At 48.6% G+C, this 63551-nt stretch overlaps 2 protein-coding genes, 1 long non-coding RNA gene and 2 pseudogenes across 5 annotated transcripts in view; 4 read left to right on the top strand and 1 right to left on the bottom strand.

Moving 5' to 3' along the window:
• Positions 1–7330: 7330 nt before the first annotated feature.
• On the bottom strand, positions 7331–10356 carry LOC108940441 (uncharacterized). Its single transcript, XR_001966565.2, has 3 exons — positions 10165–10356; positions 7693–7806; positions 7331–7569 (listed from the first exon to the last, which is right to left on the bottom strand). It is a non-coding gene; the product is annotated as an uncharacterized LOC108940441 (long non-coding RNA).
• A 5217-nt stretch (positions 10357–15573) lies between these two features.
• Positions 15574–22542, top strand: LOC114910274 (lutropin-choriogonadotropic hormone receptor-like). 2 transcript variants are annotated; one of them, XM_029250721.1, is made up of 10 exons: positions 15574–15939; positions 17907–17978; positions 18949–19023; positions 19117–19191; positions 19758–19832; positions 19989–20069; positions 20212–20280; positions 20396–20470; positions 20762–20947; positions 21048–22542. In XM_029250721.1, the coding sequence occupies exons 1-10, from the start codon at positions 15776–15778 to the stop codon at positions 22162–22164; spliced, it is 1989 nt and encodes a 662-aa protein (XP_029106554.1). In that variant the 5' UTR covers positions 15574–15775; the 3' UTR covers positions 22165–22542. The 2 variants fall into 2 exon arrangements, with proteins under 2 accessions (XP_029106554.1, XP_029106555.1); XM_029250722.1 differs by lacking the exons at positions 17907–17978; positions 18949–19023 and having other exon boundaries at positions 15576–15939.
• Positions 22543–29887: 7345 nt separating this feature from the next.
• Positions 29888–35799, top strand: LOC114910179 (follicle-stimulating hormone receptor-like; annotated as a pseudogene).
• A 10429-nt stretch (positions 35800–46228) lies between these two features.
• On the top strand, positions 46229–53978 carry LOC114910275 (lutropin-choriogonadotropic hormone receptor-like; annotated as a pseudogene).
• A 7049-nt stretch (positions 53979–61027) lies between these two features.
• LOC114910273 (lutropin-choriogonadotropic hormone receptor-like) overlaps positions 61028–63551 on the top strand; it is a 6307-nt gene continuing 3783 nt past the window's right edge. For both annotated transcript variants that reach the window (XM_029250720.1, XM_029250719.1), the window contains exons 1-2: positions 61028–61390; positions 63343–63414. In XM_029250720.1, coding sequence (XP_029106553.1) covers positions 61221–61390; positions 63343–63414 — 242 coding nt within the window. In that variant the 5' untranslated portion in view covers positions 61028–61220. The remainder of the gene's footprint in view (positions 61391–63342; positions 63415–63551) is intronic.

Below are 63551 nucleotides of genomic sequence, written 5' to 3'. Positions count from 1 at the left end.
CCACTCATAACGAGCAGCTGTGTTTCTACTTGATTTCTGCTCCTGAGACCCCAGTGATTCTAGGTTTCCCTTGGCTCGCCCTGCATAACCCTGTTTTCAAGTGGAGCATGAGGGATTTGGTGTCCTGCGGATCGCAATGTGGGAAAAACTGTTTATGTGTCCCTTGCAGAGCTATTGCAGTTGAATGCGCAGATGCCCCCCAACAGGTGCTCGTTCTTCAGTATCAAGACCTGGCGGAAGTGTTCAGCAAAGAACAAGCTGCAATACTCCCTCCACATCGGCCCTGGGACTGTGCTATAGACCTTCTTCCGGGAACAACACCACCCCGGGGCCAAATCTACCTGCTCTCCATCCCAGAACAACAGGCCATGCAAAAATACATCACGGAGGCCCTCGCAGTGGGGATCATCTATCCATCCATCTCGCTCGCTGCGGCTGGGTTTTTCTTCGTTGAGAAGAAGGACGGGGGCCTCCTCCCGTGTATTGACTACCGTATCCCCTGCCACTGATTACATCGGCCCTGGAGCAGGTCCACCGTGCCCAGTGGTTCACCAAGTTGGACTTGTGCAGTGCCTACAACTTGGTAAGGATACAGGAGGAGGATGAATGGAAAACTGCTTTTAGCACCACCCTCGGACACTATGAATATTTGGTCATGCCCTTCGGTCTAGCTAATGCCCCCAGTGTCTTCCAGGCTTTTGTGAATCACGTTCTCGGAGATCTAATTAACCAAGGAATCCTGGTATATCCTGATGATATTCTGATCTATTCTCCTTCCATGAAAGAACATGTGGCCCTGGTCTGGCAGGTCCTCCAGCAACTGCTACAGAACTGGCTGTACATCAAGGGTGAGAAGTGCTGTTTTCACCAGACACAAATCTCCTTTCTAGGGTTCATTCTGAGTAGAGAGGGGATGGCCCTGGACCCTGAGAAGGTAAAGGCGGTACTCCAGTGGCCGAGGCCCACCACCGTAAAGCTTTACAGCGGCTCCTGGGCTTTGCCAATTTCTATCACCGCTTCATTTGGGGCTTTAGTACCCTGGCCGCACCTCTGAAAGCCCTAACTTTCTCCAAAAAAGGCCCAACTTATCCGGACTGATGACGCACAACGTGCCTTCGACACCCTGAAGAACAGGTTCACGACAGCTCCCATCCTCCGCCATCCAGATCCGGATGCTCCGTTTGTGATGGAGGTGGATGCCTCCGGAACTGGGGTGGGAGAAGTGCTCTCCCAACGCCAGGGAGAACCCCCTAAACTTTACCCATGCACTTTCTTCTCTAGGAAAATGTCCCTGGACGAGAGGAATTATGACATCGGAAACTGAGAGCTCCTAGCAGTGAAAATAGCCCTCAAAGAGTGGGGGCACTGGCTGGAAGGGGCTCATCATCCATTCGTGGTTCTCACTGATCACAAAAACCTTGAGTATCTGCAGAAGGCAAAGTGCCTCAATCCCCGGCAAGCCGGGTGGACTTTCTTTTTTACCCGTTTCAACTTTACTGTTTCCTATCGGCCCGGCAGCAAGAACACCAAAGCGGATGCCCTCTCACATATGCATGACCAGGAACCCAAGGAGCAAAGTCCCGAATACATCCTGCCTGGTCCTGTTTCTTGGCTCCAATACAATGGGGTTTCAGCCAAGATCTCGCCAAAGCCCAGGTTGCAGAACCTGAACCTCCAGGCAAACCTGCCAGGAAACAGTATGTATCCCCTGGGATGAGGGCCATAATCCTACAATGGGCGCGTGACCATCCTGCCGCCGGCCACCCTGGATACGGTAAGACTATAGCCCTCCTCTAGAAGCACTTCTGGTGGCCCCCACTGCCTGAAGACGCCCAAGACTACATTCGGGTGTGTAAGGTCTGTGCTCAGGCCAAGTCCTCTAATCAGATACCTGCGGGGCTCCTGAAGCCCCTTCCAGTTCCAAACCGCTCCTGGTTCCACATAGCGCTGGATTTCATAGTAGATTTCCCTGCCTCGGAAGGTAAGACCACCATTATGACAGTTGTTGACTGTTTCTCAAAGGCTTGTCGTTTGATACCTCTCCCCAAGCTCCCGACGTCCATGGTGACCGCAGAACTGCTCTTCCTCCACATGTTTCATCTCTTTGGGTTGCCAGAAGACATTGTGTCAGACAGGGGTCCCCAGTTCACCTCTCAACTATGGAAGGCCTTCTGACAGAAGTTGGGAGTGTCTATAAGTCTGACATCTGGGTACCACCCACAGGCGAATGGGCAAGTAGAATGGCTCCAACAAGATATATGTCAGTTTTTACGGAGTTACTGTATGGAGAATCTGCAGCAGTGGGTGCAGTACCTACCTTGGGCAGAATACGCACACGACTCCCTTCCTTACAGTTCCACTGGTTGCTCGCCCTTTCAGTGCGTATTGGGTTATCAGCCCCCATTATTCCCATGGCAGACTGCAGCCAGTGACGTGCCGTCGGTGGACAAATGGTACAAGGCCAGTGCGGAGGTGTGGCAGGATGTTCAGTGACACATTCTCAACAACCAGAATCAGGTGAAATGCCAGGCAGATTGCTGGAGGCGCCCGCTTTCCTTCCTGCCTGGTCAAAGGGTCTGGTTGTCCACCAGAGGTCTCCAGGGGCCTTATCATTCCTAGAAGCTCAGTCCACAATACATCTGGCCATTCAAGATCCTCCGCTGTGTCACCCCAGTATTCTACAGGCTCCAGCTACCGGCCCACCTGAGGGTCCTCCTGACTTTCCACGCCTCGTTCCTCAAACCCTGTGCTGTGTCCATCCATCAACCTCAGTTGGATTCACTTCCTTCAATTCCCCTCCAGGACAGCGGCACTCCTGCTTACACCGTGCGGGCCCTCTTGGATTCCAGCCAACGAAGGGGCATACTGCAATACCTTATCGACTGGGAAGGCTATGGGCCAGAGGAGCGCTGCTGGCTGGCTGCTCAAGATATCTTGGACCCGGACCTGCTTGCAGCTTTCCATAGAGATCATCCTGATCGTCCCGTGCCCAGACCCAGGGGCCGTCCCCCAGGCCGTTGCCGAGCGGCAAGAGCCGCTCGTGGGGGGGAGGTACTTTCACGCCCTCCACCTCGATAACATGCAACACCGGCAGCTGATCAGGGTCCGGGCACATAAAAGGGCAGCCCGGACCGTAGGAAGCTGCGGAACCTTGCTTCAGCCTCGTTACTCACTCGCGCTCCTAGCATTCGCTTCTTGTCCTGCTCCTCATCCTGCTCCTCCTGGTTTGTCACGACTTCTCGCCTGTCTTCTGGATTACGGTTCTCGGATTCTCCCTTCGGACTATGTTCGCACATCGGTTAACCTTGCCTGTCTCCTCGACCATGTCTTCTGGATTGCCCCTTGAAAAAGCTTCCTGTGCTCTGCACTTGGGTCTGACGCACCCGCTCCAGGGAAACACCATGACAGTATGTGATATGACATTTCAGGTCAGGTTGCTAATAGGAGACAGTCCTTTCATTGCTTTATTGATGTGTGGAAGGTGTAGGTCAGTTGTATTTTTTGAAGTCAGGAAGAGGATTGTTTTTTTTTTGAGTTTTGAATGTATGTTATTGGAGAGAGACTTTATGTAATTTTATTGTGGCAATGTATTTCATCTAAAGAGCTCTTAGTAAGTTTTTTTGACCAACTGAAGGGAATGTAGTTGTTTTTAAATTTGTTTAGTTGTTCATTTGTTTAAATTTGTTTTTAATTGTGTGTAATATTAAATAGCTTTTTTCCAATAAAGCTGAAGTTCAAAACATAAAACTGACACTGGAAGTCACCTTGGCAGAGGCGACAGCTAGAAAGGGTTAATAGTAATTCATCCACTGGGGACAAACGCTACAGTTAATAGGGTACTTTCACTGACGGCCTTACTGGCATCGCGCTTTTTGCATTCTGCACCAATTATCAGGGTAATTATGGAAATATTTCGACATACTCATAATTCCACTTAGAGATTAGTGTCCTGCAGCAGTCGCTTCTTTAATATGCATTAACATACAAGTGAAACCCTCCGGTATGTATTTAAAGAAGTGTTGTAGAGCTCGTGTGCATGGAGTGTGTACTCTGATCCCTCTAGAAGAAGCATGGTGTCCTGTGAGAGGCTTCCATGCAGTGTGAGCTGGGGGGAGTTGGATGTGCTCTGATGATGTTTTGGTGCCCAAAGGAGTTACTCCCCCCCGCCCCACCCCCACCCACCTTCCCCTTCCCCAGTTGGCACACTTCCCATGTCATTTGGAACAAGCAGAATAATCAAGGATCGTTCACTGTGTGCAGAAGAGGCTCTCCAGCCGGAGCACCCCCTGTTGGCAGCATCTCACCCTGGTTGCCCCCGGACAGGTCTCCCCGATGGGCCGAAAATGTGGATGAGGAGCAGCTGGGGGATGGCAGACGCTCTCACGCTCTAATGACAGAGGCAATGAAGGAGTCTACTGTACAGGAACACAAAGGGGGAAGTGGATCTTGTGCCCCCAGCAGAACAGCGATGGTACTGCAGCCGAAACTGTGAAAATTTGGATGAAAAAGCAGAGTGCGATAGAAGTGATGTATTAAAACTCCGTCAGTTCTCTGGATTTCAACATCACAAAAAGGACATCTACAAAAAACAGGCAAATATAATCTCATACACATGTAGCTTTGCTTTTCATGTGAGCTTTTTCTTTGTAACACATATACCAACACGCGTAAAACGTTATTATAGATTTCAAAAGTATTAAATACAGTCAGAATTGGAAACCTGACCTGAGTATACATTTATGAAACTAACATAAAAATAGCAGAGAGTGCTGTCACATTAAATGCTGATACTGTAATAGTCACACATATTGTTGTGGACAAGATGAAGTATATGCAGACAGTTCACACTGACGCATTTGCACATTCATTTTCTGTAAGTGATCATTTTTCGGCCACTGTGATCAATTTCAAAATACATTAACGATAATCTGTAGCTGAGCGTCTGCCCTCAACATTAGTTTCGTAGCGATTTTCATTACAATGTACAGTTTCTGATTCACTGTGCTTTTACCACTAGGCCCAGTATCATTTTGCTCAGGGAACACACACACACACACATTTTCAGAACCGCTTGTCCCATACGGGGTCACGGGGAACCGGAGCCTACCCGGCAACACAGGGCGTAAGGCCGGAGGGGGAGGGGACACACCCAGGACGGGACGCCAGTCCATCGCAAGACACCCCAAGCGGGACTCGAACCCCAGACCCACCGGAGAGCAGGACTGTGGTCCAACCCACTGCACCACCGCACCCCCTGCTCAGGGAACAGTGATGAACAATTTTCTTTGCGCTTAAAAAATTACACCATTGTTTGCAATGAACACACACACACACACATTTTCAGAACCGCTTGTCCCATACGGGGTCACGGGGAACCGGAGCCTACCCGGTAACACAGGGCGTAAGGCCGGAGGGGGAGGGGACACACCCAGGATGGGACGCCAGTCCGTCGCAAGGCACCCCAAGCGGGACCCGAACCCCAGACCCACTGGAGAGCAGGGCCCGGTCCAACCCACTGCGCCACCGCGCCCCCCTATGCAATGAATACATGAAGCAAAAATGTTGCCATTCTTGTAGTTACCAGTGCTCGGGACTCTAATGCTAAGTCAACTTTTGTAGACATCTATGAAGATCTCTGTAGGCCTTTATAAACCCTGTGATCTGAATGGCTAAAACACACACCCCTTACTAACAGATGTAAGTATTTATATTTTTTCAATTTCATTAATAAATAGCAAAGTACAAAATAACACTCCAAGTACACAAAAAACATTGAAGACCACAGAAGATTGAAGTGTATGTTTATGAGTTATGGCACCAGCAGGAGTCCATAAACTGGCTCCAGCTGATCTGGTACCAAGATCATCCTGTTACCCACTGAATGAGGTTATGGGCAGTTTGTCAGTTTGGGACATTAATTATGCTTAATCAAAAGGCTGTAAATGGCACTTCATTCACACTTCTTACACTGGTTAGTCTGTTCAGAGGTGTTCTGTTGTTAAAGCAGGTGTGTGTGAGACTGAGTGGAAGAGCACGTGAGATTGTGTTTGTGGGCTGTGCTAAAAGATGTTAAACACACTGTCTGTCCCATACAGGGTCACGGGGAGCCGGAGCCTAACCCGGCAACACAGGGCGTAAGGCCGGGGGACACACCCAGGATGGGACACCAGTCCATCGCAAGGCACCCCAAGCGGGACTCAAACCCCAGACCAACCGGAAAGCAGGACCCAGTCCAACCCACTGCGCCACCCACCCCTTCTCAGGATCTCACACTCACACACATACACTACCAGTCCTTATCCTTTCCTCACCCAGGTCTTTTTGGCTTCCAAGTGCATTGGAGACCTGGACTCGGGTCCAAATTGTTCAGTAATGTTTAGATCCTGAAACATACTGGAGTAGAACCATTGTTTAGTTTAATTTCCTCTTAGTTTTTCACTGCTTCCCCAAGTCTTTGCTTCAGTTTGCTAAATGTACTATGCAAGAGCGTAAAACAAATTGATCCCATAAACTAAATAAATAATTGTTGATCCAGAAAACTGAACTAAAGCTTTAGTGCTGGTCCAGACTTCTGTTAGCCTTGTTGGTGTGTATGTGTCTGATGTCAATCGCGATGCCGCGTGTGTATATACATCAGTTTTAAGCAGCATGACTAAGTGAGAGAGACGGGCGACTCCTTGCTGTGTTCTTCCTGATTTCCATGTGGAGGCACTGAATGAAGCTCGACCTCTGTATGAGCGCCGGCAGCGGCGGCAGCTCGATGACAAGGCCTCCGAGAAGTCTTATTTTGTTGGCCTGCTGATGAAATGCTCTTCAGCCTTGGGGAAAATGCTCAGAGTTATACATAAAACATTGAGCCCAGAGGTGTAGCACTGCCTCCGTTGCAGCGGTTGCTATGGAAACCCAAATTCCGCCACCGTCTCTGGCTGGGCCCTGACTTACCAACTGAACGGGAACAGAGCATCAAACAGCGATAGTTTTCCATGAATGATGGCAATGCAGGAGAATGGGAAGGGTGCTTTGCTGGAGGAAGAGCACACACACACACACACACACACACACACACACACACACACACACACAGAGTACATGTAAAATCTTCACGCTCCGAGACAGGCAGATGCTCCAAAACTCATACACACCCCAAGATAGCGGCACGCACTGGAAAGTCTGCGCAGACACGCGCGCCCTCAAACATACTCACAGCCTCGAGCGCAATGAGAACACCTGGAGCCTGTGGTCTGTGGTCCGTTGCATTAGTCATAAGTGCGGTTCTGCCCGAGGCGCTGATTACAGGGCCAAAGAGCCCATTTGCAGCAGCTGCAAAATCGGCACAGCCCCACTGGAGAACGCGGCACTCAGGCATGTTAACATGGATCCTTCATGTTTTATTAATTTATTTGCAACACTTCTGTCCAGCTTGTATGGACGCCGAGGTTCAGCTCAGTGTGGTAAAAGAATCTTGTGGCCGCCGCTGCTGGGTCAGCTGGTCCGAAGAGCCGAGAGTCGATCGATTCTGGACGTTTCTGTGGCTGGAAAAACCATCCCGTTCCACGTTCTTTCGAGTTTCTGGAACATTCGAGAAAAGTTTTTGAGACAGGCTGAACGGGCGATTAAAACACCACCACCCTCCTGTGTCACCACCATGTTGGAGAGATCCATGGGGGGGGCTGTACGGCGGAGGATACGCACACACTCGCGAACACTGTGGTCCCAGTACTTTTTTCAGTCATCGGAGGGGTGGTTGGGACTGTCTGGGCGGTTGGGTTGACTGTTCCATCCTCCCCATGAGGACCAAATGAGCTCCTGGAACAGGTCACAAGGGTAAAGGGTTAGTCACTTACACACCTGAGGGTGGCAAACCTGGTGAGGAAATGTGGCTGCCTGGTACCACAGGTCATGTGGTGGAACACACCCCCTGGTCATTAGTAACCAGGAGTAGCAGTTCCTATGGTGACCTGTGTGTATCTGCCCCCAGTCGGCCCAATTAGCCCAGCGACCAGCATCGAGTCACACCAGCCAGAGTGTTTAGGTTAATTTTGCAGCGGTCCGCCTCCGCAACTTTCACACACTATTCTTGGAGCGGCCGTGATTGGCCCAATTAGAACTCGGGAAGGTGGGAGGCGGGGAGGAGAACGTCCGCAACAAGGTAATGATGGAGAGCCGGCCTGTTGCCATGGATACTGATGCGAGGGCAAGGGGGCGGCCATGAGATGGAGCGAGTTAACAACTGAACCAATTTGTCCCATAGTTAAAGAAACATGTATTTAGAAAGGGAGCATGGAAGGAAGGAAGGGCTGCCGTGTTCAGGGCGCCGAAGACGGATGAACTCCCAGAGAGGTGAGCGACGTGAAGGGAGAGCGGTGCCACCATCGTTCAGTTGATCTCTGGATAGCCAAACCCGAGTTAGAGCCAAGTCCCATCTTGCACACACACCTCAGGCCAGCGCACAGAACACTCCTGGAACACACTCTAGAAAAGTGTGGGAAAGCATCAAAACCGTGACGCTGGTGTTCTGCTGCCACGGTCACATTGTGGTCAGAGAATGGCTTCAAGTATGAGTGACCTCTGTGCTTCCTCACCAAAGGAATTAATGTGTGTATTCCTTCACATAACACAAACACCCTCCCAGATCGAATGTGTTAGAAATAATAATAATAATATAATTTCCATTGACTGAGCTCTTCCGCTGAGGTTTTCTCAAACCAGAGCCGAGGCGCAATGAGCCTGACCTGGTCTACTCTGGTCTGGTAGGACTTGGGTGTTGGACCATAATTGGTTGTGTCCATATTTCATGAAAGCTCTCTCAGAAGTAAAGCTTGGATTGCTCTGATTTTGCGCTTTCGATTATTGAACCATGTGATAGGATTGGTCTGTCGGTGTGTGTCACTTGCCGCTGTGTGTGTGTGGAGAGGTAAGTGTTCCATTACACATGGAGCCCTTTCAGTGGCTTACTCCTGCCACCTGGTGGCGTGTTTCACCCACATAACACAGGGCACGGTTTCGACAGCACGCACCTTTCTGTGACATGTACCTCTACATAAACGCTCAATATTTGAGCGCCACCAGGTGGCATAACAGTTAGAGCCGTCACCTTGCAGTCAAAGGCCACGGGTTTGAATACCACTTGTGCTGTAGCACCTTTGAGCAAGGTACTTACCCTGAATAGATGGAGTAAAAATTACCCTGCTCACACACACTAACTGAAACCACTTATCCCATGCAGGGTTGCGATGAGCCAGAGCCTGGCCCAGCAACACAGGGCACAAGGCTGGATGGGGAGGGGACACACCCAGCACGGGACACCAGTCTGTCACAGGGCACCCCAAGCAGGACTTGAACCAAAGACCCACCACAGAGGAGGGAAAGGCCAAACCTGCTGTGCCATCGCTGCGTAAGTGAAAGACATTGTGAGTCAGTTTGGAGAAACACGTGCAAAATTAATAATAATAATGTCGGAAAAGCATTTATTCAATGATGCGGACGAATCAGTGCAGCTGCCACTGGAGGGGTACCTATTGAACTCATTGTCCAGTCCCACCTGGATACCTTCACACGTGAGATCAGATCACAACAGGTGACTGGCCAGAGGAGTCCAGCTCCTCCCAGAAGTGACCAAATCAGGCCGTATATCTGTGCCCAACTCATTTCACCCACAGTTTATTCATTTATCTGATGCTTTTCTCCAAAGTGACATACAATTATTTACTCATTTATATAGCTGGGTAATTTTAGTGGAGCAATTTGTGGTAAGTACCTTGCTCAAAAGTACTACAGTTGGAGGTGGGATTCAAACCTGCACCCTTTGGGCCCACTGCCAGCAGCTCTCACCAATACACTACCAACTGTTTTGTTTTTTTCATGGATCAGAATGGATTACCAGCCCATCGAAGGTGTCCGGTTCCACACACTGTCCAACTTGACAGGTAAAAATTTCACCATTCATCACTTCCGACAATTAAAAATCTTTATTCAAAAAATAAATTCTAGAAACTGGCATGCCAACTGTCGTGCTCCTGGCAATGAGCCAGGCGGCCGCATCTGCGTCCACTCAAGGATACCGGGCATAAAAGGACTCCGCGTGATTTTTGCAGTTGCCTTGGGCTTTGCAGCCTTTCCTGTTCCTGACCCTTGCCTGTTCTCCTTGACCACAACTCAGATTACCCAGTTGATGACGTTCGCGCCTCTCAGATCTTTGCCTGTCCTCAGCCTTGATTTCGCCTTGTCCGTGGAACCTGGTTGCTTGAATAAAGCTCACCCACACTTGGGTCCGCCACTTAACTGTCTCCAGTGTTCGTCCCTGGCACCAATAATAAAACCTAAAATAAAACAAGAAAATCAATAAGACCAGCTAATACAAAGACTGCATGACAGAACCTTTAAAAAACTAAAAGACATACCCCAAATCTTAAAACCATAAATTAAAAGGAACTTACCGGGTAACTCCACCGTTCAAGAGGGGGGTCCCCTGGCCTGTTCCCATGGTGCTACCATACACCTTACCTACCGATCTTGGGTGTTTTCCTTCTCACAGCGTCTCCCCTTCTGACATGATTTTAGTAAAAGAGGTGAATGGTACAAATACATGTACATTTGACCAGATATACAAACACAATTAAAAAAATTAAAGAACACCCACACACAGTAAACTAATCCACACTGCACTAAATCATAAAAGAAATAAATAAATAAATTCATTAATTAATACATTTACATTTATTCATTTAGCAGATGCTTTTGTCCAAAGCGACGTACATCTCATAAGAAATACAGTTTGTACATTACATTAAGAGAAAGAGACATGGCTGCAGACATGTGACTCTTAAGTAAACCTAGTTTGTTACCTTCCACTTGATGCACCGATATTCATCACTCAAGTAAAACGCATAATAGATGAATCCTGATAACCTCCCACCAATTTTTTTTTTTTATAACAATCACATACAATGCCGGAGCAGCGACTGTGTAAAGGCTAATCTCGGGATGCTCATGAAGTTATGGTGCATGAACATTTACACCGTACATGAGCTGGAGAGATCTTGGGCGAAATGGGTCCGGAAAAGGTGAATTTTCAGACCCTACTTGAATGTAGACAGCTTCCACAGCTCTGAGTGAGAGGGGAAGGCCGTTCCACCACAACGGAGCCAGGAACGAGAACCTCCGAGCTTTACCTTTTGTGCGCGGGACCACCAAGCGAGCAGAAGTAGATGAGCGGAGGGGTCTAGCTGGGGTGTAGCAGTTGATCAAGACCTGTAAATAACTGGGAGCAGTTCTATTGATGCATTTGTAGACAGTAACCAGGGTCTTGAATTTGATCCAGGCAGCTATAGGAAGCCATTGCAGAGAAACAAGTAGAGGAGATACATGGGAACGCTTCAGCAAATCAAACACAGCTTGTGCAGCAGCATTCTGTAGAAGCTGCAGAGGTTTGATGGCATTAGCAGGAAGGCCACACAGGAGAAAGTTGCAGTGGTCTAAGTGGGAAGTCACCATGGCCTGGACAAGTAGGTGCGCAGAGTCTTGTGAGGTAAGGATGGATCCTGTGAATATTATGCAGGATGTATCTGCAGGACCGGGTTATGGCTTCGATGTGCTGAGAGAAAGACAGACTTGTGTCAATCGTTACTCCCAGACTCTTAGCCAAGGAGGTGGGCGAAATGAGTGATGTTGCTGCCATCTTATTCCTCGCTCAGTCGTCATCTTCATTGGAGCTGCCACCGCCACTGTGGTTGATACCCCTGCCGACGTCTGAGATACCTTTGTCCCCCGGTGCAACCCTTGGCACCCTCACTGCCAAACTCACGTGGACTGAGCACACAGCATCGACCGTCAAAAAGGCCCATCAACGCCTCCACTTCCTCAGGCGTCTGAAGAAAGCCAGGATGTCCACTACAGTCCTCACCACTTTCTACAGGTGTGCTGTGGAGTCCGTCCTCACGGGGTGTATCACATCCCGGTGGGGCAGCTGCTCCGTACAGGACAAGAAAGCCCTACGGAGGGTGGTCAAAACAGCTCAGGAAATCATCGGCACACAGCTACCAGCAGTCGAGGACACCTACACCACACGCTGCCTCGGAAAGACGATGCGCATCATGAGAGACCAGAGTCATCCCGCACGGGCACTTTTCTCTTCCCTGCCGTCTGCAAAACGGCTTACGTCTATTCGAACCCGCACAGCTAGGTACAGGAACAGCTTTTACCCCACTGCTGTAAGAATATACAACACTAACCATTGTGCTACCTCTAGTAACCAGAGTTGGACTGCTCCACCGAAGCACATTGGTAAATTATACTGTCACTTTAAGCATTTTCATTCTCTCGTTCTGAGTTCTCTGACTGTTATCATTATTGTTACTACTGTTACCATTATTTATTATTATTGCTGTCATTGCTGCTATTGTTATTTATTGTCATTGACACTGTTTTGTTTGTGCAGTATTTCTATTGTCCTTGCCCATAGTCTGTGGAGAAGCATTCATGAAGATTTTCATGATACATGTACATGGGACTTGTATCTATAACAATAAATTTGAAACTTGAGCTTGAAACTTGTAAGTGCTGTAAAAAGCCCTTCAATGGCCTGAGGAAGTGCTCTTTTGTGCCCTCTAGTGGCAGACAGCAGTGCGACACTTTGATTTTAGCCGAAAGGCCGAGAAGCGATCCCAAGCCGTCCCAACTGAGCTCAGCTGTCCCAACTGTACAGTGTGATGTTAAACCGAATCAGTTCAGCCTGAGTGTCTGTGTGTGTGTGTGTGATATGCCAATGCTTACCACTAGGTGCAGCTGGGTGATGGAATCTGGGGTCAAATCTTGGTTTTTTTCAGCTTTTTGGAAGTCCTGCAGGTGAAGAGGAGAGAATCTGGATTTCTTGGTGACATGAAGCCCATCCAGAGAAGCACCCGACCTGGGAGTGTGGCCTGGTACCCTCTGACAGCGTAACCCACCTACGAGTTGCACTTACATATAAGTCAAGAGGACCCTGGGAACACCTGCAAAGTCCACCAGAAAGAACAGAGAGTGTGGGTTCGAACCTGTGGCAGTAGTGATGTGAAATGACAGTGATTCGCACTTTAGAAAATGGGTGGAGCTCAACTTGTGCCATCATGCAGTTTGGTCCTAAACCCCAGAGTATAATTTGGAGAGGAGGGGGCTGGTGCCAAATGGCCAGCCCTGTCTATCTCACCATGAGTCATCCACCTGCACCAGGTGTGCCAACAAGACACATCCTGGGGGGGTGAGCAGTCGTGGGTTCAGGGTGGGGGTCTTCAACAGCCACCCATTCAGCTGGGGGAGAGTGAAGGGAGGTGCCCAGTTTTTGCCGAGTCAGTCAGCCTGTTATTGTTCACTTACCCAATTACCCTAGGGTGCAGCTACACTTAGCCTGATGGGGCTCAAACCCAGCACCTTCTCCACAGTCATGTGACTGCGTCTAGCTGCTGGTGCTGGAACATGGATCTGGAGATGTGTGACCACAAATCACATTTCTGGTAGGATGTTGAATTACTCCCCCTTATTTCCCTGCTGACTGGCATGCATGTGCAGGGGGTGTCAACCTCATCCCAGTGTCCCCCTGGTGCCCCAACCTTAGATGGTGGTGGGCTGACAGCAATGGAATCTGCCTGCTATGTTTCGAGCCTCAGCTTCGGAGTTTCCTGAGTGTGATAGCAGGGCTGCTGACCTACAGCCAGTTGTGGTGCGCACACAGACATACACAGGCAGATCACAGTCACAATCACTCACACCGAAATAATGAAAAACAACACAAAAAGTATCCAGATATTAATACGTAAAAATGCTAAAAAACTGAGTGTGCTTCACAGGGTCCATTTCCAGCCATGGGGAGTGTACCGCGGGAGCCTCCGAGAAATACGACCAGCTGGTGTGTGTTGTCCTCCCTCAATGTTTATCTCTCTTTCGCGCCTCATCCCTCCCGGCTGCTCGCACACAGGTCCACAGACGGAGCCACCGGGCCACCAGGTGGAGTAGTGGTCAAAAACCTCTGCCTTGCAGTCAAAGGTCCCGGGTTTGATACGGTAAAAATGACCCCGTTGTATAGATGGGTAAATTGTTGTACGCAGTCTAGTGAACAAATCTCAAGCTGTCAGTCCCACTGGAGAAAAGTATCAGATAATAACAATAACAATATTATTATTATAGTAACATAAACATAATAATAAAAAAGATTATCACTGATGATAGACACGGGGTGGATCTCTTATCAACATTGAACAGTTATACCTGAAATTACACATCGTTTTCTCCAAAGTGACTTACAGTGTTCAGTTATCCTGTTTTCCCAACTGTTTAATTTAACCCTAACCCATCTCATTTTTACTGTATGGGCTCAGGATAAGTACCGTGATCAAGGGTACTACAGCAGGAGGTGGGATTCCAACCTGCAACCTCTGGGTTACAGGACTGGGAACTTGTCGCCGGTGTCACACGGCGCTCCTCGTCTTCCAGGGAACGTCTGCGAAAAGTTCCTTCCTGTTGCCGGTTCCGTCTCTGACTGCGGTCCCGAGCGGGGTCACGATGAGCCGGAGCCTAACCCGGCAACACAGGGCTTAAGGCCGGAGGGGGAGGGGACACACCCAGAACGGGACGCCAGTCCATCACAAGGTACCCCAAGCAGGACTCAAACCCTAGACCCGCCAGGGAGCGCGACCCGACCAAACCCGCTGTGCGATTGCTCCCCCCATCTGGCTGCAGTTAGGAAGACGTATTTATTGCTTACTTTTAGTTAGTTTTACCCATCACCCGGGTGGGAAGAGGTCAGCAGCAATGCTCCCCAAACACTTGTACCCTCTCCTCAGTATCAATGTACTTGATGCCTTCAACGCATTCATTTCCCGCACTGTAAATAGCTGCCCTTTGGTGGACTGGCTGCTGGCATGGGCTCCGCACCACAGCGACCCTGCGCTAGACATGCCGTCATCCGTAGCGCATGACGGGAAACCAGCATGTCGGGTCTCAGGCGATCAGTCGTGTCCCTGGTGGTTTCGTTCAGCAACAGGAGTATAACGTTGTCATTGTGCTTGGGGTGAAAAATGGAGACGGGCTCCAGATCAGCAACCCCGGGTTTGAGAGCGAGCAGCCGAAGAGAGAGAAGGAAAACACACCTCGCTGATTGCGCACAGCCCACATACCACAAGGATGAAAATAATGAGGAATAATGAATGTTTTCTTTTATATTCTTCCAAAAACATGCATATGTCCCTTTGGCATTTATTAAAACTTTTATCACTGACACATGTCCTTGACCTTGTGTGTGGTTATATATGTGGTCCTTGCTGTTCTCCCAGCTGCTCCATCTGGCTGCACAGCTGACAGACGGCTGATGGGAGAAACACGGAACGCACTTGAACTTTAACCCCTTGGCGGAAAAAGCAGGTCCTTTGCCGGATGGTCCAGGGGGTGTCGAGGGGGGGGGAGTCTGCACGGTTACAAAATGTTCAACATGGGATGGGAATGAGGGGCCTGAGGAGGACGGGGGGGGTGAGAGAGACCAGGAACAACACAAAATAACATTTATTCCTTATCGCAAAAGCTCTGTCCCAAGGTCCCGCTGGGGCCCCTCCTCACTTTTAGGCGGAGCGCCATGCGTCTCAACTCCAGCGACCCTTAGAAAAGTGGCTCAGACCGCAGCGTGACGCTCGCGCTCCTTTGAACCGAGAGTTCCGTGTGGGCGCTGGAGCTGTTGGCAAGTGAAGCAAATCCGCGTGCACGAGAGAGGAGCGTTACTCTGGTTTAACACACCCAACGCCCAACCCCCGTGATGCTCTGGCTGTACGTGTCGCTCCTGGGGCTTTTCCCACTGCTCTTGGACCCGAGGCCGGTGGGGGCCGATGATGGCTGCTTCAGCGAAAAGAACTCCTTCATCTGCCTGGGGGACGAAGTGCGTCAGATGCCCGCCGTCATCCCCAGCGACACCACCAGCGTGTGAGTAGGACGTAGCAGCAATACCGCAGTAATACCATGGTGACAGAAGGTGGGAGAGAGAACCACCTGTCTCGTGTCTTCTTTCAGCGGTCACTTCACCCGCAGTGTCCGACACGTGTTTCCATCCCTGCCGACCGTCACAGCATTACTCGCACGCACCTGCCTTCCACTGAACGGGTGCAGTTTAGGTTCCAAACACCTGACGCACAACAGTAGCATTATAGGACTTGAACCAGGAGGCCGGCTTTTGAGCCACCTTCTGAAAATAAAAGCCAAAGAGGTGACTGACGACCATCCCGGATGCTGATTCTCAGTTATCCGCCGTGCCCATTTACAGATTTATTCACTGTTTCATTTGTGTGTTTACCCTCTTTGCACAGCAAAGCTCGAACGTGCAACCTTCCGGTACCGTTCCAGCACATTAACCACAACGCCACCTGGTGGCCAGACCATGCCACCCCCACCAACACATCAGGCTTCCACCTGCTCCCCTCTTGTGTGGATGAAAGCACACATATACGCACGCACTTTTACATTTATTCATTTGTATTAGCAGGGGGCATGGTGGTGCAGTGGGTTGGACCGGGTCCTGCTCTCCGGTAGGTCTGGGGTTCGAGTCCCGCTTGGAGTGCCTTGCGACGGACTGGCGTCCCTTCCTGGGTGCGTCCCGTCCTGAGTGCGTCCTGTCCTGGGTGCGTCCCGTCCTGAGTGCGTCCCGTCCTGGTGCGTCCTGTCCTGGTGCGTCCCGTCCTGAGTGCGTCCTGTCCTGGGTGCGTCCTGTCCTGGGTGCGTCCCCTCCCCCTCCAGCCCTTCGCCCTGTGTTGCCGAGTTAGGCCCCCGCTCCCCGCGACCCCGTATGTGACGAACGCTTCAGACAGTGTGTCTATCTTAGCTGACATTTGTCTCAAAAGCGACATGCGTCTCATAGAAAATCCAATGTGTTCATTACATTAGGAGAAAGAGAGACATAGTTACAGATGTTGTGATTCCTAAGTACAGTTAGTTTCTTCCACCGAAAATGCACCAGTGTTCATCACACACATACACACACACACCAGTCTGCCTTGTTACAGTGCCCCCCCGTTTCAGACAGTTTTCATTCATTATTGAAACACATTCGCACCTCCTGCCTCCTCACGTTCCCCAACAGCTGTTTTTGTTTGTTTGTTTTTGTTTTGTTTTAGTTTTCTGCTCCACAGTCATTTTGCCCGTTTTCCTCGTTCCCTCGCGACTCTTCGCGACACGTGACACCGACACCCACCTTGTGCGAAATCCTTTATTGAAAGACATGCACTTGTTTCCCTTTGTTTTCCAACTGAACCGTGTGTGGGTCATGTACCTGTCAATACCTGGGTGACATCATCGCCGCCGATCAGGTCGCACGGGGTCGCGGAGGGAGTGGGGAGACAGGTGGACCTGAGGGACTGTCCACTCCACTCCACTCCAGTCCTCCACTCCACTCCACTCCTTCACTGTGTTCCTCAGTTTCAATGTACATATATGACCTTCAATGAGTTTCACTTAAATGTGATTATTGATTTAATAAACAGATGATTGATTGTGACTGAATTACAGTAAGTCTGGTGGGCGTGTCTACGAGAGAAGCCCACGGAGAGAGGGGAATCGGAGCGGGTGATGAGATGGTGCTCGTGTGTAGGGAGGGTGTGAAAACACTCAGTAGGATGACAGGAAAAACGAAAAAATGAGCGCTTGTGTCGGGACTACGTTGTCTTTGTCTCAGTGCGTCTGTGGTAGAGCCATGGATAGCATCCTTATTTACCATCTCTGATCAGACCCATTGCTCTCTCTTTCCCTGCCTTTTTTCTCTTTCTTTTTTTCTCTCTCTCTCTCCTTTTTCTCTTTCTCTGTCATTCTCTCTGTCCCTTTTTTCTTTTTTCATTTTCTTTCTCACACTTTTTCTTTCTCTCTCACTCCCTTCCTCGCTCTCTCTCTTTCTCTCTTGGCAGGGTGTTCAGGATAACGAAGCTCAGGATCATACCGCCGCAGGCCTTCTGCGGACTGAGCGAAGTGTCCAGAATGTACGCAGCCGCCCAACACCCCACCATCCACACCCACCATCCACCTCCACCTCAGTGAAGCTCCGCCCCCTGCTGTGCACTACCCCTGGGGAACATCGAGGCTTTTCTGAGTTATGATCGCAGCGATAGGCATACTTTTACAATTTATTAACGTATCCCATCATGCCGAGGGTCAGCGACTCTCACAGGCCTGACTGCAACGTATTGCGTGTCGCCTACCTGGTTGTGCTCCCCTCCCCCCTGGGGTGAACGAACAAAGAGTCAATAAGTCCTATTTAGTCTTGATGTGCCGTGTTTAGTCTTGGAACCAGAACATGGTGTGTTGGGATGGTACGACAACGGTACAAACACGGGAGATGGAGCTCATGGACAGGAGCACTTGAGGTTTTACTCGCAGGAGGTTTTACTCGCAGGAAGCAGCGCTCTCTCCAACGCAGCCATTCCATGGTGGGGGACAGGGGAGTCACTGGAGGTTCAGAGACATGGCTCTGAGCCTGTTCTCTGGGGGTCTGTTATCAGCCCACACACCTTATTCACTGCAGTGACTAACACTGCTAGATACACTACTTACAATTGGTCACTCATCCATACAGTGGAACACACTCCCTCCATCACTCGCACACTATGGGTGAACCTGAACAGCATGTCTTTGAACTGTGGGAGGGAACCAGAGCACCCAGAAACTGTTTCACTCCCCTGTGCAGCTGGGATCTCACCTACCACACTGTGGCAACAGTGTAATTCCATTATTAACTTCCACATTTATATAGTTATATAAGTTGAGTAACGTGGGTATGATATTTAGTGTTTTTATTCAAGCCACACACCCGCCGTCCTTTAGCACTATGATGAGAGGATGATTTATTGAAAATGGCAATGTAACACATGAAAAAAAATTATGCAACAAGTATTTTATTTTTTTTTCAAATAATAAATCTTATTTATTATATTCCCTGCTGTCCTGTTCCAGCACGGTGATACACAACGGGTTCCTGGAAGAGATCGGAGCATTCGCCTTCGCCAACCTCTCTAAAGTGGTTGAAATGTATGTTTTCCTCCCTCATGTCCAACTCCATGTGAACGATGTGGAAAACTGTTACATCCCAGAATACTCTTCAGCTCTGCTTTCCCATTACAGAACAATCACTGGAGCCAAACATCTGGCTGTGATCCATAAGGATGCCTTCTGGAATCTACCGAAGCTGAGATACCTGTAGGTCTGGTTTTATTATTTTTAATTTTGCTTTTTTAAAGCTCGGTCAGTGGGACGCTTCAAAATGGAATGTTCTTGGCTGTGTGCTCCAACTTCCTTTAAAAAAGAATTCTAGGAAGGTTATCAGGATTTGTCTATCCTGAGCTTTATGCATCTACTCGTGCAATGAACATTGGTGCATAAAGTGGAAAGAAATAAACTTAAGAATCACGTCTGCAACTATATCTCTCTTTCTCCTAATGTTATGCACAAATTGTGTATTCTCTTAGATGTACGTCTCTTTGGAGACAACTGTCTGATAAATGAATAAATGTAAATGCAACTGGGATTCATACAAGGTGAGGACTGAAGTTGCAGTCAACTCTGTTGAAGGTCTCAATGGATACTTCCAGACTCAGATTGAACCTAAAGCATCAACAGCACCTTCTGTCCATTGCAGGAAATAATGCAGCAATTGCACTAGAAAGCCACACTTAGCACAGAGAACTGATGGTGTGTGTGTGTGTGTGTGTGTGTGTGTGTGTGTGTGTGTGTGTGTGTGTGTGTGTGTGTGTGTGTGTTTCCAGGTCCATCACGAACACCGGCCTCAAACGGCTGCCTGATTTCACCAAGATCAACTCAGCAGCATATGCCTTCGTGCTGTATGTGTACATGTGGCTCAGTTTTTTGGGTCTGAATGAACTTTATAACCATCTGGATGTGGAAATATGATATAAATGACCCCTGAGGATGCAGGTGATTGATCATTAAAAAGAAATGTCACATTTTTCAAGCTAGTTGTGACCCTTGTGTTCCAGTAACTTCCAGGACAACCTGTACGTAGACGTGATTCCACCCAACGCCTTTCTGGGAATGTACACTGACATTGTGGCGGACTTGTAAGTTGAACGTCAAAAGGCATACAGTTGAGTTGTAACTGGTTTGGTGTCCAGTCAGAAGCTAGATGTTTGAGTCCATTCAGTCAGCTTCTTGAGCCTCTCAAAGGAAAGTGTATTTAATCGCCCATCCCTCTTCCTACAGGAGACTGTCCAGGAACGGGATCACTGAGGTGCAGAGCCATGCCTTTAACGGCACGAAAATGACGAGGCTGTGAGAATTCCTTTCATTCCTTTTCAAGCTTTCGCACCCTTACCGTGCAGATGCAAAAGCAGGTGAAGCAGGTGTGGCTGGACAGGGAACTCATCTTCCTCTTTCCATCCTCAAGGTCTCTCATGGGAAACCAGCCGTTAAGGCACATCCACAGCCAGGCCTTCACGGGAGCAGAAGGCCCCGGTCTATTGTAAGTACAGTCATGTTATTTACCCACCTGGCTGTTTGCCAGCCCTGTGCTGGTCACATCCCTCAAGTACAGGTGGAGACCCTCTGGATCAGTTAATGCTGAAACCATTGTTCATAGCTGAGTTTAGAGATGAGCAGAGCTGGTCCAAAAGCTTCAAACCAATTGCTCAAATTGAACGTGTGGCTCCCCATCTCACATGGGTGAAGTGCGGTGCTTTGCAAGCCCCAGACAATAACCCAAGAGCTGCGTGAATATTGCATGAGTGTCTGTTGCGCATATTTGGCGGCACAGAGACATCTCGCGAACGGCTGTCAGCACCCTGCCGGAGAACATGCTTCACGGCCTCAAGGTGTTGAAGGCCGTGGCAGTGCAGAACCTGAAGAAGCTGCCCAGGCCGAAGCTCTTCACTCAACTCATCGAGGCCAACCTGACTTACCCGAGCCACTGCTGCGCCTTTGCCAACTTCAGGAGGAACATGTAGGTGTTGCACCACGGTTCACCAAGCCGGCGTGTATGTGACTTCCTGTCCTCGTGGGGACATTGCTGCTAACCACAGTGCATGTGTCCATGTTCGCAGGTCCACGCAGAGCCCATACTGCAGTCTACCCGGCATCGAGAAGGAAGAGCCAGGCTTCTTCAGGGAGTACTGTCAGACAAACAACGAGGTATCCTGCTTCCCCAAGCCAGATGCCTTCAACCCGTGCGAGGACATCATGGGCTTCACCTACCTACGCGTGCTCATCTGGCTCATCAGCGTGTTGGCGATTGCCGGCAACTTGCTGGTGTTAACCGTGCTGCTGAGCAGCCACTACAAGCTCACCGTGCCACGCTTCCTCATGTGTCACCTGGCCTTCGCTGACCTCTGTATGGGTGTCTACCTGCTGCTCATCGCCACCATGGACACCCACACTCGCTCGCAGTACTACAACTACGGAATTGACTGGCAAACAGGACCCGGATGCACTACTGCCGGCTTCATCACTGTCTTCGCCAGCGAGTTGTCGGTCTACACGCTCACGGCGGTCACTGTCGAGCGCTGGCATACCATCACGTCTGCGCTCCAAGTAGAACGACACCTGCGGCTGCGGCACGCTCGCGCCATCATGGCCGTCGGCTGGCTCTTTGCCTTGCTGGCCGCCATGCTCCCTGTGGTCGGGGTTAGCAGCTACTCCAAAGTGAGCATCTGCCTGCCGATGGATGTGGAGACGACAGTAGCCCAGGTGTACGTGGTGGGGCTGCTGCTGCTGAACGCCCTGGCCTTCCTGGTAATGTGCACCTGCTACGTGCACATCTACATGACTGTGCGCAATCCCAGCTTTGTTCGAGCCAGTGCCGACATGCGCATAGCGAAGCGCATGGCCGTGCTTATCTTCACCGACTTCCTCTGCATGGCTCCCATCTCCTTCTTCGCAATCTTGGCCGCGTTCAAGCTACCCCTCATCACCTTATCCCACGCCAAGGTGCTGCTGGTGTTCTTCTACCCCATCAACTCGTGTGCCAACCCCTTCCTCTACGCCTTCTTTACCACGACCTTCAAGAAGGACTTCTTCATCCTGGCTAGCCGCTTTGGGTGCTTCAAAGCCAGAGCGCAGATGTACCGCACTGAGATGTCCTCACCCCAGATCAGAGTCTTGTACACCACCCACAAAACCACCGATGCCACCCGCAACCCTCAACCCTCTGGTGCCACTTAACCATAACCACTGACTTCTGACCCCAGTTACCTTAACCTTTGACACCTGCATCTGTCAAACTCCTTCACTCCTCATCCACCACGGATGGGACTGCAATCAGTTTACAGGCGACTGTTAGGTTTGTTGCAATCTTCAACTGCCAAGTAAACAAACACAAAGTTAGTTGTCCCCGCAGGGAATCTGTAGATGTGTTTTTCGGATGCCGTTGCAGCTGTTCGGTAGTCATGGACCGCCGACCTTTGTAAAGCACAGAACTGACTGGACTGCATAGAGCAAAGGTCCCACAATTCTGTGCATTAATTATGAATGCAAAGCCTACTTTTTAGTCATTATTTTTTCGATGGTCAGTAGTCTCTCTGTTAGCAATCTAAATGTATCTTTGTAACACACACACACACACACACACACACACACACACACACATTTTCAGAACCGCTTGTCCCTTACGGGGTCACGGGGAACCGGAGCGTAACCCGGCAACTCAGGGCGCAAGGCTGGAGGGGGAGGGGACACACCCAGGACGGGACGCTAGTCCGTCACAAGGCACCCCAAGCGGGACTCGAACCCCAGACCCACCGGAGAGCAGGACTGTGGTCCAACCCACTGCGCCACCACACCCCCTGTAACAAACACAATAAAGTTATATAAATGCTTGGAAGCTGAGGTTGTGCTGTTTGCCTGTTTGTCCCGTATTCCATGATAACAGTTGCCATAAAATTCAACAGGAACGTCCGGCAGATGGAGGTCTATCGGAGTCGGAAGGTGAAGTTGAAAAACAGCGCTATCGGATTTTTTTTTTCCTTTTTTTCTCAGATCAGAATGGATCACCAGCCTACACGAAGTTGTCTGGCTCCGCACACTGTCTAACTCGACAAGAATAAATTTCTCCAGTCATCATTTCCGGTAATTAAAATCTTTATTCAATAAATAAATTAACCCTAAAACTGCCATGCCAATAAAAAAATATTAAATAAAACAATAAAAACCAATAAGACCAGCTAATACAAAGACCGCATGGCAGAACCTTTAAAACACTAAAAACATACCCTGGGGCTTAAAACCAAAATAATAAATAATTAAAAGGAAACTTACCCAGTAAAATTCACTGCTAAAGAGTGGCGGTCCCCTGGCCTGTTTCCAGGGTGTTACCATACACCTTACCTACCATTTTTGGGTGTTTCCCTTTTCACAACACGTGGGATAGGTGAATGATAAAATACATATACAGAATTCGAACACGCACCCACACAACAAAACTAATCTACACTACACTAAACTAAATGTAATAAATAATGATTAATACAAACACACCACACGCTTAGTCATTTATAAGGGACGACTTAAAAGTGCAATAAGTGTTATAAATTTTTAAAATAGTGCAACTTAAATAAAATGTGCCATAAAAGATTAGAAACCCTACGCCTAACATAAAACACAGAACACAAAACAAAACACTTACATTCACCAAAAACAGGGGTTACGGTGTTCTGTAAGTGCGAAGGGATGTGTGTTACTTACCTCAGGATGGAAGACCTGCAACAAACCTGTGGGGTCACAGCCAAAAGAGGCCCTTCCACCTCTCTTTGGCTTCTGAGTAATCCCATTGAGTGACATCTTTCTCCATCCTAAATGTGAGGTTGGCCCGGATTTTATGATACACACCCTGGACACCCAGGTCTACCCCTGTCTGGACCAGCTGGGTTCTTGCGTTCCAAAGCATTTGCTTGGCCACGCTGATCATCAGCCACATCCAGGCAGCTGCTGCCTTCTGAGCGCCAGGGTTCCATCCCCTCAAAACTTTGTCGTACGGCAAAACCATCTGCGGATCAATCTTCCTGCACAGGAGAGTCACCAAACGCCAGACCTCCTGCACCTACCCACAGTCATAAAAAACATGTGCGAGAGTTTCACTCTCGCCATACCGGAGTCACGGGCAGAGTGGGTGGCTGGTCAATTTGTGCCTGTACAGGACTCCTTTGACCAGCAACTTACCGTGTAAACAACGCCAGTTCAAGTCTTGCAGATGGTGGTCAAGCCCCTCTGGCTGAATCCCGGCCCAAGTGCCCTCCTCAAGCCCCAAAAGAACTTGAGTTCCTCTCCTCTCGACCAAGGCCTTATACAAGGCCCTGTGCTTAAAGACGGTCTCCGCCTCAACCTCGGTCGCTGTGGTCTTACTCCACTTTACAGTGTAGCTATAATGAGTGGGCCCTGTCTTGGCATTTGACCCGGTGTTGGACCAGGACTTCACCAACTGGCGCATCGAAAGGGCCAACCACGCACAAAGTACTGGTGGGGATGCTCAATCAGAGCTGCCAGTTGGTTACATAACTGGGAGAGAAAGAGACAATCCAATTTAAGAGGAATGTCAGGCACATCTTTCCCTCCGCCTTTGGAAGGGGCATGACCTCCCTCCTCACGTACTCATACCTGCCCCCCCCCAGACGAGATCGAAAACGCCCTTCATGAAGCCTTTCCGCACTGTGCGGGGCAAGGGGTACACTTGCACAAGCTAAAGCAACGTGGGGAGGATGTCCACCTTCAGCGCCAATGTTTTTCCTATTAAGGAGAGGGACCTTGTCCTCCACAAACCCATTTTCCGTCTGGCTTTGGTCAAACGTTCTTCCCAATTAGCCCTGGCGGCACCTTCCGTAAGAAAGTTGATCCCCAACACCTTGAGAGGACCCTCGCATCGGGAAAAACCACTGATGCAGTTTTCTCTATTTTTCCAGCTGCTGAAGAACTTGACAAGAGACTTGCCAAGGTTCAAGGTTGAGCCTGAGGGACGCCCGAACACCTGAACTAGGCCAAGCGCCCGACTGAGCAACCGGTCCAAGCACAGGAACAACGTAGTGTCGTCCGCGTACTGGGCCAGCTTCACCACCTTGCCACCACCCCCTGGCAGGAGCAGACCATCAATCCCCGGGTGGGCGAGGATGGCGACCGCCAGGGGCTTGATGTAAAGAACATAAAGGAGTGGGGAGAGATGGCCACAAACAACACCCACCCGTGAATGCAAGTCTTTGGTTAGATTCTGTAATGTGTTTCATGATGGTGGAGGATTCAAACTGCAATTTTAGAGGATCATTAACCTGGCTTCCCAGCTGCTATTGCACCCTGGGAGCTTAGCCATGTGATTTTGTGGGCTCTTCAACCTTTCCTTTTGTGAATAAATTTTCTTGACCGCCTTCCCACAGGTGGGCCGTATTCATCGGTATATCCATGTATGGCCAGTTCAGTGAGCATTACCGCGTTCACTTCATCACAGTACAAAAATGGTCTCTTCCTCCTCGTTTAATTGCTGGAGTCCTCATCCCAATGCTGCTCTCCTGAAAGAGAAGCTCCCACGGGTGAGCAAGTAAAAGCTTCATCAGAGGGGAGAGATGCTATTTCTCATCAGATTTTATCTGCTCTCAGACAGGCCTTCTTGGTAACGCGGCATATGAGTGGAGACACGTGCTATTTAGGGAGAAAGACAGAAAACACAACTAGACGACCTCCCACCACAGCAGCTCAACATAGCCAGAATATTGCGGAAAGCAGAGATCATATCAGGACAAGAGAACATCTTGTACAAAGTGTACCGCACATATGGGAATTGCAGCTACACGTCTGTGAGCTGCGCTACTTCCGGTGTCTACAACTAAGTAAATGGTGCACAAAGTGGCTCCTTTGGTGAGGTGGACGGTGCAGAAGGGGTGCTGCGTCTGTGCGGTTTTAAAGTGTCGAGCGCGGGATGGGAACGGGGGGGTTCGTGAGAGAGGGACCAGGAACAACACAAAACAACATTTGCTCCTGTGGTGTGAAAAATTGTTTCTTTGAGTGTCATGTGCATATATGTCCAACACTGTAAAAAAGGATTTGAGGTTTTAGTTGCCTCAGCTCATTTTCCTAAGTCAGTTCAACTAAAAAGTTGGGTGTGCAGGTGGTCTGCGATTTACGATGGTTTGACTTGCGATTTTTCCCACTTTACGATGGTGAGCTCGCAATACATGTTCAGTAGAAACCGTACTTCGAATTTTTAATTTTTCCCGGGCAAGCGATACATGGAGCGATACTCGGAGCGATACTCTGATCTCCCATTCTGTCACACAGAGTTGTGCATTGGGTCTATTAAATGCATTTTCGACTTACGATATTTGACTTATGACGGGTTTTGGGGAACGTAACCCTGTACTTGAAATATCACGTTTAACCGTGCCCGACTAATGAGTTAAATCGGAGTTGTTCAGGCAACATAGATTTCTTGACTCAACTACTGAATGTGTGGCCCCTGCAAAAACACAGACATCCCCACAGAGCCAACAAGCCCCGTCCAACCTTGTACGGCACCGTGCACGAGAAGTAACTCCCTTTTTTAAATCAGCAGTTCCCAAGGTCAGAAGAAGCTTTTGGCCTGCATGTATTTACCAAAATGGGTATTAAATTAAATGTTCAACAGATAATAAATGTTGCACAGGGCTGTCAAAGCGAGCCCTGCAGCTGCAGTTTGTAATCATGCTTCAAACGCCAAAGATTGTTAATAGGCAATTTTAAAACTTGTATGATTTTTAGTTACTGGACTTCATTATGTCAGCATTATTTCTTTGCAAGTAAAAATATCTAGAAATTAGTAAAAATATTTAAAAAAAAGGGGGGTGCGGTGGCGCAGTGGGTTGGACCACAGTTCTCTTCTCCGGTGGGTCTGGGGTTCGAGTCCCACTTGGGGTGCCTTGCGACGGACTGGCGTCCCGTCCTGGGTGTGTCCCCTTCCCCCTCCGGCCTTACGCCCTGTGTTGCCGGGTAGGCTCCGGTTCCCCGTGACCCCGTATGGGATGAGTGGTTCTGAAAATGTGTGTGTGTGTGTATTTAAAAAACTATCAATAAATCAGTAGAAAAACTGCTGGCTAGCCCAGGATCGCAGAGGCTGGGAGAGATTCATTGTCTTATGCTCCACCTGGAGCGAAAAGTATTAATCTAATCTAATGTACAAACCCCATATCCAGAAAAGTTTGGACACTTGCAACAAAAACTAAAAACTGTAATTTGTTCAATCACTTGAACTTTTATTTAACTGATAAAAGCACTGAGAAAACATTTTTGGTATTTTCACTCCCAAAGCTAATTGTATTTTGTAAATATAAAAAAAAACAGAATGTGACGCCTGCAGCACGCAAAAAAAAGTTGGGACAGAGGCAAAACAAGATTGAAAATGTTACAAGTAACACTGTTCTGGAAGGTCCCACAATGAGCAGTTTGACGAATAACAGGCGATGTTATCGAGACTGAATATAAAAGGAACATCCACCAAGGCTTAGTCTTTACAAGCAAAGATGGGTCGTGGTTTGCCGCTTCGTGCTCATCTTTGTGAGAATATTGTCAGTCAGTTACTTGACGGTGTTTCTCAGCGCAAGATTGCAAAGAATTTAGGTCTTGCAGTATCTACAGTTCATAATGTCGTGAAAAGATACAGGGAGTCAGGGAAAATCTTTGTGCGTAAACGCTCCGGGCGGAAGCCGCTGCTGAATGCCCGTGACCTTCGAGTACTCAGGTGCTATTGTTTGAAAAACCATCATGCTACCGTGATGGACATAGCCACATGGGCTCGGAAGTACTTCGAAAAATCATTGTCACTCGCCACAGTCCGCCGCTACATCAAGAAATGCAACTTGAAATTGTGTTATGCAAAGGGGAAGCGATTAAAGTATGTTCGATTCTATTCTATTCTATTCTATTCTATTAATTTTGTAATTAATTTTTTATTCTATTTATTAATTTTGCGCAGAAACGCTGCTGAGCTCTCTGGACCCGAAGTCATCTGAGATGGACCGAAAGACAGTGGAAACGTGTTCTGTGGGCAGATGAGTCTACATTTCAGCTTGTTTTTGGGAAAAACAGACATCGGATTCTACATGCCAAAGATGAAAAAGACCATCCAGACTGTTACCAACGAAAAGTGCAAAAACCACCTTCTGTGATGGTATGGGGTGCATCAGTGCCCACGGCATCGGTGATCTGCATGTATGTATAGATAGCACTGATGCGGAGGCTTATGTTATGCTGGAAATTTGGAGAGACATATGCTGCTCAGTAAAGCTTACGAACAGATTACAGTTATTAGTTTTTGTTGCGTTTTTAGAAAATGCTCTAACTTGGCTAGAAATGGGCTTTGTAAAATATAACAACTTGTGTTACTGGGAGTTTGAGCAGGGAAATGGGTTCATTGAAAATCAAGGCTGGGAGGACGGTCTTGAGAGGCACCTCCTTGATGAAAAGTTGTCCTCGGGCTGAAAGCTTAATTTCCTTGAATTCGAGCCTAAACCTTCTGCTGTGTGTCGGTATTCTAATGAACGGTGTCATGACATGCGTCCTTACATCTATTTGTTTGTAATGATTACATAAACTTTGAAATCAAATGTGATTCTTTTCATGGGATTTGTTGAAACAAAAATAATTATGCATTATTATGGTCATAATTACGGTCTTATTCCTTAAAGCCAAGGACAAAACTAATCGTGTGTTTTCAATGTATATCTCCATTGGTCTGGTTTTGGGAACAGAAATACAGCTTACTATGGCAATATATTACATTAAAATATGTATTTTGTAATAACTGACAGTACATGCTTTATAAATGAATGCTCAGTTGTGTTCTGTAGACTTCCAGTTTGGCGGAGGAGGCTACAGAAGGAGTGAACATTGGCCTTCTCATTGTTGCAGAATAAAGTGATAGCAAGCAAGAGTTTCTGGAAAAAGACATTATTGAAGTTGCTGTTGTACTGAAGGAGCACATTGTTCTGCAAGAGCTACAAAATGTTGATTGCTTAGGTTTTGTTTCACAATTTCCACTTTTATACCTGCAGTTGTTCTTGTGGTAAAAGCACAGTAAGGCTGTTTTCCATAGTTTTATTAAATGTAAATGTAAAGCATGTTGCATTTGTCATAATATTCTGAGTTCTATGTATACTAATACCAAAATACCCACTGTAAGTTTTGAAAAGAAATAAAATTGCATTTTGAATCTTCTTTGATTTTGATGAATCTATTTCATGTAGAACTATTAGAAAAGAGAAACTTAAGTTGTGTGGGCAAATTATGCAGTTCAACTTGTTGGAAAAACAACTCTTGGTAAGTAACCTGGCTGCCTTAAGAAGACATGTTAATTCAACTCTAAGGAAAGATTAAAGCAACTTTTATTATTATTTTTGCACAACGATAAACCTCTTGTTGGTATCATTAAAAGAACTTGCTTAGACTTCAAGAATACAGTTGATGGGACTACTTTCCTAAGTGCACCGTGTCAGCCAAGTTTATTCCAAGTCTGAAGAACTCAGATACTCCTCGTTAAAATTTGAAGGAACTCAGACCTGTGCTAACAGCTGCAGTTTCTCAGCTATCTTAAACTCGAAATTTTAAACCAAACAGGTTACAAATTATTCTAAGATTTTAATTTCGTTTAATTTTCAGTATTATTTTACGGGGAGAGCAGTGAGTGGGTTGGACCGGGTCCTGCTCTCCGGTGGGTCTGGGGTTCGAGTCCCGCTTGGGGTGCCTGGCTTGCGGCGGACTGGCGTCCCGTCCTGGGTGTGTTCCCCCCCCTCCAGCCTTCTGCCCTGTGTTGCCAACCTGGTTAGGCTCCAGCTCCCCGCGCCCCCGCATGGGACAAGCGGTTTCAGACAACGAACGTGTGTGTGTGTGTGTGTGTGTGTGTGTGTGCGTGTTACGCTGGGTGCACTGGCTAATCCAAGGTCCCGCCGGACTCCTCCTCAGTTTCGGGCGGAGCGCCGAGCATCCCAAAAGCAACGACCCAGAGCGACTGAGACCGCAGAGCGACACTCGCGCGCCTTCGCACCGTGAGCCGCTGTTGGCAGGAGACGCCCATCCACGTGCACGAGAAAGAAGCGTTACTCTGGTTTACGGCACCCAGCGCCCAACGTCCATGATGAGGATGCTCTACCTGTGGCTGCTCCTGGCGCTCGTCCCGCTGCTCTCGGACCCGTGGCCGGTGGGGACCGATGATGATGTTGGCTGCTTCAGCGAAAAGAACTCCTTCTTCTGCGTGGGGGACGAAGTGCGTCGGATGCCCGCCGTCATCCCCAGCGACACCACCAGCGTGTGAGTAGGACGTAGCAGCAATACCGCAGTAATACCACGGTGAAGGAGGGTATGAGAGAGAACCAGCTCGCACCTGTCCTGTCTCGTGCCTTTTTCACTGGTCTCTTCTTCTCCCGCATCCCTGCCGACCGTCACAGCATCACTCGCACACATCTGCCTTCCACTGAAAGGGCGCAGTTTAGGTTCCAAACTTTTTGTGTGGTTTCGTATAATAGTGTAGGTTAGTTTGCTGTGTGGGTGCGTGTTAATTTCTTTTTTTAGTATTGTACATGTATTTGTAACATTCACCTGTTTTACTAAAATCAAGGTTCTGTCGTGCAGTCTTTGTATTAGTTGGTCTTATTGATTTCATTGTTTTATTTTAGGTTTTATTATTGGCATGGCAGTTCTTAGGTTTTATTTATTCAATAAAGATTTTAATCGTTGGAAGTGGTGAATGGTGAAATTTTTACCTGTCGAGTTGGACAGTGTGTGGAACGAGACACCTTTGGGCTGATAATCCATTCTGATCCCTGAGAAGAAAAAAAAAAATACCAGACACACAACAGCAATATCGTGGGACTTGAACCCACAGCCTGGATCTTTTAATTCCCCCTCTGAAAATAAAAGCGAAAAAATGTGACTGACAACCATCCTGGATGCTGATTGTCACTCATCCGCCGCGCCCGTTTACAGATTTATTCACTGGTTTATTTGTGCGTTTAGCCTCTTTGCACAGCAAAGCTCAAACCCAGTTACCTGCAACCTTCCGGTACCTTTCCAGCACATCAACCACAACTCCACCTGGTGGCCAGAGCATGCCACCCCCACCAACACACGAGGCTCCTACCTACTCTCTTGTTGTGTGGATGAAAACACACACACACACTTACTTTTATACATTTGTTTTAGCACATGCTTTTCTCCAAACGTGTGATTCTTAAGTACAGTTAGTTTCTTCCCACCAAAAATGCACCAGTGTTCATCACACACATACACACACACACCAGTCTGCCTTGTTACAGTGCCCCCCCGTTTCAGACAGTTTTCATTCATTATTGAAACACATTCGCACCTCCTGCCTCCTCACGTTCCCCAACAGCTGTTTTTGTTTGTTTGTTTTTGTTTGTTTTAGTTTTCTGCTCCACAGTCATTTTGCCCGTTTTCCTCGTTCCCTCGCGACTCTTCGCGACACGTGACACCGACACCCACCTTGTGCGAAATCCTTTATTGAAAGACATGCACTTGTTTCCCTTTGTTTTCCAACTGAACCGTGTGTGGGTCATGTACCTGTCAATACCTGGGTGACATCATCGCCGCCGATCAGGTCGCACGGGGTTGCGGAGGGAGTGGGGAGACAGGTGGACCTGAGGGACTGTCCACTCCACTCCACTCCACTCCACTCCTTCACTGTGTTCCTCAGTTTCAATGTACATATATGACCTTCAATGAGTTTCACTTAAATGTGATTATTGATTTAATAAACAGATGATTGATTGTGACTGAATTACAGTAAGTCTGGTGGGCGTGTCTACGAGAGAAGCCCACGGAGAGAGGGGAATCGGAGCGGGTGATGAGATGGTGCTCGTGTGTAGGAAGGGTGTGAAAACGAAAAAATGAGCGCTTGTGTCGGGACTACGTTGTCTTTGTCTCAGTGCGTCTGTGGTAGAGCCACAGACATCAACCTTATGTACCGCCTCTGATCGGACCCATTTCTCTTTTTTGCTCTTTCTCTCTCTTTCTCTCTCTCTGCCTCACAATTTTTCTTTCCCTCTCTCTTTCTCTGTCTTACTTTCTTTTTGCTCTTTCTCTGCCTCTCTTTTTCCTCTCACTTTCTCTGCCTCACTCTCTTTCTCACATTCTCTTACTCCTCACATTCTCTTACTCATCCTCTCTCTCCCCCCTCTCGGCAGGGTGTTCAGGGAGACGCAGCTCAGGATCTTACCGCCGCAGGCCTTCTGGGGACTGAACGAAGTGTCCAGAATGTACGCAGCCGCCCAACACCCCACCATCCACACCCACCATCCACCTCCACCTCAGTGAAGCTCCGCCCCCTGCTGTGCACTACCCCTGGGGAACATTGAGGCTTTTCTGACTTATGATCGCAGCAATAGTCATACTTTTACAATTTATTAACGTATCCCATCATGTCGAGGGTCAGTGACTCTCACAGGCCTGACTGTGACGTGCGGCATGTCGCCTACCTGGTTGTGCTCCCCTTCCACCTGGGTACCATGGTGGGGGACAGGGGAGCCACTGGGGGTTTAGGGACATGGCTCTGAGCCTGTTCTCTGGGGGTCTGTGGGGCAGAAGGGCTTTGGGTCCAGTCCCACTTGGACTCGTGAATGAAGGTGTGGTTGTGCTTCTACCGCCTTGCGCAGCTGGGGTCTCACCTAACACACTGTGGCAACAGTGTAATTCTATTATTTAATTCCATATTTATATAGTTATCTGAGTAACTTGGGTATGATATTTAGTGTTTTTATTCAAGCCACACACCTACCGCCCTTTAGCACTACAGCAACGATGATTTATTGAAAAGGGCAATGTAACACATGAAAAAAAAATTATGCAACAAGTATTTTATTTTTTTCAAATAATAAACCTTATTTTTTATATTCCCTGCTGTCCTGTTCCAGCATGCTGACAGAGAACGGGTTCCTGGAAGAGATCGGAACACTCGCCTTCGCCAACCTCTCTAAAGTGGTTGAAATGTATGTTTTTCGCCCTCATGTCCAACTCCACGTGAACGATCTGGTAAACTGATGCATCTCAGAATGCTCTTCACTTCTGCTTTCCGATTACAGAATAATCTCCAACTCCAAACACCTGGCTGTGATCCATAAAGATGCCTTCTGCGATCTGCCGAATCTGAGATACCTGTAGGTCTGGTTTAGTTATTTTTTTATTTGTTTTTTTAAAGCTCGGTCAGTGGGATGCTTCAAAATGGCATGTTCTTGGCTGTGTGCTCCAACTTTCTTTTAAAAACAAAGAAATGTAGGAAGGTGATCAGGATTTGTCTATCCTGAGTTTTATGCATCTACTCGTGTGATGAACATTGGTGCATAAATTGGAAAGAATCACATGTCTGCAACTATGTCTCTCTTTCTCCTAATGTTATGCACAAATTGTATTTTCTCTGAGATGTACGTCTCTTTGGAGAAAACTGTCTGATAAATGAATAAATGTAAATGCAACTGGGATCATACAACGTGAGGACTGAAGTTGCAGTCAACTTTGTTGAAGGTCTCAATGGATACTTCCAGACTCAGATTGAACCCAAAGCATCAACAGCACCTTCTGTCCATTGCAGGAAATAATGCAGCAATTGCACTAGAAAGCCACACTTAGCACAGAGCACTGATGGTGTGTGTGTGTGTGTGTGTGTGTGTGTGTGTGTGTGTGTGTGTGTGTGTGTGTGTGTGTGTGTGTTTCCAGGTCCATCACGAACACCGGCCTCAAACAGCTGCCTGATTTCACCAAGATCAACTCAGCAGCATATGACTTCGTGCTGTATGTGTACATGTGGCTCAAATTTTTGTGTCTGAATGAACTCTATAACCGTCTGGATGTGGAGATATGATGTAAATGACCGCTGAGGATGCAGGTGATTGATCACTAAAAAGAAATGTCACATTTTTCAAGCTAGTTGTGACCCTTGCGTTCCAGTGACTTCCAGGACAACCTGTACGTAGACGTGATTCCACCCAACGCCTTTCTGGGAATGACCACTGACATTGTTGAGAACCTGTAAGTTGAACGTCAAAAGGCATACAGTTGAGTTGTAACTGGTTTGGTGTCCAGTCAGAAGCTAGATGTTTGAGTCCATTCAGTCAGCTTCTTGAGCCTCTCAAAGGAAAGTGTATTTAATCGCCCATCCCTCTTCCTACAGGAGACTGTCCAGGAACGGGATCACTGAGGTGCAGAGCCATGCCTTTAACGGCACGAAAATGACGAGGCTGTGAGAATTCCTTTCATTCCTTTTCAAGCTTTCGCACCCTTACCGTGCAGATGCAAAAGCAGGTGAAGCAGGTGTGGCTGGACAGGGAACTCATCTTCCTCTTTCCATCCTCAAGGTTTCTCATGGGAAACCAGCAGTTAAGGCACATCCACAGCCAGGCCTTCACGGGAGCAGAAGGCCCCGGTGTATTGTAAGTAGTGTCATGTTATTTACCCACCTGGCTGTTTGCCAGCCCTGCGCTGGTCACATCCCTCAAGTACAGGTGGAGACCCTCTGGATCAGTTAATGCTGAAACCATTGTTCATAGCTGAGTTTAGAGATGAGCAGAGCTGGTCCAAAAGCTTCAAACCAGCTGCCCAAATTGAACGTGAGGCTCCCTATCTCACATGGGTGATGTGCGGTGTTTTGTTAGCCTCAGACCTTAACCCATCTTACAGTTTGCTAAAACACTGCGAGAATGTTACATGAGCCTCTGAGTGTATTTGGCGGCACAGGGACATCTCGCAGACGGCTGTCAGCACCCTGCCGGAGAACATGCTTCACGGCCTCAAGCTGTTGAGGGCCGTGGCAGTGCAGAACCTGAAGAAGCTGCCCAGGGCGGAGCTCTTCACTCAACTCATCGAGGCCAACCTGACTTACCCGAGCCACTGCTGCGCCTTTGCCAACTTAAGGAGGAACATGTAGGTGTTGCACCACGGTTCACCAAGCCGGCGTGTATGTGACTTCCTGTCCTCGTGGGGACATTGCTGCTAACCACAGTGCATGTGTCCATGTTCGCAGGTCCACGGAGAGCCCCTTGTGCAGTCTACCCAACATTCAGGAGGAAGAGCCACACTTCTTCTGGGAGAACTGTCAGACAAACAACGAGGTATCCTGCTTCCCCAAGCCAGATGACTTCAACCTGTGCGAGGACGTCATGGGCTCCACCTATCTGTGGGTGCTCATCTGGCTCATCAGCATGTTGACGATTGCTGAAAACCTGTTGCTGCTAGCCGTGCTGCTGAGCAGCCTCTAAAAGCTCACCATGCCACACTTCCTCATGTGTAACCTGGCCTTCGCTGACCTCTGCATTGGTGTCTACCTGCTGATCAGTAGCCCAGGTGTACGTGGTGGGGCTGCTGCTGCTGAACGTCCTGGCCTTCCTGGTAGTGTGCATCTGCTACCTGCGCATCTACCTGACTCTGCGCAATCCCAACTTTGTTCCAGCTGGTGCCGACATAGGCGTGGCGCAGCGGATGGCCATGCTCATCTTCACCAACTTCCTCTGCATGGCTCCCATTTCCATCTTTGCAATCTTGGCCGCGCTCAAGCTACCCCTGCTTGTCCCACGCCAAGGTGCTGCTGGTGTTCTTCTACCCCATCAACTCATGCTCCAACCCCTTCCTCTACGTCATTTTTACCAAGACCTTCAAGAGGGATTTCTTCTTTCTGGCCAGCCGCTTTGGGTTCTTCAAAGCCAGAGCGCAGGTGCACTGCACCGAGATGCCCTCACCCCTGAGAAGAGTCTGGGTGTCTACCCGCAATGATACCCTCCACTCTCTGGAGTCACTTAACGATTTTCGCTGAGCTCTGACCCCAGCTACCTTAACCTTTAACACTGCATCTGTCAATCTCCATATAATATTGATGGCAGATACTGAAAGTTGTGTGTTAGTTTTACATTTATTGATTTAGCTGATGCTTTTCACCAAAGCAACTTGCAACGTTAAGGTTACAATTTCAAGCTTACAATTATGTACCCATTTATACAGCTGCGTAATTTTACTTAAGCAATTTTTATGGTAAGTACCTTGCTTGCGGGTACTATAGCTAGAGGAGGAGATCAAACCTGCAACCTTTAGGGCCAAAAGCAGTAGCTCTAACCACTATGCTACAAGCTGTCCCTCGTTGTTGTGTTTGCAATGTTGGGTTGTGTATTTGTGCAGTCTTTCTGTTTTTAACTGCAGTTAATAAAGGCAAAAAAAAAAAAAAACATTTGGATTTGTTTCAACCTTCAATGGTCAAGTACACAACACTGGGTGCACAGTTGGAGAGGGAAGGGACACACCCCGGACAGGACACCAGTCCGTCACAAGGCACCGCCAGTAGGAGAGTGGGCAAAGACCTAGCCTGCTGCACAACTGCATCGCTTTCAATGCTCAAGGAAACAAACACAAGATTAGTTGCGCACACAGGGATCCCGCCTTGCAAACGAGAACTGACTGAACTGCGTTGAGCAAAGGCCCTACAGTTCTGTGCACAAACAAAGTCTCTCTCCAATAACAAACATTCAAAACTCATTAAAAAAAGAGAACAATTCCCCTTCCTGGCTTCAGAATACACGACCGGCCTACATCTTCCACACACCAACATACCCATGAAAGGACCATCCCCCAATAGCAGCCTGACCTAAAACATCATATCGCGTACATGCATCTCAGAAACATATGAAATACTTCTAGATTACAATATAAAACATTACCAACCCCCCTAAAACCCAAGATCAAACTAATGAACACAAAACACATACACATATAATAAGTTATAATCATCAATATCAAAAACCAGTTAAAAGTGCACAAGGTGACCAAATAAAAAGAAAGGCTACTAAAATTCTGTGAACGAAATACTGTACACATAAAATCCACATGTATTAAAAGAATAAATGTAAGAAAGAAATATAAATATACAAGGGGGTAAGATACAAGAAAGTACAATATATTTTGAAGAGATGCAGTTCCATAAAGCAGATGTCCATCTTCAGAGCTTCAAGAACATTCTTCCATGAGGCCTTTCCATCTGTCCTTTGCCTTGTGGTAGCCCCAGGCGATCACATCCCGCTTTATCCTGAACTTCAGTTCAGCTCGAATTTTCAAAAAAAAAAAAAAACACCATAGGCTCTCATTTTCAACCCCTTTCGGACAATGTTAACGCGTGCATTCCACAATTCTCTATGTGTCAAACTTACAATCAACCATATCCTACCAGAGGCTGTTTTGATTACCTTGGGGGACAGTCCCTTCACAATATCATCAGAAATCAACGCCATCTTCCCGTCCAATTCCCTGCACAAGGGCTCGACCAGTGATCAGACTGTCCTGGCATAACCGCAATCCCAAAAAACATTTTTAATTGTTTCCGCACCCGAACACTGGGGTCACGGGCAGTCAGGACGTCCAGTCAACCTGTGCCTATAAAGTTTCCCCATTAGGGGCAATCTTTCACGAAGGCACTGCCAGTTTAAATCCTGTAGCCTATTGTTGAGCCCCTTTGGCTGAATTTGGGCCCAAATGTCTTCCCCAAGGCCCAACATCACTCGCGTTCCCCTCCTCTCCAGCAAAGCATTATATAACACTTTATGCTTGAGGAGGGTGCTAGCATCAGTGTCTGCCGGAATGATTTTACTCCATTTCACCATCTGCTTGTAGTGGTCTGGCAGAGACTCGGCCTTTGTCCAACATTGGACCACGAATTCATCAAATGCCGCAAAGGGAAAGACACCCAGAGGCGACGAAATGCTGGTGTGGGTGTTACGGGGAGCTGCCAGACGGAAGCAGTGCTGCGCAAAAAAAGGGCAATCAAATTTTAAAGGGAAGTCAAGGACCCCCCTTCCGCCCCGTCCTTCCCTAGGTACATCACCTCCCTCCTCACAAACTCATGTTTCCCACCCCATACCAAGCCAACGCATCTTTAACAAACCCTTTCCGTAAGCTGCAAAGCATGGGCTACACGTGAGCTGAATAAAGTAAGGTCAGGAGGACATCAACTTTCAAAATGAACACCTTACCCAGGAAGAACAGAGACCTCGCCTTCCACGGCCCCATCTTCTGCCCAGGCGATCGCGTCTCTGATAAGATGTAAATTCCAAACTGCCGAACGCCCAGGAACCCTGCACGTCTGGTCTTCGTGGACCAGGAGCACCATAACCTTCCTCAGATGCTCAGTAAGGATTTTAACTATTAACTTTACGTCAATGCAAAGTATGGGCAGGGGCCTCGAGTTGCCCAGATCAGCCTTATCACCTTTCTTGTGCAACAAGGACAAAACCCCAGACCTCATGCTCTCAGTTAACTTACCTCGGGTCAGCACTTCTTCCAGAACCTCGAGGAAGACAGGGCCCAGGACATCCCAGAATGTGGAATAAAATTCTACCGGCAGTCCGTCCAAACCTGGGACTTTCCTCTGGTTCACTTTGGAAAGCACCTCGGACAGTTCCCCCAGAGTGATGGGTGCCTCTAAGCGAGCCTGGGAATCAGCCGGGAGGGTCGCCTTCAAATGCTGTAAAAAGGTCCCCTGTAACAAGGTCAGCTTCCCGTACCGTAAAAAGACTTTTATAAAACTCTCTAGCGACCTCAAGCATCCGGGCTTTATCCTTAACCAGCTCTCCTTGCCTAGTCTGCAAGGAAGTAAAACCCATGTCTTGACGGAATTCCCTCACTTTATTAAAGAAAAAGAAGGAACATTTTCCATCTTCCGCCAATTCCCTTATGCGGGCTCCTGCAATGAGAGCACTAGCTTGCTGGTCATATAATCACCTCAACTCAACCTTTAGCTCCCCTTCTCTGACACTATTAAAATCTTTCCCATTATTATGGTGGGCATAAAGCTTTCCCAACTTTTTCTCCACTCTCTGAATAGCTCTCCGAGATCGAGCTTTCCTACGGACATAGTACCGCTTAGTAATAGTCCGCACCTTCATTTTGGTGGCTTTCCACCAATCCAAAAGAGAGCTGCAAAAGGGTTTAAACTCCTGCCACACCTTAAAATGTTCATAAAAAAAGGGCCCTATACTCCTTCGCCTTCAAGATATCAATATTTAGTTTCCAGTACCCAGGGCCATGTAACGGGGCCTATATGGAAACCGTAGCCTCAACCATTAAATGGTCCCTCGGCCAATAAGGAGAGAGATGGACCTGTTTAAAAACAACAGAGTTGGAAGCTAAAATATAATCTAGGTGACTTTGTGCTCCTCTACTATTACACCAAGTGATGCCGGGATGACTGGGGTTGCATACTCTAAAACCATCAGAAAGACCAAATCTGGACACAGACACCATCTGAAACCACTTGCCCTAAACAGGGTCACAAAGCCTAACCCAGCAACAGAGGACACACCCAGGACAGGACAGGACACCAGTCCGTTGCAAGGCACCCCAAGCAGGATTCAAACCCCAAACCCACCGGCAAGCAGGACTAGGTCCAACCCACTGTGCCACCGCAGCACACCACACTGCACCCCCCTCAAATCTGGACATAAAATTCTTAAAATGCTTGATACTAACATTCTCTTTACCCTCCAAATATATATTAAAATCTCCACCAATTATTAAATGTCTATTACCGACACAAAAGGGGCCCAACTCTTCTAAAAGAGTTACGTGGGATGCGGCCTCTACCGGAGCATAGACGCACATCGCACCGATGCACTGTCCCCTCCAGGTGGTGTCCACTCCCAATACTCTACTCTATGTAACGGTAAACGTACTTAAATTCTCAAAACTTCAATCACCAAAGAGAATGTTGATACCTGTGGAGTGGACGCCACCCACACTCCAGCACGATCTACCCTTCCTCCAACCAGCGGAGAATATGGCCACATCCCGCTGGTCCCAAAGGTGGACTTCCTGTAAAAAGCATAACTGGAAGACAGAGGGTGCAAGTCTATCAAACATTGCTGCTCTTTTCAAAACATTCTTCAGTCCTCTGACATTTAAAATTAAAATTTTAAAATCAGCCATGAAAGGGAACAAAATAGAATAAACTAACCAACCATAAGAACAATAAAATCTTGTTAAACCTTGTATTGTGTAACAGAACTGTTTACAGTACATATGACAATAAACTCTTGAATCTTAAAATTCATTAAAACTGTTTTAAAACACAAATTCATTCCCCTCCTGACATTTCTATTGTACTCTCAAAATCTACAGCAACATATGGCTGTTCATTAACGTCCTCATTTTCATCTGAGTAAAGAGGGGAACTTATATTGTAGGGGGGTGCGGCCACAACCAGCCAATCTGTATGACCTCTATACCCTACCGGCAAACATTGGTCTTGGTCCTCCTCCATCTTTGCTGCCGGTTTTTCTTCTTTCATACTCACCCCCTCCTCTCTTCTGCTCTTCTTGTAACCTTTTGGAGTGAGGCCTTTACTCCTCTTCCTGTTTGTGTCCTTGGGGTACCCTGGGCTTTGGTGGGCGAGGTCACTGGTATAGCAAACAACGTCAGGTGTTCCTTCTCTGCTCCTGGCTCTGCATGCACCTGCTCCTCAGCAACATTGGGTTGAAAAAGCATCCTTTCCTCCCTTCCGCCAGACACCCGGCTCCCCGACATGGCGTCGGCATAGGAGGGTTTCCTGTGAGAGCAGGTGCGGGTGAGAAAATCTAACACAGAACCTTGTTCAGCCTTGCGACTCCTTACCTCCTTGCTCAGCCTTAGCGTCTTCCTTGCCCTCATGTCCTCTTCCCAGTTTCCTTGCCCCACTCCTTTGTCCTCCTTGACTCTTTGTGATCATCAACCTCTTGCCTGTTTATCGACCTCGTCTTTTGGATTTCCTGTTCTACGACGTACGCACCTCGGAGACCTTCGCCTGTCCTGTGACAACGATTCTTGGATTTCCCATATTAAAGCCCCTGTGCTCCGCACTTGGGTCCGTCAACTTCCTTCCAGAATACACCATGACAGTTTGTATTTATTAATTAATTAATTACGTTTAGTGTAGTGAAGTGTGGATTAGTTTGTTGTGTGGGTGCATGTTGTGTTCTAATTCGCATATGTATTTTTATCATTCACCTATCCCACTAAAACAACAATAGGGGAGACGTGTTGCGTAAAGGGAATCACCCAAAAACGGTAGGTAAGGTGTATGGTAACACCGTGGGAACAGGCCAGGGGACCCCCCCTCTTCAGCGGTGAATGTTACCGGCTAAGTTTCCTTTTAATTATTTATTATTTTGGTTTTAAGGCTTTTGGTGCTTAAAGGTTCTGCCATGCGGTCTTTGTATTAGCTGGTCTTATTGATTTTTATTGTTTTATTTTAAAGTTTATTATTGGCATGGCAATTTTTAGGATTAATTTATTGATTGAACAAAGATTTTAATAATTACCGGAAATGATGAATGGAGAAATTTATTTCTGTAGAGTTGAACAGTCACAGTGTGTGGAGCCATACACGCGGCTTGGTGGGGCTGGTGATCTATAGGGGGAAAAAAATAAATAAATCCTGGCGGAAAGGGGGTCCTCGGACCGAGAGCATTATTTCTGTGTGCCGGTGTTCAATTAGGCGTTGAAGATAAACGCTGCCTCTGCGCCCTTTTTCGCCTCATCCAAACCCACGGCGCTGCGCGCCACACAGTGTTTCTCTGTCTGACAGACGTCACTTTAGAGAAAAGCATCTGCTAAATGAATAAACTAAGTAAATGTAAGTTAATGAATGTAAATTGCACCAGCTTGTTCTTTTTTACAGTGAAGTAGTTAATGTTACTGTGATTAATATTGTAGCGTCCCCCCATAGAGCTACTGGAAACTGGCTCGACAGACGGGGTAGAAGGAACGTGCTCTTTATTGAAAGCGTACATGTCTCCAACAGCAGTCTTAACAAAGACGCTCAGACAGTACAAGACTCCGGACCCACTTCACCCCCCACCTCGGGCTCCGGCGGGCTGCCGAAAGCCAAGTCCACCGGAGTCCTCAGCTCGCGTCCGAACATGAGCAGGGCAGGGGTGCAGCCGGTGGACTCCTGGACAGCAGAGCGGCACGCCCACAGGACCAGGGGCAGGTGTCTGTCCCAGTCGCGCTGATGTCGGGAGGTAAGCACCGAGAGCTGCGTGGTGAGTGTCCGGTTGAAACGCTCCACCAGCCCGTCGCTCTGTGGATGAAGGGGCGTGGTGCGCGTCTTCCGCACCCCCAGCCGGTCGCACACCTCTTTCATAACTTGTGACTCAAAGTTCCTGCCCTGGTCACTGTGCAGGTTCTCTGGCGCCCCAAAACGGCAGAACATCTCCTCCACCAACCGCTCCGCTGTGGTCGCGCCACTCTGGTCCGGTACCGCGTACGCCTCGGGCCACTTGGTGAAGTAGTCGATGGCCACGAGCACGTAGCGGTTTCCCCTATCAGTGCGGGGAAAAGGTCCAAGCACATCCACGCCCACGCGCTCCATTGGGGCGCCCGACTGAAGTCGTTGCAGGGGGGCATGCGACCGGTCACTGGGGCCCTTACGCGCCGTGCAGGCATCGCAGCAGTGCACAAACAGCTCCACGTCTTGGCGACACCCCGCCCAGTGAAACCGCTGGCGCAGCCGGTGCAGCGTCTTCGCCGCACCGAAGTGCCCAATGCCAGCAGGACCATGCACTCGCTGCAACACGTCTTCCTTGAGGCTACGGGGGACGAGAAGCTGCCACAGGACTTGGCCGGGCACTGGCCCCTCCCAACGCCGATACAGCAGCCCCCCCCCCCTCACCTCAAGGCTGTCCCACTGTGAGCAGTACGACTTGACGGTGGGTCCGTGTGGGACCACAGCAGTCCAGGGTGGGCGCTGCCCCGACTGCAGGAAGCCCCGCACCACCGCCAGCTCTGGATCGGCTTCCTGGGCCCGGCGGAACAGCTCTGTGTCGTCAGCGGATCCCCCATCGCTCGCCGCATCTGCCGCCAGCACAGCGCAGGTCTCTTCTGCAGTCGCTCGCCGCTCCTCCAGCCGAACGCAGTGCCTGCACGAGCCTGCACTGCAAGGGCGCCGAGAAAGTGCGTCGGCGTTGGCGTGCAGGCGTCCTGGCCGGTGTTGGACCTCAAAGTCATACCCCTGCAGCAGCTCCAGCCACCGTGCTATCTGCCCCTCTGGCTCCTTGAAGTTTAGGAGCCATGTGAGCGAGGCGTGGTCGGTCCGCAACAGGAACCTGGTCCCGTAGAGGTAGGGACGAAAATGTTTAATCCCTGCCACCACAGCCAGGAGCTCTCGCCGCGTGACACAGTAGTTCTTCTCTGGGCGACTCAGCCGGCGGCTGCAGAATGCGACCACCCTCTCACCTCCATCTCCCGCCTGCGACAACACAGCTTCAATGCCTTGATCGCTGGCGTCCGTGTCCACGATGAAAGTCCTCCCAGGGATTGGGAGAGCCAGGACAGGGGCAGACGCCAGAGCCTCCCTCAGGCGGTGAAAGGCGGCTGTGCACTCAGGGGTCCACTCGAACGGGGTGCCCTTAGCAGTGAGGCGGTGCAGTGGTGCTGCGATGTCTGCAAAACCACGCACAAAGCAGCGATAATACGACGCCAGCCCCAGGAAACTCTGCAACTCCGACACGTTCTCTGGGGCTGGCCAGTCTCGCACCTGCCGCACCTTGTCAGGGTCCGTGGACACTCCATTCGCGTCCACAACGTGGCCCAGGAATTTCACCTGCCGCTGGAGGAGGTTGCACTTCGCGGGGTGCAGTTTCAGCCCGGCCGCACGGATGGCAGCAAACACCTCCTTCAGATTTGCCAACGCAGACTCAAAGGAGGAGGCGTGTACCAGCAGGTCGTCCAGGTAGACGATGCACCGGCTCCTGGGCACATCTGACAGGACCCGCTCCATCAGCCGTTCAAAGGTGGCGGCCGCGTTACACAGGCCAAAAGGCATGACCGTGAAGTGCCAGAGGCCCCGCCCCAGGGTGAATGCTGTCTTCTCCCGGGCCTCCGGCGCCAAAGCGACTTGCCAGTAGCCACTCCTCAGGTCCAGAGAGCTGAACCACTGTGACCCCGCGATGCAGTCCAACACATCGTCAATGCGTAGCAGGGGATAGGAGGCCTGTTTGGTTACCGCATTCAGGCGACGATAATCCACGCAGAACCGCCAGCTGCCGTCCTTCTTTTGCACCAGGACCGCCGGCGCTGACCAGGGGCTGCTGGAGGGCTCAATGATGCCCGCTACCGCCATCTCTCTCACCTTTTCCTCCGCAATCTGCCTCTTCGCCAGTGCTAGGCGATGCGGCCGCAGGCGGATGGGGGCCGCGCCACCTGTCTCAATGTGGTGCCGCACCAGGTCCGTTTTGGTGCAGTCTTCATCCCGGGCTGCGAAGATGTCCATGAAGGCATTCAGGAGCTCCCTCAACTGCTCTCGCTGACCCTCTTCTAACTCCACCCCGCTGCGTTGCCACAGCATCTGCACCGCTTCACGAGTCGTCGCCGAGGGCTGCGTGACGCACCCTGCACCAGAGGAGCCCCCGCTGTGTGCCTCGGGCTCTCCCTCAACTGCCATTTGGTGCGCAGCCCCGGTCCCCTCCACTCGTGAACTGGCGGAGAGGGCGCGTGTTTTGAGGTTCTTTCGCCGCCGCCGCATGTGAGTGAGGGCAATGTTCTCACCTGCCAGCTGTAGCGACCGTCTGCCCAGGTCCAGCACCGCCCCCGCCTCGGCCAGGAGATCCATTCCTACGATGCACGGATCCTGGATCTCCGCGAGCCAGAACTCGTGCTCCAGCAGCTGGTTGCCCACAGCCACGCGCAAACGTCTTTTCCCCCACATCGCCACGGTCTCTCCTGTGACCGTGCGCAGGCTTGCTGACGCCTCGGTCCATCCCTTGGGGGGGTGGCGCGCCGTTCCAGGCAGCACCCCATTGCGGACGATCGAGATTGTAGACCCCGTGTCTACGAGGGCTTCGCAGGGCACGTCCTCTATTAGGCAGGGTAGCCACAGGCAGCGGAGTTTCCCCAGGCGTCCCACCGGGAACGAGGGTACGCCCCAAGAAGGGGCGGACTCACAGGGCGAAACCCCCCTCACGGCGTCGCCCCTCTGCCGTTTCCCTGAGGTGACGCGGGGGTGGGCTCTCTGCAGTGGCGCGCCTGGTGACCTCACTTCCGACAACACCAGCAGATAATAGGCAGCCGTTGGTGCGCAGGCGGTGCCTCGACTTGACGCGCAGCTTCTCCCTCCACCTCGTCATCAGTGACGTCCTCCAGGGAGCGGCAAGAATGCGCGGGCTCCTTCGCCTCCCGTAGGACGGCTTCCGCGCGTTCCGCCTCTCGCTGCGCCGCCTCCAGGTTAGCCGGGGCAGCAAGCCTAACGTGCTGCTGCAGGCGTTCTGGGGCGAGCGCTCGGAGGAATGCCTGCAGCGCCAAGTCTTCCTGGATAGCTGCGGGTATTGCGCGCCAGGAGCTGGATATCCACGGCCAGAGCTCCCAGGGCTTCGCCTTTGCCGCGTCGTCTCGCTGTGAGCTGTCCGCGATAATAGTCCGCAGTTTCGTGTTGGCCGAAACGGCGTCTCAGGGCAGCCGTGAGCGCGGGCAGCTCGTGGTGTTGGTCCGCTCTCACATCTAGCAGCACGGTCAGCGCTTTCCCCTCCAAGGCTAGCCCCAGGTGTGCCGTTGTGCCGCACTGCTAGGTGAAGCTGTGCCTCGTAGGTTTCCAAAGGCTCTGTCCCCAAATACCGCGGCAAGCGGAGCACTGTTCGCTGCAGTGTGTTTCCCCCGAGGCTGGCATCCTGGGCGCTGGTTGGGGAATATCTTTTTCTCCGCACACCATCGTGAGGGAAGCCTCTCGCCAGCGTGGTGTTGACAGTCCCCACAGCTGGTCCAAAGCAGCCAACAGTTCCAAAATTTTCTGCTGAATATCTTCAATCACCCAAGAACATTCACTTCCCCGGTGGGTTCTTGAGGTTTGCTCACTCAGAGCATGTAGCATCTCCTCCCCACCCCCCCCAACTACTGAAAACTGACTCAACAAACAGAGTAGAAAAAACAGGCTCTTTATTGAAAGCACACATGTCTCCAACAGCAGTCTTAACAAAGACACTTCAGACCATACAAAACACAGAACGCCTCAGAATCCCCCTGGGTCACTCCCAGCCCCCCAGCTGCACCCTATGGTTAAGGGGTTCCCCCCGGGACTCCCCAGAATCCCACTCTCAAACACTGAACATAAATAGGACGACAACCAATCGGAAACCACACACAACTATGTGCACACACATAAACACTAATGCCAACTATTTACACATTTACTCCCCTCAGCGCTGTTACAATATGTCCAGAAAATATTCTACCCTGGCTTTTTTTTTTTTTTTTAGTTTATTATGCTCTGTAACACAACGGCAAAATGTTCGTGACGAACGAGATGATGCGAAGAAATTTAGTTGATCTTAGGATGCGTCCTGACGCACTTAAGAGGGCAATTATTTCGGTATAAATTACTTCTGTGTCGGACGCGAGGACAGTTTGAACATGACATGTTGCCGCGTCTTACGATGACTTATGAATCATGAGCGTGCAAATAAAAGGAGGCAACCCACACCGATCGGGGGAGGGACGTCTAGCTGTCCGGAGCCGTCCGGAGCTGTCCGGAGCTGTCCCATCACGTTGCCGTGAAAAGTCTCGCCGCGTCTTGTACGGATCTCCTGCGGCTGGTCGGTTCCAGCCAGGGGAGAAAGAATTTCTTTCACGACGTGGGGCGGCAAAGCCCTGCTGTCGCTGAGGGAATCCCAAGAGCAAGAGGAGCTGGTGTCCGAGGAGAAGCAGGGAGCGCGATCCCGGGTCAAAGTTAAGAACGGCTCATTCCACGCCACGGCGCGCGCAGAGTGAGAGTACACCGGCGTCAAGAACCGAGTCAGCCGGTAGGACGAAGTTTGTCTCATGACAAGGTTGTTCACACATGTCATATGATAATGATATGATGATATGGTTGTGTATTCTGTATGTTGCGTGTTAGGCAGTAAAACAGTGTTGTGTTTTATTTGACAGTTAGTTGCAATCTACACTTTTGAGACTGAACGTGACGGATTCGTGTGAAATGTCGGGCACGTGTAGTGTGTGGTAATAATATTGTATTTGCGAAAAACAAGTGAAATTGCTGATTTCGGTAAATACTCTAACAAGGAAGTACATTGAAACTGACGTTACGTTGGGTGTGTTGGGCAATCCGTGAGCGGACTCCATAGGGTTCTTTTCTCACGGTCCCGCCGGACTCCTCAGTTTCAGGCGGAGCGCCGCACATCCCAACCGCAGCGACCCTCAGAGCGGCTGAGACCGCAGAGCGGCGCTCGCGCTCCTTCGCACCGTGAGCCGCGTGTGCGCGCTGGAGCTGTTGGGAGGAGACGCGCATCCGCGTGCGCGAGAGAGGAGCGTTACTCCAGCTTACCGCACTCAGCGCCCAACGCCGATCATGCTCCGGCTGTGGGTGCTCCTCCTGGGGCTCGTCCCGCTGCTCTCGAACCCGAGGCCGGTGGGGACCGATGATGGCTGCTTCAGCGAAGAACTCCTTCTTCTTCTTCTGCCTGGGGGACGAAGTGCGTCGGATGCCCGCCGTCATCCCCAGCGACACCACCAGCGTGTGAGTAGGACGCAGCAGCAACACCGCAGTAATACCACGGTGAAGGAGGGTATGAGAGAGAACCAGCTCGCACCTGTCCTGTCTCGTGCCTTTTTCACTGGTCTCTTCTTCTCCCGCATCCCTGCCGACCGTCACAGCATCACTCGCACACATCTGCCTTCCACTGAAAGGGCGCAGTTTAGGTTCCAAACTTTTTGTGTGGTTTCGTATAATAGTGTAGGTTAGTTTGCTGTGTGGGTGCGTGTTAATTTCTTTTTTAATCTTGTACATGTATTTGTACCATTCACCTGTTTTACTAAAATCAAGGTTCTGTCGTGCAGTCTTTGTATTAGTTGGTCTTATTGATTTCATTGTTTTATTTTAGGTTTTATTATTGGCATGACGGTTTTTTAGGTTTTATTTATTCAATAAAGATTTTAATCGTTGGAAGTGGTGAATGGTGAAATTTTTACATGTCGAGTTGGACAGTGTGTGGAACGAGACACCTTTGGTGGGCTGGTAATCCATTCTGATTCTTGAGGAAAAAAAAAAAAACCAGACACACAACAGCAGCATCGTGGGACTTGAACCCACAGCCTGGATCTTTTAATTCTCCCTCTGAAAATAAAAGCGAAAAAATGTGACTGACAACCATCCTGGATGCTGATTGTCATTCATCCGCCGCACCCGTTTACAGATTTATTCACTGGTTTATTTGTGCGTTTAGCCTCTTTGCACAGCAAAGCTCAAACCTGCAACCTTCCGGTACCTTTCCAGCACATCAACCACAACTCCACCTGGTGGCCAGAGCATGCCACCCCCACCAACACATGAGGCTCCCACCTACTCTCTTGTTGTGTGGATGAAAACACACACACACACACACACACTTACTTTTATACATTTGTTTTAGCACATGCTTTTCTCCAAACGTGTGATTCTTAAGTACAGTTAGTTTCTTCCCACCGAAAATGCACCAGTGTTCATCACACACATACACACACACACACCAGTCTGCCTTGTTACAGTGTCCCCCCGTTTCAGACAGTTTTCATTCATTATTGAAACACATTCGCACCTCCTGCCTCCTCACGTTCCCCAACAGCCGTTTTTGTTTGTTTGTTTTTGTTTTGTTTTAGTTTTCTGCTCCACAGTCATTTTGCCCGTTTTCCTCGTTCCCTCGCGACTCTTCGCGACACGTGACACCGACACCCACCTTGTGCGAAATCCTTTATTGAAAGACATGCACTTGTTTCCCTTTGTTTTCCAACTGAACCATGTGTGGGTCATGTACCTGTCAATACCTGGGTGACATCATTGCCGCCGATCAGGTCGCACGGGGTCGCGGAGGGAGTGGGGAGACAGGTGGACCTGAGGGACTGTCCACTCCACTCCACTCCACTCCACTCCTTCACTGTGTTCCTCAGTTTCAATGTACATATATGACCTTCAATGAGTTTCACTTAAATGTGATTATTGATTTAATAAACAGATGATTGATTGTGACTGAATTACAGTAAGTCTGGTGGGCGTGTCTACGAGAGAAGCCCACGGAGAGAGGGGAATCGGAGCGGGTGATGAGATGGTGCTCGTGTGTAGGAAGGGTGTGAAAACACTCAGTAGGATGACAGGAAAAACGAAAAAATGAGCGCTTGTGTCGGGACTACGTTGTCTTTGTCTCAGTGCGTCTGTGGTAGAGCCATGGATAGCATCCTTATTTACCATCTCTGATCAGACCCATTGCTCTCTCTTTCCCTGCCTTTTTTCTCTTTCTTTTTTTCTCTCTCTCTCTCTTTTTTCTCTTGCTCTCCTCTCTCTCTTTTCCTCTTTCTCTGTCATTCTCTCTGTCCCTTTTTTCGTTTTTCATTTTCTTTCTCACACTTTTTCTTTCTCTCTCACTCCCTTCCTCGCTCTCTCTCTTTCTCTCTCGGCAGGGTGTTCAGGATGACAAAGCTCAGGATCATACCGCCGCAAGCCTTCTGCGGACTGAGCGAAGTGTCCGAAATGTACGCAGCCGCCCAGCACCCCACCATCCACACCCAACATCCACCTCCACCTCAGTGAAGCTCCACCCCCTGCTGTGCACTACCCCTGGGGAACATCGAGGCTTTTCTGAGTTATGATCGCAGCGATAGGCATACTTTTACAGTTTATTAACGTATCCCATCATGCCGAGGGTCAGCGACTCTCACAGGCCTGACTGCAACGTATTGCGTGTCGCCTACCTGGTTGTGCTCCCCTCCCCCCTGGGGTGAACGAACAAAGAGTCAATAAGTCCTATTTAGTCTTGATGTGCCGTGTTTAGTCTTGGAACCAGAACATGGTGTGTTGGGATGGTACGACAACGGTACAAACACGGGAGATGGAGCTCATGGACAGGAGCACTTGAGGTTGAGCATGTCTTTGGACTGTGGGAGGGAACCAGAGCACCCAGAAACTGTTTCACTCCCCTGTGCAGCTGGGATCTCACCTACCACACTGTGGCAACAGTGTAATTCCATTATTAACTTCCACATTTATATAGTTATATAAGTTGAGTAACGTGGGTATGATATTTAGTGTTTTTATTCAAGCCACACACCCGCCGTCCTTTAGCGCTATGATGAGAGGATGATTTATTGAAAATGGCAATGTAACACATGAAAAAAAATTATGCAACAAGTCTTTTATTTTTTTTTTAAATAATAAATCTTATTTATTATATTTCCTGTTGTCCTGTTCCAGCACGGTGATAGAGAACGGGTTCCTGGAAGAGATCAGAGCATTCGCCTTCGCCAACCTCTCTAAAGTGGTTGAAATGTATGTTTTCCTCCCTCATGTCCAACTCCATGTGAACGATGTGGAAAACTGTTACATCCCAGAATACTCTTCAGCTCTGCTTTCCCATTACAGAACAATCACCGCATCCAAACATCTGGCTGTGATCCATAAGGATGCCTTCTGGAATCTACTGAAGCTGAAATACCTGAAGGTCTGGTTTTATTATTTTTAATTTTGCCTTTTATAGCTCGGTCAGTGGGACGCTTCAAAATGGCATGTTCTTGGCTGTGTGCTCCAACTTCCTTTAAAAAAAAATTCTAGGAAGGTTATCAGGATTTGTCTATCCTGAGCTTTATGCATCTACTCGTGCAATGAACATTGGTGCATAAAGTGGAAAGAAATAAACTTAAGAATCACATCTGCAGCTATATCTCTCTTTCTCCTAATGTTATGCACAAATTGTATTTTCTCTGAGATGTACGTCTCTTTGGAGACAACTGTCTGATAAATGAATAAATGTAAATGCAACTGGGATTCATACAAGGTGAGGACTGAAGTTGCAGCCAACTCTGTTGAAGGTCTCAATGGATACTTCCAGACTCAGATTGAACCCAAAGCATCAACAGCACCTTCTGTCCATTGCAGGAAATAATGCAGCAATTGCACTAGAAAGCCACACTTAGCACAGAGCACTGATGGTGTGTGTTTGTGTGTGTGTGTGTGTGTGTGTGTGTGTGTGTGTGTGTGTGTGTGTGTGTGTGTGTTTGTTTCCAGGTCCATCACGAACACCGGCCTCAAACGGCTGCCTGATTTCACCAAGATCAACTCAGCAGCATATGACTTCGTGCTGTATGTGTACATGTGGCTCAAATTTTTGTGTCTGAATGAACTCTATAACCGTCTGCATGTGGAGATATGATGTAAATGACCGCTGAGGATGCAGGTGATTGATCACTAAAAAGAAATGTCACATTTTTCAAGCTAGTTGTGACCCTTGCGTTCCAGTGACTTCCAGGACAACCTGTACGTAGACGTGATTCCACCCAACGCCTTTCTGGGAATGACCACTGACATTGTTGAGAACCTGTAAGTTGAACGTCAAAAGGCATACAGTTGAGTTGTAACTGGTTTGGTGTCCAATCAGAAGCTAGATGTTTGAATCCATTCAGTCAGCTTCTTGAGCCTCTCAAAGAAAAGTGTATTTAATCACCCATCCCTCTTCCTACAGGAGACTGTCCAGGAACGGGATCACTGAGGTGCAGAGCCATGCCTTTAACGGCACGAAAATGACGAGGCTGTGAGAATTCCTTTCATTCCTTTTCAAGCTTTCCCACCCTTACTGTGCAGATGCAAAAGCAGAAGGTCACGCAAGTGATATGAAAGGTGAAGTGGATCAAGCATTTTGGAAAGCTGAGACAGGTGGTGACGCATAAAAGGCGAGACAACTGTGGGCAGGTGACAAAAAAAGTGAGGAGTAGAAGAAGCAATGGGATTGAGTTGGGTGAGGACAGGTGAGAGAGGTGAAGCAGGTGTGGCTGGACAGGGAACTCATCTTCCTCTTTCCATCCTCAAGGTTTCTCATGGGAAACCAGCCGTTAAGGCACATCCACAGCCAGGCCTTCACGGGAGCAGAAGGCCCCGGTGTATTGTAAGTAGTGTCATGTTATTTACCCACCTGGCTGTTTGCCAGCCCTGCGCTGGTCACATCCCTGAAGTACAGGTGGAGACCCTCTGGATCAGTTAATGCTGAAACCATTGTTCATAGCTGAGTTTAGAGATGAGCAAAGCTGGTCCAAAAGCTTCAAACCAGCTGCCCAAATTGAACGTGAGGCTCCCTATCTCACATGGGTGATGTGCGGTGTTTTGTTAGCCTCAGACCTTAACCCATCTTACAGTTTGCTAAAACACTGCGAGAATGTTACATGAGCCTCTGAGTGTATTTGGCGGCACAGGGACATCTCGCAGACGGCTGTCAGCACCCTGCCGGAGAACATGCTTCACGGCCTCAAGCTGTTGAGGGCCGTGGCAGTGCAGAACCTGAAGAAGCTGCCCAGGGCGGAGCTCTTCACTCAACTCATCGAGGCCAACCTGACTTACCCGAGCCACTGCTGCGCCTTTGCCAACTTAAGGAGGAACATGTAGGTGTTGCACCACGGTTCACCAAGCCGGCGTGTATGTGACTTCCTGTCCTCGTGGGGACATTGCTGCTAACCACAGTGCATGTGTCCATGTTCGCAGGTCCACGCAGAGCCCATTGTGCAGTCTACCCGACATCGAGGAGGAAGAGCCAGGCTTCTTCTGGGAGTACTGTCGGAAAAACTGTGAGGTATCCTGCTTCCCCAAGCCAGATGCCTTCAACCCGTGCGAGGACATCATGGGCTTCACCTACCTGCGCGTGCTCATCTGGTTCATCAGCGTGTTGACGATTGCCGGCAACTTGCTGGTGTTAACCGTGCTGCTGAGCAGCCACTACAAGCTCACCGTGCCACGCTTCCTCATGTGTCACCTGGCCTTCGCTGACCTCTGTATGGGTGTCTACCTGCTGCTCATCGCCACCATGGACACCCACACTCGCTCGCAGTACTACAACTACGGAATTGACTGACAAACAGGACCCGGATGCACTACTGCCGGTTTCTTCACTGTCTTCGCCAGCGAGTTGTCCATCTACACACTCACGGCGGTCACTGTCGAGCGCTGGCATACCATCACGTCTGCGCTCCAAGTACAACGACGCCTGCGGCTGCGGCACGCTCGCGCCATCATGGCCGTCGGCTGGCTCTTTGCCTTGCTGGCCGCCATGCTCCCTGTGGTCGGGGTTAGCAGCTACTCCAAAGTGAGCATCTGCCTGCCGATGGATGTGGAGACGACAGTAGCCCAGGTGTACGTGGTGGGGCTGCTGCTGCTGAACGCCCTGGCCTTCCTGGTAATGTGCACCTGCTACGTGCACATCTACATGACTGTGCGCAATCCCAGCTTTGTTCGAGCCAGTGCCGACATGCGCATAGCGAAGCGCATGGCCGTGCTTATCTTCACCGACTTCCTCTGCATGGCTCCCATCTCCTTCTTCGCAATCTTGGCCGCGTTCAAGCTACCCCTCATCACCTTATCCCACGCCAAGGTGCTGCTGGTGTTCTTCTACCCCATCAACTCGTGTGCCAACCCCTTCCTCTACGCCTTCTTTACCACGACCTTCAAGAGGGACTTCTTCATCCTGGCTAGCCGCTTTGGGTGCTTCAAAGCCAGAGCGCAGATGTGCCGCACTGAGATGTCCTCACCCCAGATCAGAGTCTTGTACACCACCCACAAAACCACCGATGCCACCCGCAACCCTCAACCCTCTGGTGCCACTTAACCATAACCACTGACTTCTGACCCCAGTTACCTTAACCTTTGACACCTGCATCTGTCAAACTCCTTCACTCCTCATCCACCACGGATGGGACTGCAATCAGTTTACAGGCGACTGTTAGGTTTGTTGCAATCTTCAACTGCCAAGTAAACAAACACAAAGTTAGTTGTCCCCGCAGGGAATCTGTAGATGTGTTTTTCGGATGCCGTTGCAGCTGTTCGGTAGTCATGGACCGCCGACCTTTGTAAAGCACAGAACTGACTGGACTGCATAGAGCAAAGGTCCCACAATTCTGTGCATTAATTATGAATGCAAAGCCTACTTTTTAGTCATTATTTTTTCGATGGTCAGTAGTCTCTCTGTTAGCAATCTAAATGTATCTTTGTAACAAACACAATAAAGTTATATAAATGCTTGGAAGCTGAGGTTGTGCTGTTTGCCTGTTTGTCCCGTATTCCATGATAACAGTTGCCATAAAATTCAACAGGAACGTCCAGCAGATGGAGGTCTATCGGAGTCGGAAGGTGAAGTTGAAAAACAGCGCTATCGGATTTTTTTTTTCCTTTTTTTCTCGGATCAGAATGGATCACCAGCCTACACGAAGTTGTCTGGCTCCGCACACTGTCTAACTCGACAAGAATAAATTTCTCCAGTCATCATTTCCGGTAATTAAAATCTTTATTCAATAAATAAATTAACCCTAAAACTGCCATGCCAATAAAAAAATATTAAATAAAACAATAAAAACCAATAAGACCAGCTAATACAAAGACCGCATGGCAGAACCTTTAAAACACTAAAAACATACCCTGGGGCTTAAAACCAAAATAATAAATAATTAAAAGGAAACTTACCCAGTAAAATTCACTGCTAAAGAGTGGCGGTCCCCTGGCCTGTTTCCAGGGTGTTACCATACACCTTACCTACCATTTTTGGGTGTTTCCCTTTTCACAACACGTGGGATAGGTGAATGATAAAATACATATACAGAATTCGAACATGCACCCACACAACAAAACTAATCTACACTACACTAAACTAAATGTAATAAATAATGATTAATACAAACACACCACACGCTTAGTCATTTATAAGGGACGACTTAAAAGTGCAATAAGTGTTATAACTTTTTAAAATAGTGCAACTTAAATAAAATGTGCCATAAAAGATTAGAAACCCTACGCCTAACATAAAACACAGAACACAAAACAAAACACATTCACCAAAAACGGGTTACGGTGTTCTGTAAGTGCGAAGGGATGTGTGTTACTTACCTCAGGATGGAAGACCTGCAACAAACCTGTGGGGTCACAGCCAAAAGAGGCCCTTCCACCTCTCTTTGGCTTCTGAGTAATCCCATTGAGTGACATCTTTCTCCATCCTAAATGTGAGGTTGGCCCGGATTTTATGATACACACCCTGGACACCCAGGTCTACCCCTGTCTGGACCAGCTGGGTTCTTGCGTTCCAAAGCATTTGCTTGGCCACGCTGATCATCAGCCACATCCAGGCAGCTGCTGCCTTCTGAGTGCCAGGGTTCCATCCCCTCAAAACTTTGTCGTACGGCAAAACCATCTGCGGATCAATCTTCCTGCACAGGAGAGTCACCAAACGCCAGACCTCCTGCACCTACCCACAGTCCCAAAAAACATGTGCGAGAGTTTCACTCTCGCCATACCGGAGTCACGGGCAGAGTGGGTGGCTGGTCAATTTGTGCCTGTACAGGACTCCTTTGACCAGCAACTTACCGTGTAAACAACGCCAGTTCAAGTCTTGCAGATGGTGGTCAAGCCCCTCTGGCTGAATCCCGGCCCAAGTGCCCTCCTCAAGCCCCAAAAGAACTTGAGTTCCTCTCCTCTCGACCAAGGCCTTATACAAGGCCCTGTGCTTAAAGACGGTCTCCGCCTCAACCTCGGTCGCTGTGGTCTTACTCCACTTTACAGTGTAGCTATAATGAGTGGGCCCTGTCTTGGCATTTGACCCGGTGTTGGACCAGGACTTCACCAACTGGCGCATCGAAAGGGCCAACCACGCACAAAGTACTGGTGGGGATGCTCAATCAGAGCTGCCAGTTGGTTACATAACTGGGAGAGAAAGAGACAATCCAATTTAAGAGGAATGTCAGGCACATCTTTCCCTCCGCCTTTGGAGGGGGCATGACCTCCCTCCTCACGTACTCATACCTGCCCCCCCCAGACGAGATCGAAAACGCCCTTCATGAAGCCTTTCCGCACTGTGCGGGGCAAGGGGTACACTTGCACAAGCTAAAGCAACGTGGGGAGGATGTCCACCTTCAGCGCCAATGTTTTTCCTATTAAGGAGAGGGACCTTGTCCTCCACAAACCCATTTTCCGTCTGGCTTTGGTCAAACGTTCTTCCCAATTAGCCCTGGCGGCACCTTCCGTAAGAAAGTTGACCCCCAACACCTTGAGAGGACCCTCGCATTGGGAAAAACCACTGATGCAGTTTTCTCTATTTTTCCAGCTGCTGAAGAACTTGACAAGAGACTTGCCAAGGTTTAAGGTTGAGCCTGAGGGACGCCCGAACGCCTGAACTAGGCCAAGCGCCCGACTGAGCAACCGGTCCAAGCACAGGAACAACGTAGTGTCGTCCGCGTACTGGGCCAGCTTCACCACCTTGCCACCACCCCCTGGCAGGAGCAGACCATCAATCCCTGGGTGGGCGAGGATGGCGACCACCAGGGGCTTGATGTAAAGAACATAAAGGAGTGGGGAGAGATGGCCGCAAACAACACCCACCCGTGAATGCAAGACTTTGGTTAGATTCTGTAATGTGTTTCATGATGGTGGAGGATTCAAACTGCAATTTTAGAGGATCATTAACCTGGCTTCCCAGCTGCTATTGCACCCTGGGAGCTTAACCATGTGATTTTGTGGGCTCTTCAACCTTTCCTTTTGTGAATAAATTTTCTTGACCGCCTTCCCACAGGTGGGCCGTATTCATCGGTATATCCATGTATGGCCAGTTCAGTGAGCATTACCGCGTTCACTTCATCACAGTACAAAAATGGTCTCTTCCTCCTCGTTTAATTGCTGGAGTCCTCATCCCAATGCTGCTCTCCTGAAAGAGAAGCTCCCACGGGTGAGCAAGTAAAAGCTTCATCAGAGGGGAGAGATGCTATTTCTCATCAGATTTTATCTGCTCTCAGACAGGCCTTCTTGGTAACGCGGCATATGAGTGGAGACACGTGCTATTTAGGGAGAAAGACAGAAAACACAACTAGACGACCTCCCACCACAGCAGCTCAACATAGCCAGAATATTGCGGAAAGCAGAGATCATATCAGGACAAGAGAACATCTTGCACGGAGTGTACCGCACATATGGGAATTGCAGCTACACGTCTGTGAGCTGCGCTACTTCCGGTGTCTACAACTAAGTAAATGGTGCACAAAGTGGCTCCTTTGGTGGGGTGGACGGTGCAGAAGGGGTGCTGCGTCTGTGCGGTTTTAAAGTGTCGAGCGCGGGATGGGAACGGGGGGGTTCGTGAGAGAGGGACCAGGAACAACACGAAAAAACATTTGCTCCTGTGGTGTGAAAAATTGTTTCTTTGAGTGTCATGTGCATATATGTCCAACACTGTAAAAAAGGATTTGAGGTTTTAGTTGCCTCAGCTCATTTTCCTAAGTCAGTTCAACTAAAAAGTTGGGTGTGCAGGTGGTCTCCGATTTACGATGGTTTGACTTGCGATTTTTCCCACTTTACGATGGTGAGCTCGCAATACATGTTCAGTAGAAACCGTACTTCGAATTTTTAATTTTTCCCGGGCAAGCGATACATGGAGCAATACTCGGAGCGATACTCTGATCTCCCATTCTGTCACACAGAGTTGTGCATTGGGTCTATTAAATGCATTTTCGACTTACGATATTTGACTTATGACGGGTTTTGGGGAACGTAACCCTGTACTTGAAATATCACGTTTAACCGTGCCCAACTAATGAGTTAAATCGGAGTTGTTCAGGCAACATAGATTTCTTGACTCAACTACTGAATGTGTGGCCCCTGCAAAAACACAGACATCCCCACAGAGCCAACAAGCCCCGTCCAACCTTGTACGGCACCGTGCACGAGAAGTAACTCCCTTTTTTAAATCAGCAGTTCCCAAGGTCAGAAGAAGCTTTTGGCCTGCATGTATTTACCAAAATGGGTATTAAATTAAATGTTCAACAGATAATAAATGTTGCACAGGGCTGTCAAAGCGAGCCCTGCAGCTGCAGTTTGTAATCATGCTTCAAACGCCAAAGATTGTTAATAGGCAATTTTAAAACTTGTATGATTTTTAGTTACTGGACTTCATTATGTCAGCATTATTTCTTTGCAAGTAAAAATATCTAGAAATTAGTAAAAATATTTAAAAAAAAGGGGGGTGCGGTGGCGCAGTGGGTTGGACCACAGTTCTCTTCTCCGGTGGGTCTGGGGTTCGAGTCCCACTTGGGGTGCCTTGCGACGGACTGGCGTCCCGTCCTGGGTGTGTCCCCTTCCCCCTCCGGCCTTACGCCCTGTGTTGCCGGGTAGGCTCCGGTTCCCCGTGACCCCGTATGGGATGAGTGGTTCTGAAAATGTGTGTGTGTGTGTATTTAAAAAAACTATCAATAAATCAGTAGAAAAACTGCTGGCTAGCCCAGGATCGCAGAGGCTGGGAGAGATTCATTGTCTTATGCTCCACCTGGAGCGAAAAGTATTAATCTAATCTAATGTACAAACCCCATATCCAGAAAAGTTTGGACACTTGCAACAAAAACTAAAAACTGTAATTTGTTCAATCACTTGAACTTTTATTTAACTGATAAAAGCACTGAGAAAACATTTTTGGTATTTTCACTCCCAAAGCTAATTGTATTTTGTAAATATAAAAAAAAACAGAATGTGACGCCTGCAGCACGCAAAAAAAAGTTGGGACAGAGGCAAAACAAGATTGAAAATGTTACAAGTAACACTGTTCTGGAAGGTCCCACAATGAGCAGTTTGACGAATAACAGGCGATGTTATCGAGACTGAGCATAAAAGGAACATCCACCAAGGCTTAGTCTTTACAAGCAAAGATGGGTCGTGGTTTGCCGCTTCGTGCTCATCTTTGTGAGAATATTGTCAGTCAGTTACTTGACGGTGTTTCTCAGCGCAAGATTGCAAAGAATTTAGGTCTTGCAGTATCTACAGTTCATAATGTCGTGAAAAGATACAGGGAGTCAGGGAAAATCTTTGTGCGTAAACGCTCCGGGCGGAAGCCGCTGCTGAATGCCCGTGACCTTCGAGTACTCAGGTGCTATTGTTTGAAAAACCATCATGCTACCGTGATGGACATAGCCACATGGGCTCGGAAGTACTTCGAAAAATCATTGTCACTCGCCACAGTCCGCCGCTACATCAAGAAATGCAACTTGAAATTGTGTTATGCAAAGAGGAAGCCATTTAAAGTATGTTCTATTCTATTCTATTCTATTCTATTCTATTCTGTTCTATTAATTTTGTAATTAATTTTTTATTCTATTTATTAATTTTGCGCAGAAACGCTGCTGAGCTCTCTGGACCCGAAGTCATCTGAGATGGACCGAAAGACAGTGGAAACGTGTTCTGTGGGCAGATGAGTCTACATTTCAGCTTGTTTTTGGGAAAAACAGACATCGGATTCTACATGCCAAAGATGAAAAAGACCATCCAGACTGTTACCAACGAAAAGTGCAAAAACCACCTTCTGTGAGGTGCATCAGTGCCCACGGCATCGGTGATCTGCATGTATGTATAGATAGCACTGATGCGGAGGCTTATGTTATGCTGGAAATTTGGAGAGACATATGCTGCTCAGTAAAGCTTACGAACAGATTACAGTTATTAGTTTTTGTTGCGTTTTTAGAAAATGCTCTAACTTGGCTAGAAATGGGCTTTGTAAAATATAACAACTTGTGTTACTGGGAGTTTGAGCAGGGAAATGGGTTCATTGAAAATCAAGGCTGGGAGGACGGTCTTGAGAGGCACCTCCTTGATGAAAAGTTGTCCTCGGGCTGAAAGCTTAATTTCCTTGAATTCGAGCCTAAACCTTCTGCTGTGTGTCGGTATTCTAATGAACGGTGTCATGACATGCGTCCTTACATCTATTTGTTTGTAATGATTACATAAACTTTGAAATCAAATGTGATTCTTTTCATGGGATTTGTTGAAACAAAAATAATTATGCATTATTATGGTCATAATTACGGTCTTATTCCTTAAAGCCAAGGACAAAACTAATCGTGTGTTTTCAATGTATATCTCCATTGGTCTGGTTTTGGGAACAGAAATACAGCTTACTATGGCAATATATTACATTAAAATATGTATTTTGTAATAACTGACAGTACATGCTTTATAAATGAATGCTCAGTTGTGTTCTGTAGACTTCCAGTTTGGCGGAGGAGGCTACAGAAGGAGTGAACATTGGCCTTCTCATTGTTGCAGAATAAAGTGATAGCAAGCAAGAGTTTCTGGAAAAAGAGATTATTGAAGTTGCTGTTGTACTGAAGGAGCACATTGTTCTGCAAGAGCTACAAAATGTTGATTGCTTAGGCTTTGTTTCACAATTTCCACTTTTATACCTGCAGTTGTTCTTGTGGTAAAAGCACAGTAAGGCTGTTTTCCATAGTTTTATTAAATGTAAATGTAAAGCATGTTGCATTTGTCATAATATTCTGAGTTCTATGTATACTAATACCAAAATACCCACTGTAAGTTTTGAAAAGAAATAAAATTGCATTTTGAATCTTCTTTGATTTTGATGAATCTATTTCATGTAGAACTATTAGAAAAGAGAAACTTAAGTTGTGTGGGCAAATTATGCAGTTCAACTTGTTGGAAAAACAACTCTTGATAAGTAACCTGGCTGCCTTAAGAAGACATGTTAATTCAACTCTAAGGAAAGATTAAAGCAACTTTTATTATTATTTTTGCACAACGATAAACCTCTTGTTGGTATCATTAAAAGAACTTGCTTAGACTTCAAGAATACAGTTGATGGGACTACTTTGCTAAGTGCACCGTGTCAGCCAAGTTTATTCCAAGTCTGAAGAACTCAGATACTCCTCGTTAAAATTTGAAGGAACTCAGACCTGTGCTAACAGCTGCAGTTTCTCAGCTATCTTAAACTCGAAATTTTAAACCAAACAGGTTACAAATTATTCTAAGATTTTAATTTCGTTTATTAATTTTCAGTATTTTACGGGGAGAGCAGTGAGTGGGTTGGACCGGGTCCTGCTCTCCGGTGGGTCTGGGGTTCGAGTCCCGCTTGGGGTGCCTTGCGGCGGACTGGCGTCCCGTCCTGGGTGTGTTCCCCCCCCTCCAGCCTTCTGCCCTGTGTTGCCAACCTGGTTAGGCTCCAGCTCCCCGCGCCCCCGCATGGGACAAGCGGTTTCAGACAACGAACGTGTGTGTGTGTGTGTGTGTGTGCGTGTTACGCTGGGTGCACTGGGTAATCCAAGGTCCCGCCGGACTCCTCCTCAGTTTCGGGCGGAGCGCCGAGCATCCCAAAAGCAACGACCCAGAGCGACTGAGACCGCAGAGCGACACTCGCGCGCCTTCGCACCGTGAGCCGCTGTTGGCAGGAGACGCCCATCCACGTGCACGAGAAAGAAGCGTTACTCTGGTTTACGGCACCCAGCGCCCAACGTCCATGATGAGGATGCTCTACCTGTGGCTGCTCCTGGCGCTCGTCCCGCTGCTCTCGGACCCGTGGCCGGTGGGGACCGATGATGGTTGCTTCAGCGAAAAGAACTCCTTCTTCTGCGTGGGGGACGAAGTGCGTCGGATGCCCGCCGTCATCCCCAGCGACACCACCAGCGTGTGAGTAGGACGTAGCAGCAATACCGCAGTAATACCACGGTGAAGGAGGGTATGAGAGAGAACCAGCTCGCACCTGTCCTGTCTCGTGCCTTTTTCAGTGGTCTCTTCTTCTCCCGCATCCCTGCCGACCGTCACAGCATCACTCGCACACATCTGCCTTCCACTGAAAGGGCGCAGTTTAGGTTCCAAACTTTTTGTGTGGTTTCGTATAATAGTGTAGGTTAGTTTGCTGTGTGGGTGCGTGTTAATTTCTTTTTTTAATCTTGTACATGTATTTGTACCATTCACCTGTTTTACTAAAATCAAGGTTCTGTCGTGCAGTCTTTGTATTAGTTGGTCTTATTGATTTCATTGTTTTATTTTAGGTTTTATTATTGGCATGACGGTTTTTTAGGTTTTATTTATTCAATAAAGATTTTAATCGTTGGAAGTGGTGAATGGTGAAATTTTTACATGTCGAGTTGGACAGTGTGTGGAACGAGACACCTTTGGTGGGCTGGTAATCCATTCTGATCCCTGAGAAAAAAAAAAAAAATACCAGACACACAACAGCAGCATCGTGGGACTTGAACCCACAGCCTGGATCTTTTAATTCCCCCTCTGAAAATAAAAGCGAAAAAATGTGACTGACAACCATCCTGGATGCTGATTGTCACTCATCCGCCGCGCCCGTTTACAGATTTATTCACTGGTTTATTTGTGCGTTTAGCCTCTTTGCACAGCGAAGCTCAAACCTGCAACCTTCCGGTACCTTTCCAGCACATCAACCACAACTCCACCTGGTGGCCAGAGCATGCCACCCCCACCAACACACGAGGCTCCTACCTACTCTCTTGTTGTGTGGATGAAAACACACACACACACTTACTTTTATACATTTGTTTTAGCACATGCTTTTCTCCAAACGTGTGATTCTTAAGTACAGTTAGTTTCTTCCCACCAAAAATGCACCAGTGTTCATCACACACATACACACACACACCAGTCTGCCTTGTTACAGTGCCCCCCCGTTTCAGACAGTTTTCATTCATTATTGAAACACATTCGCACCTCCTGCCTCCTCACGTTCCCCAACAGCTGTTTTTGTTTGTTTGTTTTTGTTTGTTTTAGTTTTCTGCTCCACAGTCATTTTGCCCGTTTTCCTCGTTCCCTCGCGACTCTTCGCGACACGTGACACCGACACCCACCTTGTGCGAAATCCTTTATTGAAAGACATGCACTTGTTTCCCTTTGTTTTCCAACTGAACCGTGTGTGGGTCATGTACCTGTCAATACCTGGGTGACATCATCGCCGCCGATCAGGTCGCACGGGGTTGCGGAGGGAGTGGGGAGACAGGTGGACCTGAGGGACTGTCCACTCCACTCCACTCCACTCCACTCCTTCACTGTGTTCCTCAGTTTCAATGTACATATATGACCTTCAATGAGTTTCACTTAAATGTGATTATTGATTTAATAAACAGATGATTGATTGTGACTGAATTACAGTAAGTCTGGTGGGCGTGTCTACGAGAGAAGCCCACGGAGAGAGGGGAATCGGAGCGGGTGATGAGATGGTGCTCGTGTGTAGGAAGGGTGTGAAAACGAAAAAATGAGCGCTTGTGTCGGGACTACGTTGTCTTTGTCTCAGTGCGTCTGTGGTAGAGCCACAGACATCAACCTTATGTACCGCCTCTGATCAGACCCATTGCTCTCTCTTTCCCTGCCTTTTTTCTCTTTCTTTTCTCTCTCTCTCTCTCTCTCTCTCTTTTTTCTCTTGCTCTCCTCTCTCTCTTTTCCTCTTTCTCTGTCATTCTCTCTGTCCCTTTTTTCTTTTTTCATTTTCTTTCTCACACTTTTTCTTTCTCTCTCTCACACTCCCTTTCTCTCACACTCTCTTTCTCTTGCTCATCCTCTCTCTCTTTTTCTCTTCCCCCACCCCTACCTCGCTCTCTCTCTTTCTCTCTCGGCAGGTTGTTGAAGCTGACGAAGCTCACGATCTTACCACCGCAGGCTTTCTGGGGACTGAATGAAGTGTCCGAAATGTACGCAGCCGCCCAGCACCCCACCATTCACACCCACCTCCACCTTCACCTCAGTGAAGCTCCACCCCCTGCTGTGCACTACACCTGGGGAACATCGAGGCTTTTCTGACTTATGATCCCAGCGATAGGCATACTTT

Source organism: Scleropages formosus, chromosome 3, assembly GCF_900964775.1.
Source record: "Scleropages formosus chromosome 3, fSclFor1.1, whole genome shotgun sequence".
Taxonomy (NCBI): domain Eukaryota; kingdom Metazoa; phylum Chordata; class Actinopteri; order Osteoglossiformes; family Osteoglossidae; genus Scleropages; species Scleropages formosus.
Note: the sequence above shows the minus strand (reverse complement) of the source record. Positions and strands in the feature narration are given on the sequence as shown.

What these genes read in the sequence shown, in the direction of transcription:
- LOC114910274 (XM_029250721.1), top strand. Translation starts at nt 15,776, where the DNA reads ATGCTCTGGCTGTACGTGTCGCTCCTGGGGCTTTTCCCACTGCTCTTG. An exon ending in CCCAGCGACACCACCAGCGT is followed by an intron (nt 15,940 to 17,906) that starts GTGAGTAGGACG and finishes CTCTCTTGGCAG; the next exon opens with GGTGTTCAGGATAACGAAGC. An exon ending in CTCTCTAAAGTGGTTGAAAT is followed by an intron (nt 19,024 to 19,116) that starts GTATGTTTTCCT and finishes TTCCCATTACAG; the next exon opens with AACAATCACTGGAGCCAAAC.